Source organism: Salvelinus fontinalis, chromosome 31 (genome assembly GCF_029448725.1).
Source record: "Salvelinus fontinalis isolate EN_2023a chromosome 31, ASM2944872v1, whole genome shotgun sequence".
Lineage (NCBI taxonomy): Eukaryota > Metazoa > Chordata > Actinopteri > Salmoniformes > Salmonidae > Salvelinus > Salvelinus fontinalis.
In genome coordinates this window covers 8,875,723-8,939,749 of record NC_074695.1, presented here as the reverse complement: position 1 = coordinate 8,939,749, position 64,027 = coordinate 8,875,723, and the positions used below count along the sequence as shown (strand labels likewise).

The 64,027-nt window shown below is 43.4% G+C and overlaps 1 protein-coding gene and 2 non-coding genes across 4 annotated transcripts; 1 reads left to right on the top strand and 2 right to left on the bottom strand.

Annotated features, from left to right (window-relative positions):
* Positions 1–7,521: 7,521 nt before the first annotated feature.
* dclre1b (DNA cross-link repair 1B) lies at positions 7,522–30,506 on the top strand. 2 transcript variants are annotated; one of them, XM_055891205.1, is made up of 6 exons: positions 7,522–7,630; positions 9,558–9,772; positions 10,196–10,361; positions 13,767–13,949; positions 16,120–16,421; positions 27,735–30,506. In XM_055891205.1, the coding sequence occupies exons 2-6, from the start codon at positions 9,581–9,583 to the stop codon at positions 28,902–28,904; spliced, it is 2,013 nt and encodes a 670-aa protein (XP_055747180.1). In that variant the 5' UTR covers positions 7,522–7,630; positions 9,558–9,580; the 3' UTR covers positions 28,905–30,506. The 2 variants fall into 2 exon arrangements, with proteins under 2 accessions (XP_055747180.1, XP_055747181.1); XM_055891206.1 differs by lacking the exon at positions 7,522–7,630 and adding an exon at positions 7,976–9,315.
* On the bottom strand, positions 8,033–8,104 carry trnah-gug (transfer RNA histidin (anticodon GUG)). Its single transcript has one exon. It is a non-coding gene; the product is annotated as a tRNA-His (tRNA).
* trnah-gug (transfer RNA histidin (anticodon GUG)) lies at positions 8,659–8,730 on the bottom strand. The gene has a single exon. It is a non-coding gene; the product is annotated as a tRNA-His (tRNA).
* Positions 30,507–64,027: the final 33,521 nt, after the last annotated feature.

The window sequence follows — 64,027 nt, the reverse complement described above, 5'->3', positions numbered from 1 at the left end:
TTGCGTCTGTTCTGTTTGTTGTGTCTGTTCTATTTGTTGTGTCTGTTCTGTTTGTTGTGTCTGTTCTATTTGTTGTGTCTGTTCTGTTTGTTGTGTCTGTTCTGTTTGTTGTGTTGGTTCTGTTTGTTGTGTTGGTTCTGTTTGTTGGTGTTCTATTGTTGTGTTGGTTCTGTTTGTTGTGTTGGTTCTGTTTGTTGTGTTGGTTCTGTTTGTTTGTGTTCTATTGTTGTGTTGTGTGAGTAAAAAAATCTAAACAAAAAAAATAAAAACGTGCTGATGAATGCTCCTTGTAACTAAGCAACAGACAACATGTCAAGCCTCTTGTCTTGTTATTTGACCCATAGAGATACAACAATATGGTGCGGCATAGCCTACTATAATTCGTGTTCTACTTAGTTCAGTGGCTGAACCCCTGTAAAAGAATGTATCAGTCAAAGCAGGATGTGAACCTGTTCTCCAATAACGGGAACAGTTGGCTGTTGAAAATACTGATTTTCCACGTACCTCAAATCAATCAATTATTCACTGCAGCACCATACAAAATCAGGGCAACATCAATATTTCAAGGCCTGGTTAATCTTGAACAAATCTCGGTTTCAAGGCCCGGTTTCCCGATAGCAATGGAACTAAGGCTTAGCAGTGTTTAAACGATGCATATTTCCTACAAAAGCCGAAGATGTAACATGGGATTCCCAAAATAACACGCAGAATGAACAGTCGCTAAGTGCGTCGTTGGAGCATTTGTCGATACTGATAGGATCGAAAGAAAGGAAGCGCTGCTCTCGGGCCCGCTTTCTCAATTCAAATGTTACTTTAACATTATAATTATTTCACAACACTGGCGACGGATCAGCCCTTAGAGAGCTATTATCACCTACGGCTGCAAATATTGAGGCGGCGTATTCTAACGCCTTCCCAATAAAAATGCACTAAATCACCGTTGTTGTACATGATTGCGCGCATGTTAGGCTACACATCAAGAGATATGTTGTGACAAATTACAGACAGTAGCCCACAAGTAGCAAAAATATAATTCCATTTATTGAACATTAAATGTATTTGAATGTTATTGAAATGGGCCTATAGCCTACTGTATTCATATTTTAATGCAGTCATTTCGATTTTCATATGAAGCATGATTTTAGTCGCTTGTTTGTATCAATTGCAAAGACATTAGCAACTTTGTATTTGCAGTCAACTTTGTTCTGAAGTTATCAGCGGTCACCGAGAGACGATAACTCATGTGATTCTATGTTAGCGGAGATCTTCTGTGTATAAAGGTGACGCGGGAGGGCAAAAAAAAAGCATCTAACGACGGACGCACTTAGATGTTTTACGAGTGGTCTGAGACATGTACATGACGAGCATTATCAAGTGCGATGTTAATAACGATAGTTATGGGAAAGAGCTCAGAGATTTATCGATGCTCCTAACAAGGTTCTAGCTAGGAACGCCCTTCACACTGTGTCCTGTATTAAAGTAAATTAGAAGTCATTTTGCAAGCCAATAACTGGAAGTCTATGGATATCTGCTAGCATGCAATTCAACATCGCAATTAGGATATGTCTAAAAATACTTGAATCAGTTATAGAACCCATTGCCCTATATGGTTGTGAGGTGTGGGGTCTGCTCACCAACCAAGAATTCACAAAATGGAACAAATACTAAATTGAGACTGCATGCAGAATTCTGCAAAACTATCCCCAGTGTACAACGCAAAACACCAAATAATTAATGGAGAGCAGAATTAGGATGATACTCACTAACTATCCGAATACAGAAAGGAGCCGTTAAATTCTACAACCACCTAAAAAGAAGCGATTCCCCTTTAATTGAATTGAGAGAGAGAGAGAGAGAGAGAGAGAGAGAGAGAGAGAGAGAGAGAGAGAGAGCAAGAGAGAGAGAGAGGAGAGAGAGAGAGAGAGAGAGAGAGGAGAGATGAGAGAGAGAGAGAGAGAGGAGAGAGAGAGAGAGAGGGAGAGAGGAGAGAGAGAGAGAGAGAGAGAGAGAGAGAGAGAGAGAGAGAGAGAGAGAGAGAGAGAGAGAGAGAGAGAGAGAGAGAGAGAGAGAGAGAGAGAGAGAGAGAGAGTGAAAGATGGGAGAGGCTATTGTTGTGTTCTCTGTTGCCACGGAACATACATGGACCATTTTAAAAAGCATTATGAAACATTTTCCTTTCTTATATTACCATCTAGTGGACGATTGGAGTTAGTGGACATATGTATCATAACACTACGGAAAGGGAAAGGGGATACCTAGTCAATTGCACAACTGAATGCATTCAACCCGAAAAGTGTTTAATGCATTTAACCCAACCCGATGGAGTCATAGTTTCATTACATTTTCCCTCCTGAGAGGTTCCTCCTTTGGTTCTCGTATTATTTCTATAGATTTATTCTAAACTCAGAAAAAAAAGAAACTTCTAGTCTTTCAAAGATAATTTGTAAAAATCCAAATAACTTCACAGATCCTCATTGTAAATAGTTTAAACACAGTTTCAAATGCTTGTTCAATGAACCATAAACAATTAATGAATATGACCTGTGGAACGGTCGTTAAGACACTAACAGCTTACAGACGGTAGGCAATTAAGGTCACAGTTATGAAAACTTAGGACACTAACTGACTCTACTGACTCTGAAAAACACCAAAAGAAAGATGCCCAGGGTCCCTGCTCATCTGCGTGAACGTGCCTTAGGCATGCTGCAAGGAGGCATGAGCACTGCAGATGTGGCCAGGGCAATAATTTGCAATATGCGTACTGTGAGACGCCTAAGGCAGCGGTACAGGGAGACAGGATGGACAGCTGATCGTCCTCGCAGTGGCAGACCATGTGTAACCACACCTGCACAGCATCGGTACATCCGAACAACACCCCCCCTGGACAGGTGCAGAATGGCAACAACAACTGCCCGAGTTACACCAGGAATGCACAATCCCTCCATCAGTGCTCAGACTGTCCGCAATAGGCTGAGAGAGGCTGGACTGATGGCTTGTAGGCCTGTTATAAGGCAGGTCCTGACCAGACACCACCGGCAACAACGTTGCCTGTGGGCACAAACCCACCATCGCTCGACCAGACAGGACTGGCAAAAAGTGCTCTTCACTGATGAGTCGCGGTTTTGTCTCACCAGGTGTGATGGTCGGAATTGCGTTTATCAATGAAGGAATGAGCGTTACACCGAGGCCTGTACTCTGGAGCGGGATCGATTTGGAGGTGGAAGGTCCATCATGGTCTGGGGCGGTGTGTCACAGCATCATCGGACTGAGCTTGTTGTCATTGCAGGCAATCTCAACGCTGTGCATTACAGGGAAGACATCCTCCTCCCTCATGTGGCTCACCCTTCCTGCAGGCTCATCCTGACATGACCCTCCAGCATGACAATGCCACAAGCCATACTGCTCAATCTATGCGTGATTTCCTGCAAGACAGGAATGTCAATGTTCTGCCATGGCCAGCGAAGAGCCCGGATCTCAATCCCATTGAGCACGTCTGGTACCTGTTGGATCGGAGGGTGAGGGCAAGGAGGGTGAGGGCAAGGGCCATTCCCCCCAGAAATGTCCAGGAACTTGCAGGTGCCTTGGTGGAAGAGTGGGGTAACATCTCACAGCAATAACTGGCAAATTTGGTGCAGTCTATGGGGAGGAGATGCACTGCAGTACTTAATGCAGCTGGTGGCCACACCAGATACTGACTGTTACTTTTTATTTTGCCCCCCCCCCCCCCCCCCCCTTTGTTCAGGGACACATTATTCCATTTCTGTTAGTCACATGTCTGTGGAACTTGTTCAGTTTATGTCTCAGTTGTTGAATCTTGTTATGTTCATACAAATATTTACACATGTTAAGTTTGCTGAAAATAAACGCAGTTGGCAGTGAGAGGACGTTTCTTTTTTTGCTGAGTTTAGATGTTAGTTTGTGGTATATAGATGGTGGTCTGTACTAGTGGTATATAGATGGTGGTGTGTAATAGTGGTATATAGATGGTGGTGTGTAATAGTGGTATATAGATGGTGGTGTGTAATAGTGGTATATAGATGGTGGTGTGTAATAGTGGTATATAGATGGTGGTATGTAATAGTGGTATATAGATGTTAGTTGGTGGTGTGTAATAGTGGTATATAGATGTTAGTTGGTGGTATGTAATAGTGGTATATAGGTGTTAGTTGGTGGTGTGTACTAGTGGTATATAGATGGTGGTATGTAATAGTGGTATATAGATGGTGGTGTGTACTAGTGGTATATAGATGGTGGTGTGTAATAGTGGTATATAGATGGTGGTGTGTAATAGTGGTATATAGATGGTGGTGTGTAATAGTGGTATATAGATGGTGGTATGTAATAGTGGTATATAGATGGTGGTATGTAATAGTGGTATATAGGTGTTAGTTGGTGGTGTGTACTAGTGGTATATAGATGGTGGTGTGTAATAGTGGTATATAGATGGTGGTGTGTAATAGTGGTATATAGATGGTGGTGTGTAATAGTGGTATATAGATGGTGGTATGTAATAGTGGTATATAGATGTTAGTTGGTGGTGTGTAATAGTGGTATATAGATGTTAGTTGGTGGTATGTAATAGTGGTATATACTGTAGATGGGGGTGTGTAATAGTGGTATATACTGTAGATGGTGGTATGTAGTAGTGGTATATAGATGTTAGTTGGTGGTGTGTAATAGTGGTATATAGATGGTGGTATGTAATAGTGGTATATAGATGGTTGTGTGTAATAGTGGTATATAGATGGTGGTATGTAATAGTGGTATATAGATGGTGGTGTGTAATAGTGGTATATAGATGGTGGTGTGTAATAGTGGTATATAGATGGTGGTGTGTAATAGTGGTATATAGATGGTGGTGTGTAATAGTGGTATATAGATGGTGGTATGTAATAGTGTTATATAGATGGTAGTATGTAATAGTGGTATATACTGTAGATGGGGGTGTGTAATAGTGGTATATAGATGGTGGTATGTAATAGTGGTATATAGATGGTGGTGTGTAATAGTGGTATATAGATGGTGGTATGTAATAGTGTTATATAGATGGTGGTATGTAATAGTGGTATATAGATGGTGGTATGTAATAGTGTTATATAGATGGTAGTATGTAATAGTGGTATATACTGTAGATGGGGGTGTGTAATAGTGGTATATAGATGGTGGTATGTAATAGTGGTATATAGATGGTGGTGTGTAATAGTGGTATATAGATGGTGGTATGTAATAGTGGTATATAGATGGTGGTGTGTAATAGTGGTATATAGATGGTGGTGTGTAATAGTGGTATATAGATGGTGGTATGTAATAGTGGTATATAGTTGGTGGTATGTAATAGTGGTATATAGATGGTGGTATGTAATAGTGGTATATAGATGGTGGTATGTAATAGTGGTATATAGATGGTGGTGTGTAATAGTGGTATATAGATGGTGGTATGTAATAGTGGTATATAGATGGTGGTGTATAATAGTGGTATATAGATGGTGGTGTGTAATAGTGGTATATAGATGGTGGTATGTAATAGTGGTATATAGATGGTGGTGTGTACTAGTGGTATATAGATGGTGGTGTGTAATAGTGGTATATAGATGGTGGTATGTAATAGTGGTATATAGTTGGTGGTATGTAATAGTGGTATATAGATGTTAGTTGGTGGTATGTAATAGTGGTATATACTGTAGATGGTGGTATGTAGTAGTGGTATATAGATGTTAGTTGGTGGTATGTAGTAGTGGTATATAGATGTTAGTTGGTGGTATGTAATAGTGGTATATACTGTAGATGGGGGTGTGTAATAGTGGTATATAGATGGTGGTGTGTAGTAGTGGTATATAGATGGTGGTGTGTAATAGTGGTATATAGATGGTGGTGTGTAATAGTGGTATATAGATGGTGGTGTGTAATAGTGGTATATAGATGGTGGTATGTAATAGTGGTATATAGATGGTGGTGTGTAATAGTGGTATATAGATGGTGGTGTGTAGTAGTGGTATATAGATGGTGGTGTGTAATAGTGGTATATAGATGGTGGTGTGTAATAGTGGTAGATGGATGTTAGTTGGTGGTGTGTAATAGTGGTATATAGATGTTAGTTGGTGGTATGTAGTAGTGGTATATAGATGTTAGTTGGTGGTGTGTAATAGTGGTATATAGATGGTGGTGTGTAATAGTGGTATATACTGTAGATGGGGGTGTGTAATAGTGGTAAATACTGTAGATGGTGGTATGTAGTAGTGGTATATAGATGTTAGTTGGTGGTATGTAATAGTGGTATATAGATGGTGGTATGTAATAGTGGTATATAGATGGTGGTATGTAATAGTGGTATATAGATGGTGGTGTGTAATAGTGGTATATAGATGGTGGTGTGTAATAGTGGTATATAGATGGGGGTGTGTAATAGTGGTATATAGATGGTGGTCTGTAATAGTGGTATATAGATGGTGGTGTGTAATAGTGGTATATAGATGGTGGTATGTAATAGTGGTATATAGATGGTGGTGTGTACTAGTGGTATATAGATGGTGGTGTGTAATAGTGGTATATAGATGGTGGTGTGTAATAGTGGTATATAGATGGTGGTGTGTAATAGTGGTATATAGATGGTGGTATGTAATAATGGTATATAGATGGTGGTATGTAATAGTGGTATATAGATGGTGGTATGTAATAGTGGTATATAGATGGTGGTGTGTAATAGTGGTATATAGATGTTAGTTGGTGGTATGTAATAGTGGTATATACTGTAGATGGGGGTGTGTAATAGTGGTATATAGATGGTGGTGTGTAATAGTGGTATATAGATGGTGGTGTGTAGTAGTGGTATATAGATGGTGGTGTGTAATAGTGGTATATACTGTACATGGGGGTGTGTAATAGTGGTATATAAGTGGTAGTTGGTGGTATGTAGTAGTGGTATATAGATGTTAGTTGGTGGTGTGTAATAGTGGTATATAGATGGTGGTGTGTAATAGTGGTAGATGGATGTTAGTTGGTGGTGTGTAATAGTGGTATATACTGTAGATGGGGGTGTGTAATAGTGGTATATACTGTAGATGGGGGTGTGTAATAGTGGTATATACTGTAGATGGTGATATGTAGTAGTGGTATATAGATGTTAGTTGGTGGTGCAATTCTTTCCTTTCTCCACTTCGTGGTTAGAGCATTGGGCCAGTAACCGAAAGGTTGCTGGATCGAATCCCAGAGCTGACAAGGTAAAGATCTGCCGTTCTGCCCCAGAGCAAGGCAGTTAACCCACTGTTCCCCTGGCACCAAAGACGTGGATGTCGATTAAGGCAGCCCCCCCCGCACCTTTCTGATTCAGAGGGGTTGGGTTAAATGCGGAAGACACATTTCAGTTGAAGGCACAGTTGTACGACTAGGTATCCCCCTTTCCCTTTTAATTTTTGTATCACAAAATGTAACGTGAAACAAGCAAACGCACAGTAGGTGGCGACATGCACAAACCAAATGTACAAACGCCTTGATACCAAAAAAGAAGAAGAAGAAGAAGCTTACCGCTCTTTTTTTTCTAAAGGGGGCACGGCGTGTGTCACGTTGCGTGGGACAGTCAGGAACACATTCACAACAATGTGGCAGAATCTTTGGAATTGGAACGAACAGTCCTGTGAGTCCAAGTGTTTACACTCCGTGTTGCTAAATATAATGGAAATACAACACACATGGCAGAATGCAGCGTTCAGTAGCTTGCTATAGCTAACGTTAGTTGTCTTGATTTAGCTATTGTAGCTACCGGTAGCCCATTCTACACTTTGGTAGTAAATGTAATGCACAGGTAGCTGTTGACTAACTAACGTATTCGTTTCATTTGGCAGTTTCTCTTGACTTGTCCATGTCTTGTTAACTAACTAGCTAACGTACGTAGCTGAAGTGATACAGTGTTTGTGTCGTTCTTTGTGCAACGTTCGCTGGTTAGTCAAACTCAAAAGGTCTGAATGTCAAAATGAGTTAGCTCTCAGTTTTTCTAATCAAAAATGAGCCCTTATGCCGTGACATTGTGAATTCGCAATGCCGTGACCCGGATTCGAACCGGGGTTGCTGCGGCCACAACGCAGAGTACTAACCACTATACGATCACGGCGAGCTACCAGGGCCGTGTTTAAAGGAGGGGACTTTGGGCTACTCAAACGTGCACATACTGCTACGTAGTGACGTGTACACGCTAGCTAAGCGGTTTCTCTTTTGTTCTTCAAAAAGTCGTTCACGGATGTTTAGGAACCGGTGTAATGTGCTTGTGTTTGCTAATTAGACAGTTTAATTCAATCAATGGAATTTTGAAAGATTAGGATGAACCGTTTCGGAGTCCGCAGTATGTATGTATGAGATGGGATGGGATGTATAGTCATTATGGACACTAACGTTTTGTGGTTACATTATATAGTATATCTGAAGAATACGTGGATATAATAGTATATGTAACGTTACAGCAATATTTGAATAGGATGGCATTGACTAGAATACAGTGTATATTCATATGAAACGGGTACAAGGCCTGCAGCCACTACGGTGCCAGGGATAAGTAACCGGCTAGTGACAGTGACTAAGTTTAGCTAAACAAGCATTTTTGTTTTAGCCAGACTATAGTCATCTAGGGGGGAAAAAAGAGCCCATTTGCCGTGACATTGTGTATCGCAATGCCGTGACCCGGATTCGAACCGGGGTTGCTGCGGCCACAACGCAGAGTACTAACCACTATACGATCACGGCGAGCTACCAGGGCTATGCGCTCGGAAGGAAGAATTCGATTTTTAACTGAAGCCTGCAGTGACGTGGACAAGCACAGTCATTTCATTTGCTTTGGCTGTGCATGCAAGTATTCACATTGTTAGTTAGTTGTCCAAGCCGTTGTAATATTTCACTCAACGTAATTGATTTAGGTTTGAAATATATATATAATCTGCTACTATGCAAACAGTATAGTTTATTTTCATAGATAACGTTAGCTAGTACTAGCAAAATATTTATTTACATTTTATTTGTTTATTTAATCTCTATTTTATCATGAAGTCATACTGAGACCAATATCTATTTTACAGATGAGCCCTAAATTACCGAAATACACACGTTCAAAATACAAATGAAATGCAAGCAGAAAGAAAAACTGATGAATAAAGATATTCATCAGTAATAAGGTCCTCAATCAGCTTTCTGAATTGACCTACCAAAACATCCAATTGAAGAACCATTAACAACTCAATAGAGACCGAAGGAATTTCCAATTAGCCATCCCTGAGACCAGGCTGTAGTCTTACATGCAGCCTGGGCCAATTGAAGAAAGCCTCTGAATTACCAGTGAGTGATCAACACTATCGAAGTCTTTTGACAGGTCAATTAGAGGGCGGAACAATGTTGCCTTTATCCATACAATTAACACACAATTTACACATTTCATAGCAACACTAGCGAATATATATATATATATATATATATATATATATATATATATATATATATATATATATATACCAATGTTTGTTGTATGCCAAATAGCTATTTTATAGTAGTTTGAATGGCTAACCGTGGCTTTTTCTCAGGAGGATACTCCAGAGCTGTGATAATGAATGGAAAACTCATCCCTCATACTCCACTGGCTGTGGACTTCTGGCAGGTTAGGAAGTGTCCGCATGTCCGCCTGTTCTTCCTGTCCCATATGCACAGTGACCATACCGTGAGCCTGACCTCGACCTGGGCCAACAGACCAATCTACTGTTCACCGGTTACTGCCACGCTGCTCAAACTCAAACTACAGGTGTGACAGACAAAGTATCAATTATATTCTACATTAAACACAAGGCAACAATGAGGAATGTGAATATGGGATAATTGTTTCAACTATTCTTGCTTGCCATGACCAATTCTTGAGCTAGCTATTGAAATATGAATGACTGTATACACCATAGCATCAGTGGAGGCTAGTGAAGGGAGGACGGCTCATAGTAATAGCTGGAATGGAGCGACGGAATGGAGCGACGGAGACCATGTATTTTGTGTATTTGAACCCATTCCACCGATTCCGCTCCAGCCATTACCATGAGCCCGTCCTCCCCAATTAAGGTACCGCCAACCTCCTTTGCGTAGCATCTCCTTTTTATTTGCAAAAGCGTTGATTATCTTTTAGGTGCTCTATACTTCAGTTTGTGATAAGGTCTCCTCTCTTCTTCTCTGTGTTCAGGTCGGAGAGAGATGGATCCATCCTCTGGAGATAGGGGAACCCAACACGTTGCCTCTGGATGATATAGGCAAGGAGAGGTTGACCGTCACTCTCATGGACGCTAACCACTGTCCAGGGGCCGTCATGTTCCTGTTCCAAGGATACTTTGGCACCATACTCTACACTGGTGACTATTCTACACGCCATACTCTACACTGGTGACTATTCTACACGCCATACTCTACACTGGTGACTATTCTACACGCCATACTCTACACTGGTGACTATTCTACACGCCATACTCTAGACTGGTGACTATTCTACACGCCATACTCTAGACTGGTGACTATTCTACACGCCATACTCTACACTGGTGACTATTCTACACGCCATACTCTACACTGGTGACTATTCTACACGCCATACTCTACACTGGTGACTATTCTACACGCCATACTCTACACTGGTGACTATTCTACACGCCATACTCTAGACTGGTGACTATTCTACACGCCATACTCTACACTGGTGACTATTCTACACGCCATACTCTAGACTGGTGACTATTCTACACGCCATACTCTAGACTGGTGACTATTCTACACGCCATACTCTACACTGGTGACTATTCTACATGCCATACTCTAGACTGGTGACTATTCTACACGCCATACTCTACACTGGTGACTATTCTACACGCCATACTCTACACTGGTGACTATTCTACACGCCTTACTCTACACTGGTGACTATTCTACACGCCATACTCTAGACTGGTGACTATTCTACACGCCATACTCTACACTGGTGACTATTCTACACGCCATACTCTACACTGGTGACTATTCTACACGCCATACTCTACCCTGGTGACTATTTTACACGCCATACTCTACACTGGTGACTATTCTACACGCCATACTCTAGACTGGTGACTATTCTACACGCCATACTCTACACTGGTGACTATTCTACACGCCATACTCTACCCTGGTGACTATTTTACACGCCATACTCTACACTGGTGACTATTCTACACGCCATACTCTACACTGGTGACTATTCTACACGCCATACTCTAGACTGGTGACTATTCTACACGCCATACTCTACACTGGTGACTATTCTACACACCATACTCTACACTGGTGACTATTCTACACGCCATACTCTACACTGGTGACTATTCTACACGCCATACTCTACACTGGTGACTATTCTACACGCCATACTCTACACTGTACTTCACAGTCTCTCTCTAACTAGTCAACTTTGGCATTTAGCCAGCCAATGAAGCAACACACAGATTGTACAATATTAGGAGGCAATATACACTATATGTATGTATATATATATATATACAGTGGGGAGAACAAGTATTTGATACACTGCCGATTTTGCAGTGTATCAAATGACAGCATGACAACGACCCAAAACACACAGCCAGGGCAACTAAGGAGTGGCTCCGTAAGAAGCATCTCAAGGTCCTGGTGTGGCCTAGCCAGTCTCCAGACCTGAACCCAATAGAAAATCTTTGGCGGGAGCTGAAAGTCCGTATTGCCCAGCGACAGCCCCGAAACCTGAAGGATCTGGAGAAGCTCTGTATGGAGGAGTGGGCCAAAATCCCTGCTGCAGTGTGTGCAAACCTGGTCAAGAACTACAGGAAACATATGATCTCTGTAATTGCAAACAAAGGTTTCTGTACCAAATATTAAGTTCTGCTTGTCTTGGTCATTGTGGAGAGGTTGGCGTCTGTTTGATTGAGTGTGTGGACAGATGTCTTTTATACAGGTAACGAGTTCAAACAGGTGCAGTTAATACAGGTAATGAGTGGAGAACAGGAGGGCTTCTTAAAGAGAAACAGGTCTGTAAGAGCCGGAATTCTTACTGGTTGGTAGGTGATCAAATACTTATGTCATGCAATAAATTGCAAATTAATTACTTAAAAATCATACAATGTGATTTTCTGGATTTTTGTTTTAGATTCCGTCTCTCACAGTTGAAGTGTACCTATGATAAAAATGACAGACCTCTACATGCTTTGTAAGTAGGAAAACCTGCAAAATCAGCAGTGTTTCAAATACTTGTTCAAATACTTGTTCTCCCCCACTGTATATATATTTATCATAGGCTGCAATAGCTACTAAATAATATTTCCAGTGGCACACTGACTCACCTATTGATGAAGAGGAAGCCATAGGCTACTCACATGGATGGCTGAGAAGCTCCTCTCAAGATGAGCTACATTGAAAAACAGTGCTGCTGTTAGCTCCAAATCAGGACTTGTTGAGAAAAGACGTTTCTATTGGTTCTACAGACAGATTATCGGCAGTAGGCATTTGCTTTCCAAACTGTACGTTTTCCCCGTGATTGTATTTATGAAATCTGCAAAAGGCAAACCGACAGCTGCAACCAAACATAGACATATAATCCAATAGATGGCAGTTCCCTTTTAAGTCAGGACTGGCATTCATTACTAGTGTACCCATGATGTTAACATTCAAATTGTATGAGTAAGAGGTTATAAACCCCTTCTAAGGATTATATGTCTATGGCCACAACTCAACAAGCTGTAGCCCATATTTGACGCACATGCTGCCCAAACTGCAGTCCTCCTGTAGTTGGCGGTTGCAGTGAAAAACTCTTAAATATATTGTGTACAACATATACACTACACTGCTGCTATAACAGCCTCCACTCTTCTGGGAAGGCTTTCCACTAGATTTTGGAATGTTACTGCAGGGAATTGCTTCCATTCAGCCACAAGAGCATTAGTGAGCTCAGGCATTGATGATGGGCGATTAGGCTCGCAGTCGGCGTTCCAATTCATCGCAAAGGTGTTCGACGGGGTTGAGGTCAGGGCTCTGTGCAGGCCAGTCAAGTTCTTCCACACCGATATCGACAAACCATTTCTGTATGTACCTTGCTTTGTGCCACAGGGGCATTGTCATCCTGTACAGGAAAGGCCCTTCCCCAAACTGTTGCCACAAAGTTGGAAGCACAGAATCATCTAGAAGGTCATTGTATGCTGTAGTGTTAAGGCTTCCCTTCACTGTAACTAAGGGGAACAGTTGTTATGCTGACGTTGCTTCCAGGGACAGTCTGGATCTCGGTAGTGAGTGTTGCAACCGAGGACAGACCATTTTTACGCTCTACGCCCTTCAGCACTCGGCGGTCCTGTTCAGTGAGCGCGCGTGGTCTACCATTTCATGGCTGAGCCGTTGTTGCTCCAAGACGTTTCCACTTTACAATAACAGCACACACAGTTGACCGGGGGCAGCTCTAGCAGGGCAGAAATTTGACGAACTGACTTGTTGGAAAGTTGGCATCCTACGATGGTGGCACGTTAAAAGTCACTGAGCTCTTCAGTAAGGCCATTCTACTGCCAATGTTTGTCTATGGAGATCGCATGGCTGTGTGCTTGATTTTTATAGACCTGACAGCAACGGGTATGGCTGAAATAGCTAATTCCACTCATTTTTGAAGTGATGTCCACATACTTTTGTGTGTGTATGTAGTGCCTGAAATGTAATAAAATATGTTGTTTTCTCACCTTAATTCTAAAGAGTATGTACCTTCTCTGTCTTTCCAGGAGATTTTCGCTACACTCCGTCCATGCTGCGTGAGCCGTGTCTAAGGACCAACACCACTATAGATGTCCTGTACCTGGACAACACTAACTGTGACCCCACACGCACCCTGCCCTCCAGACAACGAGCCACTCAGCAGATCAAAGAGATCATCCGTAGCCAGCCCAAGCACAATGTTGTCATTGGTGAGACAGAGGCTTTTAACTGTTCATGTGTAGGTTGTCTGTGAACTGTAGCTGTGTGTGTGTAGGTATGATACTGCTCGTCTTGCCTTGCTACAAGTCCCGGTAGCTCTCCGTTTCTCGTATAGTGGTTAGTGCGCTGGCGTTGCGGTCGCTGAAACTCTGAAATCGTTAGCTGGCTGTAATCAAACTGTATCCAAAAAAGACTAACTATTCATCTGTGTTTTAACTTGAAACGGGCATTTAGCCAGCTCCCTCTGACAGTGACCGCACGCTTGAGTATCTCCTTATATTTCCCCATCAGTCCTGGTAGCTCGCCGTGATCGTGTAGTGGTTAGTAGTCTGCGTTGTGGCCGCAGCAACCCCCGTTCGAATCGAATTAGTCTAGAAATGCTATGATAGATTCATTCCCTAAACTTGAATCTCGCGCTCCACCTGCGCATGTCGGCCTTTGAAGTCGTCCATGTTGGGACTTGATAACGTGCCTATTTCACGTTGCACTGTGTGTGCCGTTCCACAAGTAAATTGAGACCATTTATAATGAGTTTGAGTAGTGGTTGACGTTGTATATGCCGTTCCACAGACCTTTAAACCTAATATTGCAGTGATAATTAATGGTTGGGGTAATTTTTGTTGGTTTTTGCTGTTCTCCAAATAGTATTTTAGAGTTTTTTTTTAAATTGTCTAGAAATGCAGTAAATGAGCTTCAATTTACAAAAAAGGCCCCACTTTGCCATATCCTGTTAATCTGAACTGACCCCCCATATCCTGTTAATCTGAACTGACCCCCCATATCCTGTTAATCTGAACTGACCCCCCCATATCCTGTTAATCTGAACTGACCCCCCATACTCTAGGTTAATCTGAACTGACCCCCCCATATCCTGTTAATCTGAACTGACCCCCCATACTCTAGGTTTATCTGAACTGACCCCCCCCCCCCCCCCCCCATATCCTGTTAATCTGAACTGACCCCCCATACTCTAGGTTTATCTGAACTGACCCCCCCCCCCCCATATCCTGTTAATCTGAACTGACCCCGCCATATCCTGTTAATCTGAACTGACCCCCCATACTCTAGGTTTATCTGAACTGACCCCCCCCCCCCCCCCCATATCCTGTTAATCTGAACTGACCCCCCATATCCTGTTAATCTGAACTGACCCCCCCATACTCTAGGTTTATCTGAACTGACCCCCCCATACTCTAGGTTTATCTGAACTGACCCCCCATATCCTGTTTATCTGAACTGACCCCCCCATATCCTGTTAATCTGAACTGACCCCCCATACTCTAGGTTTATCTGAACTGACCCCCCCCCCCCCCCCCATATCCTGTTAATCTGAACTGACCCCCCATATCCTGTTAATCTGAACTGACCCCCCCATACTCTAGGTTAATCTGAACTGACCCCCCTTACTCTAGGTTTATCTGAACTGACCCCCCATACTCTAGATTAATCTGAACTGACCCCCCCATATCCTAGGTTTATCTGAACTGACCCCCCATACTCTAGGTTTATCTGAACTGACCCCCCATATCCTGTTAATCTGAACTGACCCCCCATATCCTGTTAATCTGAACTGACCCCCCCATACTCTAGGTTTATCTGAACTGACCCCCCCCATATCCTGTTTATCTGAACTGACCCCCCCATATCCTGTTTATCTGAACTGACCCCCCCATATCCTGTTTATCTGAACTGACCCCCCCATATCCTGTTAATCTGAACTGACCCCCCCCATACTCTAGGTTTATCTGAACTGACCCCCCCATATCCTGTTTATCTGAACTGACCCCCCATATCCTGTTTATCTGAACTGACCCCCCCATATCCTGTTAATCTGAACTGACCCCCCCATATCCTGTTTATCTGAACTGACCCCCCATACTCTAGGTTAATCTGAACTGACCCCCCATACTCTAGGTTTATCTGAACTGACCCCCCATACTCTAGGTTTTTATCTAAACTGACCCCCCCATACTCTAGGTTTATCTAAACTGACCCCCACTATACTCTAGGTTTATCTGAACTGACCCCACTATACTCCAGGTTTATCTGAACTGACCCCACTATACTCTAGGTTTATCTGAACTGAACCCACTCCTGGTGGTATAGAGATGCAGTAGATCATGTTGTAATTGTATGTCTATGTCTGTGTGTTGTCTGCAGGCCTCTACACTCTGGGTAAGGAGTCTCTATTGGTACAGTTGGCCATGGAGTTTAAGACCTGGATTGAAGTGTCCATCGAGAGGCTAAAGACTCTCAGAGCCCTGGAGCTACCAGATGTCTTCACCACTGAGCCAGGGGCGGGTCGGATCAGGGCCGTGGACCAGTCAGAGATCCGCTCCACCAACCTCCTCCGTTGGAACAGGGAACACCCCACCCTGGCCATCCTGCCCACCAGCAGACCCCTGGTCTCCTTCCATCCTAACATCCACGTGGTGCCTTACTCTGACCACTCCTCTTACCAGGTAGGTGTTAAGTTCATGTTTTAAGTATCCCTATACTTCTGTTATTACGGGGCTATCACACAGTCAAGAGTGCGCCTGCGCAGGGAGTCTTGTTGTTGATGGACCTAGTCTGGAGTGGAATGGCTACCTTGTAGTGTGTTCGTATAGTTAACTCTGTTAAACTGGAAGCTTGTCGTTGTGTCATTTCGAGTTAACATTGGTAGCAGAGGATGGCTAATAACTACAATGTGTCACCTCGCTTCGAAGAGAAGAGGTCGTACGAAAGTTTTGGAAATTAACTTGCAATCTGGACACAGGTTACTGATCTGGACGTGAAAATGCAAGCACTTCGGTGGTATTATCGCTCGAGGGAAGAGCGAGAGATACAGCACTGGAAATATCCCTGGAGGATTTGAACAAGATTGACGGTATGGTGAATTTGATCAGAGCACTGGATTCTGTGTTTCTTAAAGAAGAGAAAGACCGTGTCTACGAGGCATATTCAAACTTTGACAGTGTTACGAGAGATATTTCGGTTGCAATGGCGGACTACATCATTGATTTCGAACAGAGGTACAATAGAATGCGCAAATACGACATGGTTCTCCCGGATGCAGTGTTAGATTTCAAGTTGCTAGATACTGTCTGTCTAGATGGTAGAGACATGGTTCTCCTGGATGCAGTGTTAGATTTCAAGTTGTTAGATACTGTCTGTCTAGATGGTAGAGACATGGTTCTCCTGGATGCAGTTAGATTTCAAGTTGCTAGATACTGTCTGTCTAGATGGTAGAGACATGGTTCTCCTGGATGCAGTGTTAGATTTCAAGTTGCTAGATACTGTCTGTCTAGATGGTAGAGACATGGTTCTCCTGCAGTGTTAGATTTCAAGTTGTTAGATACTGCTTGTCTAGATGGTAGAGACATGGTTCTCCTGGATGCAGTGTTAGATTTCAAGTTGTTAGATACTGTCTGTCTAGATGGTAGAGACATGGTTCTCCTGGATGCAGTGTTAGATTTCAAGTTGTTAGATACTGTCTGTCTAGATGGTAGAGACATGGTTCTCCTGGATGCAGTGTTAGATTTCAAGTTGCTAGACACTGTCTGTCTAGATGGTAGAGACATGGTTCTCCTGCAGTATTAGATTTCAAGTTGCTAGATACTGTCTGTCTGGATGGTAGGGACATGGTTCTCCTGGATGCAGTGTTAGATTTCAAGTTGTTAGATACTGTCTGTCTGGATGGTAGGGACATGGTTCTCCTGCAGTGTTAGATTTCAAGTTGCTAGATACTGTCTGTCTGGATGGTAGGGACATGGTTCTCCTGGATGCAGTGTTAGATTTCAAGTTGTTAGATACTGTCTGTCTGGATGGTAGGGACATGGTTCTCCTGGATGCAGTGTTAGATTTCAAGTTGTTAGATACTGTCTGTCTGGATGGTAGGGACATGGTTCTCCTGCAGTGTTAGATTTCAAGTTGCTAGATACTGTCTGTCTGGATGGTAGGGACATGGTTCTCCTGGATGCAGTGTTAGATTTCAAGTTGTTAGATACTGTCTGTCTGGATGGTAGGGACATGGTTCTCCTGGAGTGTTAGATTTCAAGTTGCTAGATACTGTCTGTCTAGATGGTAGAGACATGGTTCTCCTGCAGTGTTGGCTTTCAAGTTGCTAGATACTGCCTGTCTAGATGGTAGGGAGCAACAGTTGGCTTTGACTGCTTGTACTGTGCTGACTTTTGCATCAATGAAGTCGGCACTAAAAATAATTTTGAGTGAAAAGACATCTGTCGTGCCAATAACAGATGGAATGCAAGTGAGTGACGCAGCATATTACACCGAGCAGCACAGAAAAGGCGCCAACAAGTCACGTTCTCAAGACAACCAGAAGAGGGCGCCATTTCCCGGCACAAATCCACTGGACAAATATGGAAGGAGATCAACATGTGCTATTTGTCAAAGCACCACTGGGTTAAAGACTGTCCTCATAAAGATGAACAAGTTAAACTAACGGAGGAAAATGTAAACACAGAGATAGGGCAGAGTAACATTACACTGTTTTCAAATGAATCTGCTTCTGATACTGAGATTTTAATAGTTGAATCCTTAGGATCTGCTGTGATTGATACTGCATGTACACGGACAGTGTGTGGTGCAAAATGGCTTGATAGCTATGTCAGTGAACTAAATATGAAAGAAGTACAAAATATGATTGACACACCAAGCAACAGAGCTTTCAAATTTGGAGATGGGAGAATTGTTCATTCTACCAAGAGAGTTAAGATACCAGCAACAATTGGTCAGACAAAGTGTCACATTGAAACAGAGGTGGTCCCTACAGATATCCCCTTACTATTAAGCAAAGCTTCCCTCAAGAAGGCAGAGGCTGTACTAGACATAAAAAATGACACGGCAGTGATGTTTAAACAACCAGTGACTCTTGAACTTACTACCTCAGGCCACTATTGTGTAAACATTTTAGACAAAGACATCACACAGAGTCCGTGCAAAAATGAAATTCTGACTGACACAGAGCAGATGGAGATCCTGACAGTCACAGAGAACATGGAGATTCTGACAGTCACAGAGAACATGGAGATTCTGACAGTCACAGAGAACATGGAGATTCTGACAGTCACAGAGAACATGGAGATTCTGACAGTCACAGAGAACATGAAGATTCTGACAGTCACAGAGAACATGGAGATTCTGACAGTCACAGAGAACATGGAGATTCTGACAGTCACAGAGAACATGGAGATTCTGACAGTCACAGAGAACATGGAGATTCTGACAGTCACAGAGAACATGGAGATTCTGACAGTCACAGAGAACATGGAGATTCTGACAGTCACAGAGAACATGGAGATTCTGACAGTCACAGAGAACATGGAGATTCTGACAGTCACAGAGAACATGGAGATTCTGACAGTCACAGAGAACATGGAGATTCTGACAGTCACAGAGAACATGGAGATTCTGACAGTCACAGAGAACATGGAGATTCTGACAGTCACAGAGAACATGGAGATTCTGACAGTCACAGAGAACATGGAGATTCTGACAGTCACAGAGAACATGGAGATTCTGACAGTCACAGAGAACATGGAGATTCTGACAGTCACAGAGAACATGAACACAAAAGACAAACACAAAGTATTGTTAAAGCTTTACAAACAGTTTGGACATGATACAGTTGACAGACTTCAGAAGTTACTCAGCAGTTCAGGGAATAATGATGATGAGAAGTACGAGTCTGGAGACAAAGTGTACTACAAACGAGTTGACTGTCAAGAGTGGAAAGGACCGGGAGTAGTCATTGGTCAAGATGGTGTGGTGATATTTGTGAGGCACGGAGGCATCCTTGTCAGGGTGCATCACTCAAGATTGCGGAAAGTAAATGATCAACAAGATAGAGGGGCTGTTGCTGAGAATCAGTCTCCTAATGAAAATGACAAAAAGGACACAGTAACAGACACAAACCTACCAGATGTCACATCCAATGATATGGATACTGAAACAGGAAATGGAGCAGAGACCTTCAACCATGCCACAGGTAATACTGTTGAGCGTTCAAATGAGGAAAACATTCAACAACAGCCATATGTGTGAAGAGAACATGGTTGTTCCAATCTGAAAACTGGACAAACTGTTAAATACATGGACAGAGAAAGTAGTATTCCACATACAGCAACCGTCATTGGACGAGCAGGAAAAGCCAAAGTAAAACACAAAAACTGGTACAACTTGCAGTACTCTGAACCAGCTACACTTTCTGGTACAACACGGTCAGCTGACCTGTCACTTGTAGATCATATCAGAATTGAACCAATGGAAAATCGAGAAAAACAGAATGACATTCAAAATGATGATGTACTTGAAACCAAAGGACGTGTCATTTGACTCAGCTAAGCTAGATGAGCTCAGTAATTGGAGGAAAAATGGAGTGTTTGAGGAAGTCAAAGACATTGTCCAAAAATGTGTCTCAACAAGGTGGGTGTGTACCCTTAAAGAATCCTTAACTGGAATAGTGCCCAAAGCACGTCTAGTGGCTAGAGGTTTTGAGGAGCTGGCTGCTAAAGAACTCCCAAAAGACTCACCGACATGCGCCTCAGAGTCACTCAGATTGCTGATGTCAGTGATCTGCCAGTTAATTCCATAGACATCAAATCTGCATTTTTGCAGGGAACAGAGCTGTCAAGGGACATTCACATCCGACCTCCGCCTGAAGCTAAAAGCGAAGGAACACTGTGGAAACTAAAAAAGTGTGTGTATGGACTGGCAGATGGATCACTCTACTGGTACAACAAAGTCAAGGCAACAATGCTGAATACAGGTGGGAAAATGTCACAAGTGGATCCTGCAGTCTTCTATTGGCTTGATCAAGACTGCAATGTGACTGGAGTACTTGCCTGTCATGTTGATGACTTTATCTGGGCTGGCTCACAGACCTTTGCTTCAACTGTGATTCCACACGTCAAAGCTGTTTTCCCGGTCGGCCGTGAGGAGCATGATCATTTTTGTTATGTTGGCATAGAGTTTATTACAGTTGATGGAACAATACTGATGCAACAGGAGAGCTATAGAATCTTCAACCCATCCACATGGATTCTTCAAGAGCCGTACAAAGGAATTCCCCTCTATGTGGAATTGAAGCTGGTCAATTGAGGTCAAATATAGGACACATTTTATGGGTTGCTAGACAGAGTAGACCTGATGTAATGTTTGATGTTTGCAACTTGGCATCTAACACAAAACACGCCACTGTACAAACCATTCATGAGGCAAACAAAGTTGTTTGTAAACTGAAATCACAACAAGTGACTTTAAAGTTTCAGCATGTTGGAAAAGATGACTCTTTGAAACTAGTTGTCTTCAGTGATGCTTCGCTGGGGAACCTTACAGATGGAGGCACACAAGGTGGACATCTAATCGTGTTAATGGGTGAAGGAGGAAGATTCTCACCTATCTGTTGGCAGTCAAAAAGGATCAGAAGGGTTGTCCGGAGCAAACTTGCTGGAGAAACACTTGCTCTTGCGGATGGAATTGACAATGCTATCTTTCTTGCAACTCTGTTCTCAGAGCTTACCACTGGTGAGACAAAACGGCACTTTCTACCTGTAGTTTGTGTCACTGACAACTACTCATTAGTTGATGCTGTGAAGTCAACCAAGTCTGTCACAGAGAAAAGACTTCGAGATTAGCAGCATCAAGGATTCCAGCGGATTCTGTGGTCGACAACAAAGGAACAGCTTGCTGACTGTCTGACTAAAAAAGGAGCATCCGGTCTTGTGCTCCTACAGGCTCTCGCTCCTACAGGCTCTCAGTAATGGAAAGTGGCAGCTTGAGTAATACAAATAAAAACTGTCACACAACCCATTTGTAATGGGGGATCTTGAATAATACTTGGACATTTAATTATGTTGTTGATGTTATATTTGTCTTTAAAGAAAAGGGGGAGATTGTTAAGTTCATGTTTTAAGTATCCCTATACTTCTGTTATTACGGGGCTATCACACAGGCAAGAGTGCGCCTGCGCAGGGAGTCTTGTTGTTGATGGACCTAGCCTGGAGTGGAATGGCTACCTTGTAGTGTGTTCATATAGTATAGTAAACTTTGTTAAACTGGAACCTTGTCGCTGTGTCATTTTGAGTTAACAGTAGGGATGAGTTCAACATGGACCACTCCTCTTATCAGGTAGGGATGAGTTCAACATGGACCACTCCTCTTACCAGGTAGGGATGAGTTCAACACGGACCACTCCTCTTACCAGGTAGGGATGAGTTCAACATGGACCACTCCTCTTACCAGGTAGGGATGAGTTCAACATGGACCACTCCTCTTACCAGGTAGGGATGAGTTCAACACGGACCACTCCTCTTACCAGGTAGGGATGAGTTCAACATGGACCACTCCTCTTACCAGGTAGGGATGAGTTCAACATGGACCACTCCTCTTACCAGGTAGGGATGAGTTCAACACGGACCACTCCTCTTACCAGGTAGGGATGAGTTCAACATGGACCACTCCTCTTACCAGGTAGGGATGAGTTCAACACGGACCACTCCTCTTACCAGGTAGGGATGAGTTCAACACGGACCACTCCTCTTACCAGGTAGGGATGAGTTCAACACGGACCACTCCTCCTACCAGGTAGGGATGAGTTCAACACGGACCACTCCTCCTACCAGGTAGGGATGAGTTCAACACGGACCACTCCTCTTACCAGGTAGGGATGAGTTCAACACGGACCACTCCTCTTACCAGGTAGGGATGAGTTCAACACGGACCACTCCTCTTACCAGGTAGGGATGAGTTCAACACGGACCACTCCTCTTACCAGGTAGGGATGAGTTCAACACGGACCACTCCTCTTACCAGGTAGGGATGAGTTCAACACGGACCACTCCTCTTACCAGGTAGGGATGAGTTCAACATTGTAGTAAAATAATAAGTAACTGCTGAACACACGATTTCACCTCTGCACATTATAACATTATCATTACTGTACATTTTTCGGTATGACAGCTTTTGAAAAAGGTGCTGTAATTTTTGTACAACCTAAGTGAAGGAGTCCCGACTAGTCCAGCTGGCCATGGAGTGTAAGAACCCGTCCCAAAATTACAGCACCAAAAGTTGTCATACCGAAACTATGACAACAGATGAGGTCAAATCGTGTATTCACTAGTTATCGTCATTTTTCATACAGTGTTGAACTCTACACCAGGTAGCCTAGTGGTTAGAGTGTAGGGGCGGCAGGTAGCCTAGTGGTTAGAGTGTAGGGGCGGCAGGTAGCCTAGTGGTTAGAGTGTAGGGGCGGCAGGTAGCCTAGTGGTTAGAGTGTAGGGGCGACAGGTAGCCTAGTGGTTAGAGTGTAGGGGCGGCAGGTAGCCTAGTGGTTAGAGTGTAGGGGCGGCAGGTAGCCTAGTGGTTAGAGTGTAGGGGCGACAGGTAGCCTAGTGGTTAGAGTGTAGGGGCGGCAGGTAGCCTAGTGGTTAGAGTGTAGGGGCGACAGGTAGCCTAGTGGTTAGAGTGTAGTGGCGACAGGTAGCCTAGTGGTTAGAGCGTTGAACTTGTAACCGAAAGGTTGCAAGATCGAATCCCTGAGTTGACAAGGTAAAAATCTGTCGTTCTCCCCCTGAACAAGGCAGTTAACCCACTGTTCCTAGGCCGTCATTGAAAATAAGAATTTGTTCTTAACTGATTTGCCTAGTTAAATAAAGGTAAGATTAAATAATTCACCAAGTATATTTACATTTACTCTGAACTCTACTTGGTGACATGTTTCAACACCAAATCGGTTGATTTGTCATGTGCACAGGTGGTGTTCACAGTACAATGAAAACATTCTTTAAAAAGGGTACTGCTGAGATTTTAACTCTGTATCTCCTGTTTACTAGACAGGCGCGTTAACTAACTAAGCCACAAAGCCAGGTAGTCTAATCTGAGTTGGAACGACCCATAGAGTACGAGCCTTACTCCTGCTTCTGTAGCGTGAGGCACCTGGACGTTGACGTGCGCCCCCTGGACGTTGACGTGCGCCCCCTGGACGTTGACGTGCGCCCCCTGGACGTTGACGTGCGCCCCCTGGACGTTGACGTGCGCCCCCTGGACGTTGACGTGCGCCCCCTGGACGTTGACGTGCGCCCCCTGGACGTTGACGTGCGCCCCCTGGACGTTGAAGGATGTACTTTAAGGAGGAGTTCAACACAAATTATTTTTTTTAAATAATCAATCAGTTGATGGTTACTATGGTTACTCATTGATATAAAGATGCCCTCCAGCTATTTTGGAACTTTACCTGTTGAAAACGATATTTAAAGTAGAAGTAATGTAATTTACAAGGGTAAAATAAGAGAAAAATAGTATAATTTTTTTATTTTTTATTTTATAACTGCAAATTTAAAGCTGAGATCCACTGGCTGCTCCAGGTTTATTTGTTATTGTTTTGAGGAGATCAGCGGTGTGGTAAATAACTATCGCTGCACACTCTGCTGTTCTTTCACACCAGCACAATCAAATCACATGTTATTGGTCACATACACACGTTTAGCAGATGTTAATGCGGGTGTAGTGAAATGCTTGTGTTTCTAGCTCCAACAGTGTAGTAGTATCTAACAATTCGCAACAATACACACACATCTACAATGTAAAATAATGGAATTAAGAAATATTAGGATGATTGTTATGTGATTGGATGTATAATCATTATGGACCGTAACGTTTTGTGGATACAATATATAGTATATCTGAAGAATACGTGGATATAATAGTATATGTAACGTTACAGCAATAGTTGAATAGGATTTATATGAAACGGGTACAACAATATGTAAATATTATTACATTGACCAGTGGTCCATGTACATAGGGCAGCAGCCTCTAAGGTGCAGGGATGAGTGGGTGGTAGCCGGCTAGTGACAGTGACTAAGTTCAGGGCAGGGTACTGCTGCGCCTTCTTCACCACACTGTCTGTGTGGGTGGAAGGTTTCAGATTGTCAGTGATGTGTACTCCGAGGAAGTTGAAGCTTTTTACCTTCTCCACTGTGGATCCGTCAATGTGGATAGGGGCGTGCTTCTTCTGCTGTTTCCTTTATGTCCACGATTAGCTCCTTTTGTTTTGTTGATGTTGAGGGAGAGGTTATTTTCCTGGCACCTCTCTGCCTGGGCCCTCACCTCCTCCCTGTTGGCTGTCTCATCGTCGTTGGTAATCAGGCCTACCACTGTGGTGTTGTCTACAAACTTGATGATTGAGTTGGAGGCGTGCATGGCCACGCAGTCGTGGGTGAACAGGGAAGTAAAGGAGGGGGCTGAGCACGCACCCTTGTGGGACCCCTGTGTTCAGGATCAGTGTAGTGGAAGTGTTGTTGCCTACCTTCACCATCTGGGGGGGGTGGTCTGTCAGAAAGTCCAGGACCCAGTTGCACAGGGAGGGGTTCAGACCCTGGGCCCCGGGCTTAATGATGAGCTTGGAGGGTACTATGGTGTTGAAGGCTGAGCTGTAGTCAATGAACAGATGGGATAGGGCAGTGTACAGTGCGATGGCGTACACTTTGTGCCATGCAATGAGGATACCTGGACGACCTACTGAAATGTGCTATGTAACGTGAGGATACCTGGACGACCTACTGAAATGTGCTATGTAACGCGAGGATACCTAGACGACCTACTGAAATGTGCTATGTAACGTGAGGATACCTGGACGACCTACTGAAATGTGCTATGTAACGTGAGGATACCTGGACGACCTACTGAAATGTGCTATGTAACGTGAGGATACCTGGACGACCTACTGAAATGTGCTATGCAACGTGAGGATACCTGAACGACCTACTGAAATGTGCTATGTAACGTGAGGATACCTAGACGACCTACTGAAATGTGCTATGTAACGCGAGGATACCTAGACGACCTACTGAAATGTGCTATGTAACGTGAGGATACCTGAACGACCTACTGAAATGTGCTATGTAACGTGAGGATACCTTGACGACCTACTGAAATGTGCTATGTAACGTGAGGATACCTGGACGACCTACTGAAATGTGCTATGTAACGTGAGGATACCTGGAAGACCTACTGAAATGTGCTATGTAACGCGAGGATACCTAGACGACCTACTGAAATGTGCTATGTAACGTGAGGATACCTGGACGACCTACTGAAATGTGCTATGTAACGTGAGGATACCTGAACGACCTACTGAAATGTGCTATGTAACGTGAGGATACCTGAACGACCTACTGAAATGTGCTATGTAACGTGAATGAGGTGAAAAGGAGCCTGGAGTACCACTTTCATGTTTTTAGTTTTTTTTAGTTTCTTAACTAATAAATGAGTTTCCCATTTTAAAAATAATATAGTAAGACTTTTGTCAAATATAGCATACTTGACAAACGCTTACTTCCATCAAACCAAAATCAAAGTTTTTGTCATATGCACAGAATACTGCATAGTGTACACGGAACAATGAAATGCTTCAAGGCACGGCTGAGATTTGAACTCAGGAGTTCCTGTTTACGGCACGTTAACCAGCTAAGCCACAGTACCAGTACTCACCAGTTAACATAATAGAATTCACAAGGTGCAATTTCAAGATGTGGTTGTGCATCAGCAGTCACTTAATTATCCCATGTCAGCTCCATTTTGTTTTAGATTGGTAGGTCCGTCTAGCGGCCAGCTATATAAACTTGTAGTGAGCATGGTCGAATTACCGACCTGGGTGGGGCCCATTTGATAATCTGTTATCATGTTTAAAACTGCAAACATTTGCCTCCACGCTATGGCAAAATGTGGAGAATTGCAGTAAATTAGCTGTAAAACATGTTTCTCTCAGCTGCATGGCAAAATGTGTAGAATTGCATAAAATTTGTTATAAAATTGCTAATTCTTCTCTACGCCACATTGCAAAATGTGTAGAATTGCAGTAAATAAACTTTAAAGCAGATTTTCTCGGTCTTCGCTGTCACGAGGAGGCCCCTCATGATGAGTTCTGTGTTGTTGTGGCCCCCCCACCCCCATCAGAGGCCCCTCGTGATGAGTTCTGTTGTTGTGGCCCCCCCACCCCCATCAGAGGCCCCTCGTGATGAGTTCTGTGTTGTTGTGGCCCCCCCACCCCCATCAGAGGCCCCTCATGATGAGTTCTGTGTTGTTGTGGCCCCCCCACCCCCATCAGAGGCCCCTCGTGATGAGTTCTGTGTTGTTGTGGCCCCCCCACCCCCATCAGAGGCCCCTCGTGATGAGTTCTGTGTTGTTGTGGCCCCCCCACCCCCATCAGAGGCCCCTCGTGATGAGTTCTGTGTTGTTGTGGCCCCCCCACCCCCATCAGAGGCCCCTCGTGATGAGTTCTGTGTTGTTGTGGCCCCCCCACCCCCATCAGAGGCCCCTCATGATGAGTTCTGTGTTGTTGTGGCCCCCCCACCCCCATCAGAGACCCCTCATGATGAGTTCTGTGTTGTTGTGGCCCCCCCACCCCCATCAAAGCTGCCCATCCATGGATTACACAGTCAAGTTTTAATTCATTCAAAAATAACCCTTATGCTATGACATTGCAATGCCTTGACCCAGATTCAAACTAGGGTTTCTGCGGCCACAATGCAGAGTATCGACCACTATACGATCACAACAAGCTACCAGGATTGTACACTTGTGGAATATATTAGGTTTAATAGCTCAAGCCTGCAGTGGTTTAACCTTTGTATGGCTCTGCATGCAAGGAGCGTTCCAAGACCATTTAAGATATTAAACTGGTTCTGTCTTGATATCCCATAGAGAAACTAGTGTACAGACACCCTTGATTTAATTTAAATGTATTTATGTAACTCATCCCTCTTTCCTACCAGGAACTGGAGGACTTTGTCTCGGCCCTGCAGCCCACCACCCTGGTCCCCATCGTGGGCAGACTTACCTCTGGCATCCCCTCCTTCTCTGCCCTGCTGCCTAGGAGAAAACGCCACGAAGTCCTGGTTCCCGAGTCAGTCCGGCGCTACATGAAGGGCCGGCCCGAGTTGCCGGTTCAAGACCCTGGGCAGTCCAGCTTCCTGGGTTACAGTAACCTGCTGCGGAGGCCTATCCGACCCCCTCCACCCAGAGGGGTGGTGTTTGAGTCCCCCCCTAAGGCCCCCTCCAGAGACTCCAGACCTGGGTCGGTGGTGGACGAAGCCTGGGAGACAGGGTCCATGGAGCATCCTCATCAGGAGGAAGAGATGGACACTGAGTTGGATGCAGATAAAGATGGAGAAGATTCAGACTGTATACTGATGGATCTGAGTAAAGACCACAGCCCTAACAAAGACACATGGCCCAACCCCAGCCTGACCAGAGACCCCAGCCCCAGCCTGACCAGAGACCCCAGCCTGACCAGAGACCCCAGCCCCAGCCTGACCAGAGACCCCAGCCTGACCAGAGACCCCAGCCTGACCAGAGACCCCAGCCCCAGCCTGACCAGAGACCCCAGCCCCAGCCTGACCAGAGACCCCAGCCTGACCAGAGACAGAGCCCCATGGAGCCTGAATCTGGTCCACAGGGTCTCCGAGAACCTGGATTTGGAGGAGAGTGTCCCTTTCAGTCAATTCACCCAGAGTAACTTCACACTCATGGAGGTCCTGAGAAACACTGCCATTTCACTGAGGCCCAGAGCTGTGAGAGAGGAGACCCATCCTCAGTATTTGCCTCGTGACAATGACAATATGGCCGCCTCAAACTGTAACTTAAACGCAGTACCAGTTAACATAAGCAGTTCCCACAATGGACATCCAGACCAGGAGATAGAACATCTTCCATTACCTCTTCTAAGCCTGAGCCCCTGTTCCAGTGACAGTACATGTGGGAACACTAGTGACCCCACTGAAACGCATACACAACCTGAACCTACAGAAGACTGTGAGACGTCTCTTCTGCTGTCCCTCCCTTTCTCTGAGGAGGACGTGTCTGTCTCTGGTTGCTATAGGAACATGCTTGTTGACCGGAGCTTTTTGGGAAAGTTCAGCCTCTCTCCTTCAGATTTGGAGTAGGGTGAAGTTGCCCGAGCCTAGACACTGATCTCGGGTCAGTTTTTCAATTTCCCCCCACTAATGGCTAAGGGTATGATTGGGAGAGGTGAAGCTGATCCTAGATCTGTACCTAGGGGGAGCCTTCCAGTGAGGGAATAGAAGTCTTCAGTTCCACTCTGCTGTGGAGAGGGACCTTAGCTGCTGACGCCAGACAGAGGACAATGTGAATACTAACATGTCAACCTTCTTTCCTCCACATTCCTTAAGAAAACTTGTACTGTTGTTTTTTTTTTTTTTTTTGCTATGTCAGATGGAGATTTTCCATGTAAATTTGTTTTTGGGTTCAGGACTGCGCTTAATCTGTGTCTGGGGAAACTGGCCCGTTATATTTGACTTTTAAGTGAAGTGCATATTTCACTGTGTCATTTAATTTCTGACATGATTGGTGTTTATACAGGTGCAGTATTTACTCAGCTCTCACCTACTCTGTTATGGCTAGGTTGTATGTTGCATGGATTCATGTCATTTCCCGTAATGTGCCACAGTGTCTGAACCATGTTTTAAATGTGACTCATTGGTGAAAGGCTACATCCTGTAGTCCATGTGTTCTATGCCTTTTAACGCTTTTCACAGTTCACTATTGATTATATATATATATATATCATATATACACTGAGTATACCCAAACATTAGGAACACTTTCCCCCCGACTGGTGTCAAGCTCCCTGCCATCCAGGACCTATATGTCAGACAGAGGAAGGCCTGAAAAACTGCCAAAGATTCCAGCCACCAAAGGCCATAGACTGTTCATTCTGGTACCGTCCGGCAAACGGTCCTGGTGCATCGGCTCCCATACCAACAGGCGCTGAGACAGCTTCTACCCCCAAGCCATTAGACTGTTAAATAGTTAATTAAATGGTTACCTGGACTATCTGCACTGACCTTATCTTGTACTGACTCAATGCACACTCACAAGACTATATATACTGAGTGTACAAAACATTAGGAACACCTTCCTAATATTGAGTTGCACCCCCTTTATGCCCTCAGAACAGCCTCAATTCATCGGGGCATGGACTCTACAAGGTGTCGAAAGCGTTCCACAGGGATGCTGGCCCATGTTGACTCCAATGCTTCCCACAGTTGTGTCAAGTTGGCTGGATGTCCTTTGGGTGGTGGACCATTCTTGATACACACGGAAACTGTTGAGCATGAAAATCCCAGAAGCATTGTAGTTCTCGACACAAACAGATGTGCCTGGTACCTACTACCATACCCAGTTCAAAGACACTTAAATGTTTTGTCTTGCCCATTCACCCTCTGACAGGCATGCATACACAATCCATGTCTCAATTGTCTCGAGGCTTAAAAATCCTTCTTTAACACGTCTTCTCCCCTTCATCTACACTGAAGTGGATTTAACAAGTGACATCAATAAGGGATCATAGCTTTCACCTGGTCAGTCTGTCATGGAAAGAGCAGGTGTTCCTAATGTTTTGTACACTCAGTTTACTGTTGATTAAAATGTTACCTATCTCACAGTCACTGTTCATTTAAAAAAGTATTGCTACCATGGAATTGAAATATATGGAGAAATATATGTAAAATAAAGTTTAAAATGTTGATGTTGGCATTTAATTGCTGTTTGTGGCTGCTGTACAAAGTTACTCAGTCAAATACTGTAGTTTCCGTGGCTGATTGGAAGCTTCTCGCAATAGCTTGTAATTACAACATTTGGCCAGAAGGAGGCAGTAGATTGCCGATAGATTTAATATGTTCTGGTGTTTCCCATAGAGAATGATAGAGGACTCCAACATTGACTCTAGCTAATTGAAGATGAATAGGGTTCAGATGGAGTTTCCATGGGTAATTATATAAAGTGAATATGTTTTTGATATCTAATCTAAATTCTAGTTCATACCTACTACCTACAGTATGTTTTTTTTTTTTTTTTTTTTTCACCTTTATTTAACCAGGTAGGCGTTGAGAACAAGTTCTCATTTGCAACTGCGGCCTGGCCAAGATAAAGCAAAGCAGTGCAACACAAACAACAACACAGAGTTACAGAAATAAACAAACCTTCTACCTCAGTTACACATAAACAAACCTTCTACCTCAGTTATATATATATAAACAAACCTTCTACCTCAGTTATATATATATATATATAAACAAACCTTCTACCTCAGTTACACAAGTATAACCTTCTACCTGAGTTACACATAAACAAACCAACCTCAGTTACACATAAACAAACCTTCTACCTCAGTTACACGTAAACAAACCTACCTCAGTTACACATAAACAAACCTTCTACCTCAGTTACACATAAACAAACCAACCTCAGTTACACAAACAAACCTTCTACCTCAGTTACACATAAACAAACCTTCTACCTCAGTTACACAAGTATAACCTTCTACCTCAGTTACACAAGTATAACCTTCTACCTCAGTTACACGTAAACAAACCTTCTACCTCAGTTACACATAAACAAACCTTCTACCTCAGTTACACATAAACAAACCTTCTACCTCAGTTACACATAAACAAACATTCTACCTCAGTTACACAAACAAACCTTCTACCTCAGTTACACATAAACAAACCTTCTACCTCAGTTACACAAGTATAACCTTCTACCTCAGTTACACAAGTATAACCTTCTACCTCAGTTACACGTAAACAAACCTTCTACCTCAGTTACACGTAAACAAACCTTCTACCTCAGTTACACATAAACAAACCTTCTACCTCAGTTACACATAAACAAACCTTCTACCTCGGTTACACATAAACAAACCAACCTCAGTTACACATAAACAAACCTTCTACCTCAGTTACACATAAACAAACCTTCTACCTCAGTTACACATAAACAAACCTTCTACCTCGGTTACACATAAACAAACCTTCTACCTCAGTTACACGTAAACAAACCTACCTCAGTTACACATAAACAAACCTTCTACCTCAGTTACACATAAACAAACCTTCTACCTCAGTTACACAAGTATAACCTTCTACCTCAGTTACACATAAACAAACCTTCTACCTCAGTTACACATAAACAAACCTACCTCAGTTACACATAAACAAACCTTCTACCTCAGTTACACATAAACAAACCTTCTACCTCAGTTACACAAGTATAACCTTCTACCTCAGTTACACATAAACAAACCTACCTCAGTTACACATAAACAAACCTACCTCAGTTACACATAAACAAACCTTCTACCTCAGTTACACATAAACAAACCTTCTACCTCAGTTACACATAAACAAACATTCTACCTCAGTTACACGTAAGTATAACCTTTTACCTCGGTTACAAGAGCTGATGATAATCTCATCTGAGATGTGACACTAGTGGTGATGGATGTACAGGGTTATGAGACGGGGGTTGGGTTCCACCTCCATCCATATACTGATGCAAACCTGGGATCAAAATCGTTTGTCTTTTTCTTTCAACTAATCTCTGTATCTGTATGTAATGTACCTGAAAGGAAACAAAAACTATTTGAGCCCCGGTCTGTTACACTACAGAGCTGTGGCTCTTATCTCATCCACAGCAGGTTTACCATAGAGTGCTATTTGGGATGCAGGCTATGCTTCTCTGTGCCCATTCCATTGCCCCAGGGCGCCACACAGAGAGAAGCTCATCCTCCAACCGCTAATGGAACATGTGACCTTTGACTTTTACACTGTCAGCTGCACTGAGCAAGAGGGGTTGGGCTGGTAGAGGAGCCAGGAAGAGGTGGACTGGAGAATTAGAACCAGATTCAGAGAGACCGGGAAATAATAGGTATTCTGTGTGTCTCTATGGATTTTAAATGTATGATCATTATTTATTACACAATGTGTTTATTATGCTATATAAATGGTTGAGATGCTGACAAATGTGCTCCAATTGGCAGGATGAGGCGTACTGGAGAGCAGGAACCAGAGAGGTGCCAGGGAGAAACAGGTATCTGCTGTATATCTCTCTCTGGACGTATAGGGGGAAATTATGATTCATTTATTATGGAATATTTACATGTTGGTCCTTTTAGGCACTGAGCAAGAGGACCTGGTTAGGAGGAGGGGGTGAACTGAGGAAGTGAGACCAGAGAGACCAGGAAGGAACTGTTATACTGTATGTCTCCAAGGATGTATAAGGAAAACTATCATCATTTATTGTCTGATATGAATACGATATTCTTACCAAGCCGCTCTATACCTACTATATACTTTAGTTGACTTTCTGTTGGTGTCTGTATGAATCATATCATTGAGAACAACATATGGTCCTAGGCTCTCGGGAAGACTGTACCAAGTACTGTATACAGTATCTTCCATTCATTCTGTCATCTGTGGGATTCAACTGTCAGAGAACTGACAAGCTGAGGCTGGCTAGAGCTGTCTTCCTTCTGCCTTCCCAATCCCAGTTCCACTAATCTAGACAGCTTCACATCTCTACTGTATTGATTATATACAGTCTACAGTCTTTTCAATTTTCCTTTCATTCTCTGGGATTCAAATGCCATCAGGGAAATGACCAACTGAAGCTAGATTGTCTTCCTCCTGCCTTCCTTCTCTCTTCCTCCTGCCAACTTCTCTCGTCCTCCTGCCTTCCTCCTGCTTTTCTTCTCTCTTCCTCCTGCCTTCCTCTGCTTTCCTTCTCTCTTCCTCCTGCCTTCCTCCTGCTTTTCTTCTCTCTTCCTCCTGCCTTCCTCTGCCTTCCTTCTCTCATCCTCCTGCCTTCTTTCTCTCTTCCTCCTGCCTTCCTTCTCTCTTCCTCCTGCCTTCCTCTGCTTTCCTTCTCTCTTCCTCCTGCCAACTTCTCTCTTCCTCCTGCCTTCCTCCTGCTTTCCTTCTCTCTTCCTCCTGCCTTCCTCTGCTTTCCTTCTCTCTTCCTCCTGCCTTCCTCTGCTTTCCTTCTCTCTTCCTCCTGCCTTCCTCTGCTTTCCTTCTCTCTTCCTCCTGCCAACTTCTCTCTTCCTCCTGCCTTCCTCCTGCTTTCCTTCTCTCTTCCTCCTGCCTTCCTCTGCTTTCCTTCTCTCTTCCTCCTGCCAACTTCTCTCTTCCTCCTGCCTTCCTCCTGCTTTCCTTCTCTCATCCTCCTGCCTTCTTTCTCTCTTCCTCCTGCCTTCTTTCTCTCTTCCTCCTGCCTTCCTTCTCTCGTCCTCCTGCCTTCCTTCTACCTTCCTCCTGCCTTCCTCTGCTTTCCTTCTCTCATCCTCCTGCCTTCCTTCTACCTTCCTCCTGCCTTCCTCCTGCCTTCCTTCTCTCTTACTCCTGCCTTCCTTCTACCTTCCTCCTGCCTTCCTCCTGCTTTCCTTCTCTCTTCCTCCTGCCTTCCTTCTCTCTTCCTCCTGCCTTCTTTCTCTCTTCCTCCTGCCTTCCTTCTCTCTTCCTCCTGCCTTCCTTCTACCTTCCTCCTGCCTTCCTCCTGCTTTCCTTCTCTCATCCTCCTGCCTTCCTTCTACCTTCCTCCTGCCTTCCTCTGCTTTCCTTCTCTCATCCTCCTGCCTTCCTTCTCTCTTCCTCCTGCCTTCCTTCTCTCATCCTCCTGCCTTCCTTCTACCTTCCAAGCTCCATCTAGACAGCGTCATGCAGTGACATCACAGTATTGTCAGAACGTTGTCAGAGAGATGTTTAATTTCAGTAGAACCCTCTTTAGGAGCCTCTGATAGGTCTCTCTCTGTTGTCTCCATACTAGATGAATGACTGGACTGGCTCCACCACGCTGGGGGACAGGGACAGGGCTGTCTCTCTGTTGTCCCTATATTGGGTGAATGACAGGACTGGCTCCACCACGCTGGGGGACGGGGACAGGGCTGTCTCTGTTGTCCCTATATTGGGTGAATGACAGGACTGGCTCCACCACGCTGGGGGACAGGGACAGGGCTGTCTCTCTGTTGTCCCTATATTGGGTGAATGACAGGACTGGCTCCACCACGCTGGGGGACGGGGACAGGGTACACAGACTCTGCATGTATAACTGAGGGATGATGCTGAAACAGGGACAGTATTAACAATCAGCCAGGGACTCAAATGGCCCTATAGGCCCTAGTCAAAAATAGTGCACTATATAGGGATTATGTTTTAGGAAGCAGACATTGACTCTACCACAGGGACCGGGACGTGGTCCCTGAGGGATGAGACTGAGCGATGAGACTGAGAAATGCCTGAGGGATGAGACTGAGGGTTGACACTGAGGGATGAGACTGAGAGATGAGACTGGGGGATGAGACTGAGCGATGAGACTGAGCGATGAGACAGAGATGAGACTGAGGGATGAGTCTGAGGGATGAGACTGAGGGATGAGACTCACAGATTAGACAGAGATGAGACTGAGGGATGACACTGAGGGATGAGCCTGAGGGATTACACTGAGAAATGACACTGAGGGATGAGACTGAGAAATGACACTGAGGGATGAGACTGAGAAATGCCTGAGGGATGAGCCTGAGGGATGAGCCTGAGGGATGAGACTGAGGGATGAGACTGAGAAATGCCTGAGGGATGAGCCTGAGGGATGAGCCTGATAGATGAGACTGAGGGATGAGACTGAGGGATGAGACTGAGGGATGACACTGAGGGATGACCCTGAGGGATGAGACTGAGGGATGGGCCTGAGAGATGAGACTGAGGGATGACACTGAGGGATGACACTGAGGGATGACACTGAGGGATGACACTGAGGGATGACACTGAGGGATGCCACTGAGGGATGAGACTGAGAGATGAGACTGAGGGATGAGACTGAGGGATGAGACTGAGAGATGAGACTGAGGGATGAGACTGAGAGATGAGACTGAGGCATGACACCGAGGGATGAGACTGAGAGATGACACTGAGGGATGACACTGAGGGATGAGCCTGCGGGATGAGACGGTGAAATGCCTGAGGGATGAGACTGAGGGATGAGACAGAGATGACACTGAGGAATGAGACTGAGGGATGAGACAGAGAGATGAGACTGCGGGATGAGAATGAGGCAGGACTAACAACCAGCCAGGGGTTCGGTGACTCCATTCCTCCAGAACCCACTCAGAGAATGCTGATCACGTCTCCTCAGTCCTCACGACCAGATGGTTGACTGGAATCCAAACTTCACATGATTCCACAAATGTTATTTCTCACATAATACAATATTGTGATAAAGCTGACTAATCTGTGTAAGGTAAAAGTCCACGTAGGAAAGTTAAAACAAAGTAAATCATGTGTTTTCCTGTAAATATAGCAGCATCTGTGTTTTCCTGTAAATGTAGCAGCATCATGTGTTTTCCTGTAAATATAGCACATTTGTGTTTTATTGTAAATATAGCAGCATCATGTGTTTTCCTCTAAATATAGCATCATCATGTGTTTTCCTGTAGATATAGCACATTTGTGTTTTATTGTAAATATAGCAGCATCATGTGTTTTCCTGTAAATATAGCACATTTGTGTTTTATTGTAAATATAGCAGCATCATGTGTTTTCCTGTAAATATAGCACATTTGTGTTTTATTGTAAATATAGCAGCATCATGTGTTTTCCTGTAAATATAGCACATTTGTGTTTTATTGTAAATATAGCAGCATCATGTGTTTTCCTGTAAATATAGCACATTTGTGTTTTATTGTAAATATAGCAGCATCTGTGTTTTATTGTAAATATAGCAGCATCTGTGTTTTATTGTAAATATAGCAGCATCTGGGTTTTCCTGTAAATATAGCATCATCATGTGTTTTCCTGTAGATATAGCATCATCATGTGTTTTCCTGTAGATATAGCAGCATCATGTGTTTTCCTGTAAATATAGCAGCATCATGTGTTTTCCTGTAGATATAGCATCATCTGGGTTTTCCTGTAAATATAGCAGCATCTGTGTTGTCACCTCTGGATGTGTCAGTCATTGTTGTCCATCCAAACAACAGGTCCACACACTACCTTCATCCTATGCCAGGTTTAAACAGAAAACAGAAAACCGCAGACCAAACCTTACTCAGTCCTGCTTAGTGTAGCCACTGGTGTATTAGGCTTTAGATCATGTGCCAAAGCCATAGGCTAAGTGGCTGTTAGTTCTCTAATTGACAGAATAGAATAGGCCCAAACCAATGACTGTTTAAATAGAGGTCCAGACACTGGGCTGTCTCCCAAATGACACCCTATCCCCTATATAGTGCACTGCTTCCCTATGGGCTCTGGTAAAAAGTAGTGCATTAAATAGGGAATAGTATTCCAGACTGTTATTCCTTTTGTGTTGGGCCCAGTGGAGGTCTCCCATCAGTCACATTGATCCTTGCTTCTTGTTAGGGAACAGAATGATACTCCACTTGACATTCAGTTCAGTCAGCCATCCCCTATCAGTATGATGAGGTGTTTTAACATGGGGCTAGCTGCCTAGCTCTGTAAGTGTGATGAGGTGTTTTATCATGGGGCTAGTGCCTAGCTCTGTCAGTATGACGAGGTGTTTTAACATTGGGCTAGCTGCCTAGCTCTGTAAGTGTGATGAGGTGGTTTAACATGGGGCTAGTGCCTAGCTCTGTCAGTATGATGAGGTGTTTTAACATGGGGCTAGCTGTCTAGCTCTGTCAGTATGATGAGGTGTTTTATCATGAGGCTAGCTGTCTAGCTCTGTCAGTATGATGAGGTGTTTTATCATGGGGCTAGTGCCTAGCTCTGTCAGTATGATGAGGTGTTTTATCATGGGGCTAGCTGCCTAGCTCTGTCAGTATGATGAGGTGTTTTATCATGGGGCTAGCTGTCTAGCTCTGTCAGTATGATGAGGTGTTTTAACATGGGGCTAGTGCCTAGCTCTGCCAGTATGATGAGGTGTTTTAACATGGGGCTAGTGCCTAGCTCTGTCAGTATGATGAGGTGTTTTATCATGGGGCTAGTGCCTAGTTCTGTCAGTATGATGAGGTGATTTATCATGGGGCTAGTGCCTAGCTCTGTCAGTATGATGAGGTGTTTTATCATGGGGCTAGCTGTCTAGCTCTGTCAGTATGATGAGGTGTTTTAACATGGAGCTAGTGCCTAGCTCTGTCAGTATGATGAGGTGTTTTATCATGGGGCTAGTGCCTAGCTCTGTCAGTATGATGAGGTGTTTTAACATGGGGCTAGCTGCCTAGCTCTGTCAGTATGATGAGGTGTTTTAACATGGGTCTAGTGCCTAGCTCTGTCAGTATGATGAGGTGTTTTATCATGGGGCTAGTGCCTAGCTCTGTCAGTATGATGAGGTGTTTTATCATGGGGCTAGTGCCTAGCTCTGTCAGTATGATGAGGTGTTTTATCATGGGGCTAGCTGTCTAGCTCTGTCAGTATGATGAGGTGTTTTATCATGGGGCTAGTGCCTAGCTCTGTCAGTATGATGAGGTGTTTTAACATGGGGCTAGTGCCTAGCTCTGTCAGTATGATGAGGTGTTTTAACATGGGGCTAGCTGTCTAGCTCTGTCAGTATGATGAGGTGTTTTATCATGGGGCTAGCTGTCTAGCTCTGTCAGTATGATGAGGTGTTTTAACATGGGACTAGTGCCTAGCTCTGTCAGTATGATGAGGTGTTTTATCATGGGGCTAGTGCCTAGCTCTGTCAGTATGATGAGGTGTTTTAACATGGGGCTAGTGCCTAGCTCTGTCAGTATGATGAGGTGTTTTATCATGGGGCTAGTGCCTAGCTCTGTCAGTATGATGAGGTGTTTTAACATGGGGCTAGTGCCTAGCTCTGTCAGTATGATGAGGTGTTTTAACATGGGACTAGTGCCTAGCTCTGTCAGTATGATGAGGTGTTTTATCATGGGGCTAGCTGTCTAGTGCTTAGCTCTGTCAGTATGATGAGGTGTTTTATCATGGGGCTAGCTGTCTAGCTCTGTCAGTATGATGAGGTGTTTTATCATGGGGCTAGTGCCTAGTTCTGTCAGTATGATGAGGTGTTATAATATGGGGCTAGTACCTAGCTCTGACAGTATGATGAGGTGTTTTAACATGGGGCTAGTATCGAGCTCTGTCAGTATGATGAGGTGTTTTAACATGGGGCTAGCTGTCTAGCTCTGTCAGTATGATGAGGTGTTTTATCATGGGGCTAGCTGCCTAGCTCTGTCAGTATGATGAGGTGTTTTATCATGGGGCTAGCTGTCTAGCTCTGTCAGTATGATGAGGTGTTTTATCATGGGGCTAGCTGTCTAGCTCTGTCAGTATGATGAGGTGTTTTATCATGGGGCTAGCTGTCTAGCTCTGTCAGTATGATGAGGTGTTTTATCATGGGGCTAGCTGTCTAGCTCTGTCAGTATGACGAGGTGTTATAACATTGGGCTAGCTGTCTAGCTCTGTCAGTATGATGAAGTGTTTTATCATGGGGCTAGCTGCCTAGCTCTGTCAGTATGATGAGGTGTTTTATCATGGGGCTAGCTGTCTAACTCTGTCAGTATGATGAGGTGTTTTATCATGGGGCTAGTGCCTAGCTCTGTCAGTATGATGAGGTGTTTTATCATGGGGCTAGCTGTCTAGCTCTGTCAGTATGATAAGGTGTTTTATCATGGGGCTAGTACCGAGCTCTGTCAGTATGATGAGGTGTTTTAACATGGGGCTAGCTGCCTAGCTCTGTCAGTATGATGAGGTGTTTTATCATGGGGCTAGCTGTCTAGCTCTGTCAGTATGATGAGGTGTTTTATCATGGGGCTAGCTGTCTAGTGCTTAGCTCTCTGACATTATATCCCACACACTCTAACCCTTATATATCCCAGGCCATTATTTCTCCTGTAATAGTCAGTCAGACTTCCTGAGCCAAAGATCAATACAGACACTGTAATGAGCTAAACGCCTCTGCTTTAAACCAATAACCTTCAAGTTATTACTATCTTTATTTATTATCTGTGTTTACTCCAGTTGCATTAACTTTAACGATTAATATAATAAGGACTGTGTGTTTGATTACCATAGGCCTGGATGAGTCCCAAAGGGCACCCTAGTTTTTAAACCGTGGACTTCTGGTCAACAGCAAGGTACTAAAAGTAGTGCACTCCATAGGGAATACAATGGCATTTGGGACGCAGGCTCAGTAGTGGGTAATTCAGACCATGGGTTTGGCTGACCAATCAGAAAAAGGTAGGCGGACACTGGTGTCTCATTAAAACCCTTGTGGTGTAGAGAGATAGTCTCTTCTTAGCTCAATGGCCTCCCCTCTCTCTCGCTCTCTCGCTCTCTTGTCTGTCTGTCTGTCTGTCTGTCTGTCTGTCTGTCTGTCTGTCTGTCTGTCTGCTTGTCTGTCTGTCTGTCTGTGTGTCTCTCTCTCTCTCTCTTTCTCTCTCTTCCTCCTATCCACCCCAGTCTTCATCTTCTCTAAGCCCTGACCCCCAGAACAGGGATTTATCTCCATCATTACGGCATTACAGCTTCAAAGTCAGTCAGCATACGGTGTGTGTGTACGGTGTGTGTGTGCGTGTGCGTGTGCGTGTGTGTGTGTGTGTGTGTTTGCCCTGAGATCAATTTACTTTCATCCCATTTCTGTCTCTGTCAGGCTGTTCCTGTCTTCCAGTGAGGGAAGAGGTTGCCATTTGGGAAGCAGACCTGGACAGCAGGCACTTTCAGACTTCCCTTGTTCTGGATCCCCCCCAAAAAAGATCAGTTTTCCCTCATGGGCTATGCAGAAACACCTAGTTGGGCCAGAAGCATCAAGCACTGCAGGAGAGGGGATGGGTGGTTGAATAGTTTGTTTGTCTGGGTTTGTTGGGTTTGTGTGGCAATGTAGGGTTCGTAACCTACAGTATTTGATATTTGGCAGTGAGATAGAATAAGAAGACGATTCCACAGTTTAGTCAGGGTCTAGTTCATAAGAAACACCCATTTTTAGTTTATTAACACAAAATATTTTCTAACTTTTTTCTGTTGCATGCCCTAATGAAAATTACTGTGTTTGCTCATTCCATGTGGAGAGGTGTCCTGTGTAGCGAACATGTCATTAACCATGCTTCTCCAAAAGAGGGCAGTGTGCCATTGAAATGTAATGGGAGCTAGGTTATTAGAGGGCACGAAGAAGATGGATTTAGAATGTATTGCAGTCATCTTAGCTCACTGAAAGAAACACTTAGCAAAGAGGTAGAATATCTATATTCATCCATAGTTGTAGTAAAAACAATTACTTCATTGGTTATTACAGTGTAACTATTAATTGACTATGTCATTTCTTAGTAAACGCCTGGTCATTTCTGTACCATAAAATGAAGAGCTACCACTCTCTCTCTCCTATTGATGGTGTAGTGAAGGTGTCTGTTGTCTGGCTGACTGGTGAGTCTTCTCTCTGTTGTCTGGCTGACTGGTGAGTCTTCTCTCTGTTGTCTGACTGGCTGGCTGAGTCTTCTCTCTGTTGTTTGACTGGCTGGCTAAGTCTTCTCTCTGTTGTCTGACTGGCTGGCTGGCTGAGTCTTCTCTCTGTTGTCTGACTGACTGGCTGGCTGAGTCTTCTCTCTGTTGTCTGACTGGCTGGCTGAGTCTTCTCTCTGTTGTCTGACTGGCTAGCTGAGTCTTCTTTCTGTTGTCTGACTGGCTGGCTGAGTCTTATCTCTGTTGTCTGACTGGCTGGCTGAGTCTTCTCTCTGTTGTCTGACTGGCTGGGTGGCAGAGTCTTCTCTCTGTTGTCTGACTGACTGAATCTTCTCTCTGTTGTCTGACTGGCTGGCTGAGTCTTCTCTCTGTTGTCTGACTGGATGGCTGAGTCTTCTCTCTGTTGTCTGACTGGCTGGCTGAGTCTTCTCTCTGTTGTTTGACTGGCTGGCTAAGTCTTCTCTCTGTTGTCTGACTGGCTGGCTGGCTGAGTCTTCTCTCTGTTGTCTGACTGACTGACTGGCTGAGGCTTCTCTCTGTTGTCTGACTGGCTGGCTGGCTGAGTCTTCTCTCTGTTGTCTGACTGGCTGTCTGAGGCTTCTTTCTGTTGTCTGACTGGCTGGCTCAGTCTTCTCTCTGTTGTCTGACTGGCTGGCTGGTCTCTCTGTTGTTTGACTGGCTGGCTAAGTCTTCTCCCTGTTGTCTGACTGACTGGCTGGCTGAGTCTTCTCTCTGTTGTCTGACTGGCTGGCTGAGTCTTCTCTCTGTTGTCTGACTGGCTGGCTGGCAGAGTCTTCTCTCTGTTGTCTGACTGGCTGGCTGAGTCTTCTCTCTGGTGCCTGACTGGCTGGCTGAGTCTTCTCTCTGTTGTCTGACTGGATGGCTGAGTCTTCTCTCTGTTGTTTGGCTGGCTGAGTCTTGTCTCTGTTGTCTGTCTGTCTGACTGGCTGGCTGAGTCTTCTCTCTGTTGTCTGACTGACTGGTTGGCTGAGTCTTCTCTCTGTTGTCTGACTGACTGGCTGGCTGAGTCTTCTCTCTGTTGTCTGACTGGCTGGCTGAGTCTTCTCTCTGTTGTCTGACTGGCTGGCTGAGTCTTCTTTCTGTTGTCTGACTGGCTGGCCGAGTCTTATCTCTGTTGTCTGACTGGCTGGCTGAGTCTTCTCTCTGTTGTCTGACTGGCTGGGTGGCTGAGTCTTCTCTCTGTTGTCTGACTGACTGGTGAGTCTTCTCTCTGTTGTCTGACTGACTGGCTGGCTGAGTCTTCTCTCTGTTGTCTGACTGGCTGGCAGAGTCTTCTCTCTGTTGTCTGACTGGCTGGCAGAGTCTTCTCTCTGTTGTCTGACTGGCTGAGTCTTCTCTCTGTTGTCTGAGTGGCTGGCAGTCTTCTCTCTGTTTTCTGACTGGCTGAATCTTCTCTCTGTTGTCTGACTGGCTGGCTGAGTCTTCTCTCTGTTGTCTGACTGGCTGGGTGGCTGAGTCTTCTCTCTGTTGTCTGACTGACTGGTGAGTCTTCTCTCTGTTGTCTGACTGACTGGCTGGCTGAGTCTTCTCTCTGTTGTCTGACTGGCTGGCAGAGTCTTCTCTCTGTTGTCTGACTGGCTGGCAGAGTCTTCTCTCTGTTGTCTGACTGGCTGAGTCTTCTCTCTGTTGTCTGAGTGGCTGGCAGTCTTCTCTCTGTTTTCTGACTGGCTGAATCTTCTCTCTTGTTGTCTGACTGGCTGGCTGAGTCTTCTCTCTGTTGTCTGACTGGATGGCTGAGTCTTCTCTCTGTTGTCTGACTGGCTGGCTGAGTCTTCTTTCTGTTGTTTGAATGGCTGGCTAAGTCTTCTCTCTGTTGTCTGACTGGCTGGCTGGCTGAGTCTTCTCTCTGTTGTCTGACTGACTGACTGGCTGAGTCTTCTCTCTGTTGTCTGACTGGCTGGCTGGCTGAGTCTTCTCTCTGTTGTCTGACTGGCTGGCTGAGTCTTCTTTCTGTTGTCTGACTGGCTAGCTCAGTCTTCTCTCTGTTGTCTGACTGGCTGGCTGGTCTCTCTGTTGTTTGACTGGCTGGCTAAGTCTTCTCCCTGTTGTCTGCCTGACTGGCTGGCTGAGTCTTCTCTCTGTTGTCTGACTGGCTGGCTGAGTCTTCTCTCTGTTGTCTGACTGGCTGGCTGGCAGAGTCTTCTCTCTGTTGTCTGACTGGCTGGCTGAGTCTTCTCTCTGGTGCCTGACTGGCTGGCTGAGTCTTCTCTCTGTTGTCTGACTGGATGGCTGAGTCTTCTCTCTGTTGTTTGACTGACTGGCTGGCTGAGTCTTCTCTCTGTTGTCTGTCTGTCTGACTGTCTGTCTGAGTCTTCTCTCTGTTGTCTGACTGACTGGTTGGCTGAGTCTTCTCTATTTTGTCTGACTGACTGGTTGGCTGCCTGAGTCTTCTCTCTGTTGTCTGACTGACTGGTTGGCTGAGTCTTCTCTATTTTGTCTGACTGACTGGTTGGCTGGCTGAGTCTTCTCTCTGTTGTCTGACTGACTGGCTGCCTGAGTCTTCACTCTATTGTCTGAGTGGCTGGCTGGCTGAGTCTTCTCTATTTTGTCTGACTGACTGGTTGGCTGGGTCTTCTCTATTTTGTCTGACTGACTGGTTGGCTGGCTGAGTCTTCTCTCTGTTGTCTGAGTGACTTTCTGGGCAGAGAGCCCAGTCGGTGATGTGCTCTCTCTCTCTCTCTCTCTCTCTCTCTCTAGTTGCTCTTAGTAACCCTAGTTAACCCAAAGTGCACTGGCGCAGCGGTCTAAGGCACTGTATCTCATTGCAAGAGGCGTCGCTACAGTCCCTGGTTCGATTCCAGGCTGTATCACATCCGGACGTGATTGGGAGTCCCATAGGTTGGCGCACAATTGTCCCAGCGTCGTCCGGGTTTGGCCAGAGATAGGGCTGTCATGGTAAAATAAGAATTTGTTCTTAACTGACTTGCCTAGTTAAAATAAAAGGTTAAATAAAAAAGAGAGTCTACTAAAATGTAAATGTCTCTGCCTCTAGACACTGAAGTCTTCTAAAATAGGAGCCTCATGTCAGAGCTGCTAGGGAGCTAGCTGTCCCGAGTCCCGGGGCTCAGAGGTTGTGATCGTATCCTTGGGATCTAAGGTTTGATGACTGGAGATTTACATCTCATTAAAGGCATAGAGGTAAACCACAACCAATCAATTACCTCAGAGGCACAATTCCCTCTAATTATGAGCGTTCTGCCCTTTTGAAATGCCATTACTGTACTTTGTACATCATCGCTTCTGCATGTACAGTAAAAAAGTGTATCATGACGATACTGTAGATACACTTATGGTTCTTTTATTAATCCCGTTTGGACACTTTTTTACAGTAAACTGTCTCCCGTGAACAATATTAGTGTGAGATATGTCTGCTCTGCTGCTGCCTGTGCGTCTGTAAGGTAGATTGTTATTGCAAAGGTTTGTGGGGGTTTTCTGTGTATCCTCGTCATGCAGAGGTAGGATGGTCCCCTGGCAGCCAGGTTATATTGAGGGGGTTACTACAGTAGGAATCTGTTAATTGGATGGTGAAAAGGAATATTCCTAGTCAGCCTATTCTCCACCCCCCCCCCCCCCCCCCCCCCCACCTCACTGTTGTTCACACCTATTGTAAATCCATTGGTTCACTCCTTTGTTTAAGCCATCATACACACGCATGCACACATAGGAACACAGACACACACACCCACACACACGTATGCACACTTACACAAACACAGGCATGCATGCAGTGCACACACACATACAGATGTAGAATCTTAATTTGAGCCAGATTGCTACAGGAGAAAATAATGCTGCAGCAACTGGAAATGAAACGAATATTATGCAGATTATAATTAACTGACATTTTTGTAGGGGACATTTCTAAGTGGAAATTACAAACTTCAGAAGCCTTTTTAAACATTATCCTGTAACAGGGTGATCAAATTTAGATCCTACATCTATACACACACACACATGTGCATGCTCATAGAAGACCATAGCTTACACACACACACACACACACACACACACACACACACACACACACACACACACACACACACACACACACACACACACACACACACACACACACACACACACACACACACACACACACACACACACACACACACACACACACATCAAGCATGTGATTGATGATAATGCCATGTCATACAAGCCCACAGTGAATATAGAAAGGACGCAGTGTGATGAAAAGGCAACATCAAAGCGCGAGGGGGGAAAGAGATAGCGTGAGAGAAAGAAGGACAGAGACAGAGTGAGAGATTGTGATGGAGAGAAAGAGGAAGGGGAGAGAGGTAATGAAAAAGACAAATAGGTAGAGAATGAGTAAGAGAAACAATAAAAGAGAGTATGTTTGTCACCTACTGGATGATAATACTGAGGAATGGAAAGGAGGAGAAATATAGCTTGTTTAAAATCACAACACTAGACATTCATTTCCTGTATTTTACCTGCAGTGGAAGTGGCAAGGCACTTCCTCACCTGGCCAGCAGCACTACAGCTGTTTACCTGGAGCTGTATAGCTGGAGCTGTATAGCTGTATAGATGGAGCTGTTTAGCTGTATAGCGGGAGCAGTATAGCTGTATAGGTGGAGCTGTATAGGTGGAACTGTATAGCTGGAGCTGTATAGCTGTATAGGTGGAGCTGTATAGTTGTATAGGTGGAGCTGTATAGCTGGAGCTGTATAGCTGTATAGCTGTATAGGTGGAGCTGTATAGTTGTATAGCTGTATAGCTGGAGCTGTGTAGCTGTATAGGTGGAGCTGTTTAGCTGTATAGGTGGAGCTGTATAGCTGTATAGGTGGAGCTGTATAGGTGGAGCTGTATAGGTGGAGCTGTATAGCTGTATAGGTGGAGCTGTATAGGTGGAGCTGTTTAGCTGTATAGCTGTATAGGTGGAGCTGTTTAGCTGTATAGCTGTATAGCTTGAGCTGTATAGCTGTATAGCTGTAGCTGTATAGCTGTATAGGTGGAGCTGTATAGTTGCATAGTGTAACGGTTGTCCTCCTTCGTCCGAAGAGGAGGAGTAGGGATTGGACCAAAGCGCAGCGTTTGTATATGACATAATGAATTTATTAAATAAAAGACGAAACACGAAGAACACTTGAATAACTTACAAAATAACAAAACGAACGTAGACAGACCTGAACTAGAGAACATACATATACACGAAGAACGCACTAACAGGTACAGACTACACAAACGAACGAACAAACGAAACAGTCCCGTGTGGTGCACATACACAGACACGGAAGACAACCACCCACAAACAAACAAACAGTGTGAACAGCCTACCTTTATATGGTTCTCAATCAGAGGAAACGTCAAACACCTGTCCCTGATTGAGAACCATATAAGGCTAATTACCAATGACCTAAACATAGAAACACAAAACATAGAATGCCCACCCCAACTCACGCCTTGACCAACTAAACACATACAAAAATAACAGAAAACAGGTCAGGAACGTGACATATAGGTGGAGCTGTACAGCTGGAGATGTATACCCTAACCATTCTGAATGCCTAAACTTAACCCTAACCATTCTGAATGCCTAAACTTAACCCTAACCATTCTGACTGCCTAAACTTAACCCTAACCATTCTGAATGCCTAAACTTAACCCTAACCATTCTGAATGAATGCATAAACTTAACCCTAACCATTCTGAATGAATGCCTAAACTTAACCCTAACCATTCTGAATGCCTAAACTTAACCCTAACCATTCTGACTGCCTAAACTTAACCCTAACCATGCTGAATGCCTAAACTTAACCCTAACCATTCTGACTGCCTAAACTTAACCCTAACCATGCTGAATGCCTAAACTTAACCCTAACCATTCTGAATGCCTAAACTTAACCCTAACCATTCTGACTGCCTAAACTTAACCCTAACCATTCTGAATGAATGCATAAACTTAACCCTAACCATTCTGACTGCCTAAACTTAACCCTAACCATTCTGACTGCCTAAACTTAACCCTAACCATTATGACTGCCTAAACTTAACCCTAACCATGCTGACTGCCTAAACTTAACCCTAACCATTCTGAATGAATGCCTAAACTTAACCCTAACCATTCTGAATGAATGCCTAAACTTAACCCTAACCATTCGGAATGCCTAAACTTAACCCTAACCATTCGGAATGCCTAAACTTAACCCTAACCATTCTGAATGAATGCTTAAACTTAACCCTAACCATTCTGAATGCCTAAACTTAACCCCAACCATTCTGACTGCCTAAACTTAACCCTAACCATTCTGAATGCCTAAACTTAACCCTAACCATTCTGAATGCCTAAACTTAACCCTAACCATTCTGAATGAATGCTTAAACTTAACCCTAACCATTCTGAATGCCTAAACTTAACCCTAACCATTCTGACTGCCTAAACTTAACCCTAACCATTCTGAATGCCTAAACTTAACCCTAACCATTCTGACTGCCTAAACTTAACCCTAACCATTCTGAATGCCTAAACTTAACCCTAACCATTCTGAATGAATGCCTAAACTTAACCCTAACCATTCTGAATGAATGCCTAAACTTAACCCTAACCATTCGGAATGCCTAAACTTAACCCTAACCATTCTGAATGAATGCTGAATGCCTAAACTTAACCCTAACCATTCTGAATGAATGTGTAAATGTAACCCTAACCATTCTGAATGAATGCTTAAACTTAACCCTAACCATTCTGAATGCCTAAACTTAACCCTAACCATTCTGAATGCCTAAACTTAACCCTAACCATTCTGAATGCCTAAACTTAACCCTAACCATTCTGAATGAATGCCTAAACTTAACCCTAACCATTCTGAATGCCTAAACTTAACACAAACCATTCTGACTGCCTAAACTTAACCCTAACCATTCTGAATGCCTAAACTTAACCCTAACCATTCTGAATGCCTAAACTTAACCCTAACCATTCTGAATGCCTGAACCTAACCCTAACCATTCTGAATGCCTAAACTTAACCCTAACCATTCTGAATGCCTAAACTTAACCCTAACTATTCTGAATGCCTAAACCTAACCCTAACCATTCTGAATGCCTAAACTTAGGTTTTAGATTCACTTTTGCAGAATTTGACTGACCACATGGCGTAATTATAACGTCAAGCCTTTGCTTAATTCTGTTGCTGCAGTTACGCCACGTTTTATTTGGAGATTGAGTTGGCCACAACACACAGTGTATATCCCCATTCCCCTCAGCAGCTGGCTGCTATTCCTGGTGTGGTAATGAGGAAAGCCATAATGACATGCTGTGTGGGAGTGGAGCTATAGCTCTCAGTGTGAGGAGAACTGGAGGGTATGACGATGGGTACTGTGCTGTGGGGAGGCTTCAGCAGCTGTGTTGAACAGGCCCCCACCTCACGGGCAAAACATTTTTGTGGCCCCCCTCTTGACGGTGGATAGAGATTATTCTTTTCTTTTTTTTAAGAGTTCCTCTTTTGTTAGTTGCCATGAGGCATAGAGAACATTTTAAACCAAGTTTGCTGCAATTATACACATTTTGACATGGGGCTGAGATTTTTTTTTACAATTTTAATTTCCTACAATTGTACACATTTTGACATGGCGCGGAGAGAAGATTTTTCAATTTTAATTTCCTGCAATTATACACATTTTGCTATTAAGTTGGAGGGACATTTTTGCAGTTTTATAGAAAATTTCTTGCAATTCTACCCATTTTGTCATGACTTATGCCATGTTAATATGATATCGTCTGAGTCGATATCCACGTAATAATAAGGAATTCCCCTCGACCACGCCCACAAATTTGGGGAAAAACAAAACATTCTTTCCAATTGACCCCCAGTGTAAAAGGGACAACTTTGTCGTCCATTTTGATTATACAGATATAACAAAACATGCCGAAAAGTGGCTGTGTTGTTCATTGTACATGCAACCAGGTGAAAAATCCAGACCTACGGTTGGCAATGCTCCCACGAAGGGAAATATTGGCTGCGAGAAGAGCTCTGTGGCTTCAGGCTATTCGATGTGGGAAATGTGGGGACCCGGTGTACAAGTAGGCCACACTATGTGTGGAAAAACATTATCACAGGTAAGACATTTAACTTGTTTAGTACTTGTAGTTGTATAGTCTGTTAGTAAGTCCACTCACTACTTGTAGCTGTATAGTCTGTTAGTAAGTCCACTCACTACTTGTAGTTGTATAGTCTGTTAGTAAGTCCACTCACTACTTGTAGCTGTATAGTCTGTTAGTAACTCCTCACTACTTGTAGCTGTATAGTCTGTTAGTAACTCCACTCACTACTTGTAGTTGTATAGTCTGTTAGTAACTCCTCACTACTTGTAGTTGTATAGTCTGTTAGTAACTCCTCACTACTTGTAGCTGTATAGTCTGTTAGTAACTCCTCACTACTTGTAGCTGTATAGTCTGTTAGTAACTCCACTCACTACTTGTAGTTGTATAGTCTGTTAGTAACTCCTCACTACTTGTAGCTGTATAGTCTGTTAGTAACTCCTCACTACTTGTAGCTGTATAGTCTGTTAGTAACTCCTCACTACTTGTAGCTGTATAGTCTGTTAGTAACTCCTCACTACTTGTAGCTGTATAGTCTGTTAGTAACTCCACTCACTACTTGTATCTGTATAGTCTGTTAGTAACTCCACTCACTACTTGTAGTTGTATAATCTGTTTGTTTATGTTGTTGGTCTTGGCTAGCTTAATGTTCCGGTAGGTAACTAGCTAGCACTCACGATAACAAGAAAATAGCGTTTGAAAAATATTAACTATTTGCTGTGATCCAATGGAGTAAGCTAGGTAACTGCGGGTTGTTTTCTCCACAGGCGGGCAGGGCTGCGACGTTCTATCTAATACCGACTGGGACTATCTGAGTGAGAGTGACTTACAAAATCAATCGGGGCCCTCCTAGAGATCAGGGCCCCTGGGCACGTGCCCTGGGTGGCCAGTCGGTAATTCGACCATGATTACTACTGTAAAGGTTTTCTTCCAGGGGTGAAGGAGAGGACCAAAGTGCAGCGCGGCTAGTGTTAAACATGTTTAATACAAGAACAAGTGAACACTACAAACAAAATAACAAATGTGCAAAACCGATACAGACCTATCTGGTGCAGAACACAAACACAGAGACAGGTAACAAACACCCACAAAATCCCAACACAAAACAAGCCTCCTATATATGAGTCTCAATCAGAGACAACGACTACCATCTGTCTCTGATTGAGAACCCACACTAGGCTGACATAGAAACAGACAAACTAGACACACAACATAGAATTCCCACCCAGCTCACGTCCTGACCAACTAAACACATACAAAACAACAGAAAACAGGTCAGGAACGTGACAACTACAACGTTTGATAACTGGCTAACTGGTCAGTGACTGACATACTATATCAAGAGAGAAACTGCTGATGCAAAACCAAAATTTGAAATTGCACCTTGTATATTCTATTGTTTTAAGTTGAGACCCTGACTGAGTTCCTAAAAAACTAGCGGCTGTGAGGCCCTAATCTGTCACTTATGTCGCCTAGTGGCTAGGGCCGGCCCTGGGGAGAGAGCAAGAGAAAGAGATGGGAGAGCGAGAGTTTTTTGTTTCTTTTCACTTTTGTTTATTGTTTATTTCACTTGCTTTGGCAATGTAAACATATGTTTCCCATGCCAATAAAGCCCCTTTTGATTTGAATTTAATTGAGACAGAGAGAGAAAGAGAGAGAGGAGTGAGAGAGGGGATTAATATCAGTGAATAGCACTTAAGTGGTTGGACTCACATTATTAATCAACCTGTCATACATATGTACAGTCCAACTGGAAGACCAGGGGTTCACAGGATTGGATAACAGTATCATGGAAGTCGTGTCTGTTTTGGTCCATCACCTAAAGTAGAAACTACCTAGCCCAGGAGCTGCTATTCTGCGTTACACAGAATGTTGACAATATCCTGGTAAGTCTATGATTATGATTACGGCTACCTATATGATTGTCTTCCTTTGCAGCTGAGCCTTGTTTTCAAACCATTCACCAACACATGAATCTTCCATGTTGAAGCTGGTGGATTTGTCCTCTGTGAGCTGTAGGTTGGCTATCCCTCCTTCCTTGTCATCTGCATCACGCATTCTGCAACAGGAGCTTCAATCTTCAATGTAATCATTTGCATGAATATAGCTTTGGGAGATACTGTAATGAAAGTCCCTTTCCTCTCTCCTCCTTCCTGTCTTTCTCCCGTGATGAAACCAATCCTAGCTTCTGATCCAGTTATCAGAACGAGAGAGAGTTTGTGCATCCCAAATAATACTCTATTACATATCCACCAACATTTTCGAACGTTTTTAAAACACGGAAACTATATATACAGCTTCCTCTGCGCTCGTACATTATCATAATTAATATGCGCGCCACTAGAAATCCCTGCATTAGCATGTTTCTGTTAGCCGATACATCCTTATAAAAAGACACCATGTTACTAAAGATGGTTCTATCTGTGATATTCCTGTCCTGATAATGTGCCTGGAACTTGTAGAACTGAACTGATCCAATCAGGCAGGCTAGATGCAGTTATTTCGAAATGAACATGCATGAAAACCGCTTAGCTTTTGAGGGGTTATTCAAACAATTTAGGCTATTCACTGCAGTTTTCAGCCTAGAGTTTCAAACTCACTTGAAAACAATGACATTCTTTATTACGTTGTGTTGTTGTAGCCAAGGTAGAATAAATGTATTGTCCCTAAAAAAACGGGAGAAAAACAAATAGGGTAGCTTTTCGAACTTCATACCCGGAGATTGGGAGGGAGCGCACATAGTATGTTGGCTACCTATGATCAACTTTTTTTTCTTTCACTGTGTACATTGACGAGATATATTCACAGCAGTATGAAGCCTAACATTGAGCTTATGAATTATGGGTTAATATGCATATGCTTCTAACATAGACCTACTTGAGATGTAGCCCATAGCCTGTCTTCATTGTTCTGTAGTGTAATTACGCACCTGGTCTCTCCGCTGCCACGGCTATTCCTTTTAAATCTTTCGGAGTCCCAGGAAAAGCCAGACTACAAAAGCTTGTTGGACACTTGTTACGACTTATTTTCTTTAGCCTACTAATAGCCTATAGGAGGATAGATGCACGCATGCTCTTACTTGCTGAATGTAAAATAAGCTACAGCATTAACGAGTGGAGAGGAAAGGAGAAGCCCATATTTTCTTATAGTAAGCCTATCTTAACACCAGGCTACATCCTTACAAAATAGGCCTACACCATATTTTGGCCTGCTAATGTACCTTTCTGGACCTTCTAAACTGTCGAGAATACACCCAAACTGATTCAAATGGTTGTTGCTTAACCAAGACTGGACTACAGTAGGCCTATGCAGTAATTTCATGGAACAAACCAGAACGTGTGAGCGGTTATACAAATTAGCCTAGGCCTATGCATCACAGCAGTTTACAGCCTATGGACAATACTTGTGTATTCACTTGTTCACAATAATAAATGTCACATTGCACAGTGTTGTTGTAGCCTCATGTAGATTAATGTTCGTGTCTATGAACGTAGGCCTAGGCCTAATCAATAGTGGAGCTTTGCGTGCCCGGGGATCACAGAGCGCAGCCTGGAGGAATGCACTATGGATCTGCCCTTTCATAATTTGTTGATACATTTTTCTTGCACTTTGACAGGTAAATATTTAGCCTATAGTCCTAATATTTAGCTAATGAATGGCCTAATATCTAGCTTAATGTTGAACTTCTTACTTCGGCTACACATCACTAGCCTCTCTCTTCCAGCTGTTTCCGTGCGCATTCAGGCTATCACTCTAAAAATAAACGGTTCCTGAAGTATCCTTTAGGGGTTCTTCAAATTGAAACTGTGGGGGAACCCATATAAGTTATTTGAAGAACCCTTTAAAATGGTTCTTCAAAGAACTCATGTTAATGGATCCTCGAAGAACCCTTTGAATACATTTTTGGGGTTAATTTTTGAATTACTTCCCCTGCCCCGTTTATTATTAATAGTAATACGCATAACAACAATAACACAATATTTCAGTTGTCAGTGTTTATTATGATTTTAGTGGCAAAGCAGAATTAAAACATCGAAAGATAAGGAAAACTCCCACCCGAGCCCCAAGTCTAATGGATATATCCTCTGTGGCGTGGATGTTAATGTGTTGTTCCCCGTATCCACAGCCAGAATGATTTAGCAGTGCATGGTGATTAAACAGGTTTCCTGTAATATTCATCGGAGGTGTAGGGAGGATGAAGACTGAATCCCCCCCAAAAATTCATTATACAGATGATTAACAAAGGAGGGTGGTAAATGTGATCTGCATAACATACCAATACCAACTGACATACCTTTGTATGCCTCCTCCTCTGTATACCTGCAGACATAGACAAAGAAAGTGAGCAGTTCAGTCATCTGCATCCAATACAGCTAGCCTTCAACATATTATTATAGCCTACATATTCTCACCTCTTTGTTGATTATATAACCATTCAATTGTAAATGTTCTGTGTAAGAAAGATTTGCACAAATATGAAAAGATAGATGCGATCATCATCAAACAATCTAAATTTAGATAATACAAGGGGAAAACATTACCTTAAATTGAGGAGATCTGCACATTGTTTTCAGTTAAGTGCATGCACCTGCTGTCCTTTCAAATTCAAATCCAAATGTTTCAGTTGGACAGTTAGGTTCCTGCAAGAACCGCCACCACCTAAGGAGGTTCCTCGATGAACCACACTTCCTATGGGGTTCTTGGGAGAACCTTTTTGGGGGCCATTTTCAGTGCCAAGAACCCTAAGGTTCTTCGAAAGACCTTTGAGGATCTTAGAAGAACCCTTGTTGAACCCCTAATTTTGGGGGGACTATATAGGCTACTCAAGCCTCTCCACAATAGGCCATTCCTCTTCTCGTGAAATCCCATGCAAGAAAAGCTATAGGCTACAGTACACAAGCTATAGAACATTTATTTACATCATTTTAATACTATGCCTAATTGTATATTCGAGGAAAGAAGCAGGCTTGCTCTTGCTAATTACTTCATGTAAAACAGGTCTACAGCGTAGGAAAGGCATGTTGGGGAATGTTGAGGAGAGAGAGAGAGAGTGCATTGGTGTGATCACTGTAGGCCGGTTATAACATTGTTGCACTGATGCATTGGAAATAGTTGCACAAGACATACAGAAATGCGCACAGTGAACAAAGAAGAAACAATGGAATTGACAACCATTAGAAAAATGGAAATCACTTGCGAACCGCTTGAGCAATGAGGCAACAATATGCTTTAAAAGATGCACAGCTTAAAATGCGTTTGTTTTTGAATTGCAACGTTTAAATATGAGTTACTGTATTATTTTTCATTCGGCCTACATGTACATAGAAGTAATATTTGCAGTTGTCACCGTGACAACGAACACGCCCTGAAACTGAACCAGTAGCTCTGGGTTAAGAGGCCTCATGAATGATCTTGTGTTACCGCTTTATCAGTATAGGTAGCGTGCAGTAGGATGTGTTGATCGACGATAAACAATTTGACATTTTAGTCATTTAGCAGACGCTTATATCCAGAACGACTTATAGGAGCAATTAGGGTTAAGTGCCTTGCTCAAGGGCACATCATCCGATTTCACCTAGTCAGCTCAGGGATTCGAACCAGCAACCAGAACTGGTCTACTAGTAGGTCTAGCTAATGTTATTATCACAACAGAACTAGCCTACTAGTAGGTCTAGCTAACGTTAATATCACAACAGAACTAGCCTACTAGTAGGTCTAGCTAACGTTAACATCACAACAGAACTAGCTTACTAGTAGGTCTAGCTAACGTTAATATCACAACAGAACTAGCCTACTAGTAGGTTCTAGCTAACGTTATTATCACAACAGAACTAGCCTACTAGTAGGTTCTAGCTAACATTAATATAACAACAGAACTAGCTTACTAGTAGATTCTAGCTAACGTTATTATCACAACAGAACTAGCCTACTAGTAGGTTCTAGCTAACGTTAGCGAACTTAAATAAAAAAAATACACTTATACTTATTTACTTGACTTGTATACTCTATAAATTGACTCTTTCAAATAATTGACTCTGGCAAGTTTGCCACCAGCACGCTGCAGTAGTGAAGTAAAGCGGAAGTCGAATCCATCCCCGCCATTGTTTGGCTGTGCCCATAGCAACGTTCGAAAATGAGGTGAACACAGTACAACAAAGGGAAGAGGGTGCCATTTGGGACAAATACAGAGATGACTGAGCTATCTGACTGTCTTCTCTTCCCGGACAGCAAGCTCTATAGGGCATACATGCAGTTACAGACAGCTCTTGCACTGAGTTGTGTGTGTGTGTGTCTTTATATATAGTGTAACAGTGTATATCCTGGAGCATTGTCAGATCAGAACCTCTGCACCTCCCAAAATCTTCAACTCAATAATTAAACCCAGGATGTATCTGTCATGAGAATTTTCAATCCCAATGATAATATCAATCAATCAATAGCTTTGACCAATCCCTGAGGTTTGTAAGACCATGGGTTTAATAATAATTAGTCAAAGACTCAGCTTATGCAAAATGTTAGTACAGTTTATTCACGAGCACTTTCTCAAGTCCACAATACAAAGACATCCACTTTATAGCAGCGCACATACTTCCACACAAACAGTAGATATCCTACGCACATACATTCACACACAAACAGTAGATATCATACGCACATACATTCACACACAAACAGTAGGCATGCTACGCACATACATTCACACACAAACAGTAGGCATCCTACGCACATACATTCACACACAAACAGTAGATATCCTACGCACATACATTCACACACAAACAGTAGCTATCATACGCACATACATTCACACACAAACAGTAGGCATCCTACGCACATACATTCACACACAAACAGTAGGCATCCTACACACATACTGTATCAATACCCAGCCGACATAGATTAGAGACTGTGAGAAGCACTCCCTGTCCTCCCTCAAGATTAGGGAGTACTCACTGCCTTCTCCCAATCTCTCTCAGAGGCCCCTAGCAAGGTCGGCACCGAATTCTGCTCAGACAGTCTGTGTTTAAGATACTATAAAGATTCATTGTACAGATGTATTGTTTTACCCTAATTCTGACTAAAACTACACACCTCATTAATTATACTTTTACTGACTAAACCTAAACAAACCCATCAGATAATAAATGGACGATTCTAATAAATTTCATACAGTTATAAGGTTTCAGAGTGGGAATTATTTCATCATTATCTTTCAACGTTTAAATTACTTTAACAGTATCTCTGTGGGATATAATAGGATTTAAAACGAGGTCAGCGTCACAAATGTCTCCCTAGTCCCGATACAGCAACATGGTCAAAAGTAGTGCACTACAAAGGGAATAGGGTGCCATTTGTGACACACACCTAGTTCTTGTTTCTGTTCCCTCATAAATCATTTTTACTTTCCTCCCAGATGAGAAACACTTTTAGCTTCAGTCTGTGTGGTTAGAGTCAACAATACGCAATACGTTGGGTTGGTTAGCATCCTGAGGTGAAATGATTAGCTAGCTGTGTTATAGCCACGAAACGCACTGCAACAGAGAATTAAAGGCTGTGTCTCAAATATCACTCTGTTCCATAACTATGAGCCCTGGTCAAAATTAGCGCACTCTATAGGGAATAGGGTGCCATTTGGGACACACTCTTACGTTAGCCAGCACCACACCGGACGTGCTACCTGTCCCAGACGTGCTACCTGTCCCAGACCTGCTACCTGTCCCAGACCTGCTGTTTTCAACTCTCTAGAGTCAGCAGGAGCGGTAGAGATACTCTTAATGATCGGCTATGAAAAGCCAACTAACATTTATTCCCTCGACAACTACTGTGATTATTATTATCTGATCCTGCTGGTCATTTATGAACATTTGAACATCTTGGCAATGTTCTGTTATAATCTCCACCCGGCACAACCAGAAGAGGACTGGCCACCCCTCATAGCCTGGTTCCTCTCTAGGTTTCTTCCTAGGTTTTGGCCTTTCTAGGGAGTTTTTCCTAGCCACCGTGCTTCTACACCTGCATTGCTTGCTGTTTGGGGTTTTAGGCTGGGTTTCTGTACAGCACTTTGAGATATCAGCTGATGTACGAAGGGCTTTATAAATACATTTGATTTGATACCGCCCTGCATCCCAATGCTGGCTTTCTTCTGAAGCCAAGCAGGGTTGGTCCTGGTCAGTCCCTGGATTGGAGACCAGATGTTGCTGGAAGTGGTGTTGAAGGACCAGTAGGAGGCACTCTTTCCTCTGATCTCAAAAAGTAATATCCCCAGGGCAGTGATTGAGGAAGTTTCCCTGTGTCGTCTTTTGGATTGGATGTTAAACGTGTGTCCTGACTCTCTGTGGTCACTAAAGATTCCATGGTACTTACATTTACATTTACATTTAAGTCATTTAGCAGACGCTCTTATCCAGAGCGACTTACAAATTGGAAAGTTCATACATATTCATCCTGGTCCCCCCATGGGAACTTATTGTGAGAGTAGGTGTGTTAACCCTGGTGTCCTGGCTAAATTCCTAATCTGGACCTCATACTATCATGGTCAACTAATCATCTTACAATTGTCTCATTCATCCCCCCTCCTCTCCCCTGTAACTATTCCCCAGGTCGTTGCTGTAAATGAGAATGTGTTCTCAGTCAACTTACCTGGTAGAATAAGGGATACATTTAAATACACTCTTAGAAAAAAAGGGTTCTTCGGCTGCCCCCATACGAAAACGCTTTTGGGTTGCAGGTAGAACCCTCTGTAGAAAGGGTAGAACCAAAAGGCAACCAAAAATGGTTCTTCAAAGGGTTCTCCAATGGGAACAGCCGAAGAACCCTTTAAGGTTGTAGATAGCATTTTTTTTAAAGGGTGCATTGTTGTGTGGAGGAGAAAATTATATATATTTGAGGGAGATTTTACTTTCCTGCCCCCATGTAATTCAACTATTTTCATGGTTTTGTAAACTGCAAATTATTATTGACTACAGTGGTGAACAGAGGGGGTGTAATTTCAACATGATTCAGTTATATAAGTATTATCATGAACATTTTAGCTTCTTTCGACGGCAATTATGTTTTTTGAAATGATTAAAAAAAATGACTTCCCCGTGATGAGAGAGAAACGAAGGCGTTGTATTATCCTCTTTGTGTCTGAGGTGTTTTGATTTTCTGTTGTCTAGGAGACACCAGAAGGCTTTTGAAGATAGTGGCAATTTTGGAAAACAGAGCTACTTTTCATGCATCCCCTTTTTCTCTGAAAATGACACGTGTCAAAGTAAGCATTTCACGGTAAGGTCGTATTGTATTCATTGTATTCGACGCATGTTGTATTCGACGCATGTGACAAAACCTTTTTTGATTTGATGTGTCAAAGTTAGACGGTCAGAGAGAGAAAATAGTGCTCACTGTCTGAGTGACTTATGTGAATTTCCCTGTTGTGACTTTACTTTAGGAGCTGGTCTGGGGGTCACAGACGTCAGTTCAACGTCTAGTTTTGATTTACATTTGGTTGAGTTGTCAACTAACGTGAATTCAAATGTGAAATCAACAAACTATGTCACCGTTTAGGTTAAAAGTTTGGTGAAAAAATACTAAATGACCTTCCGTTGAAGACTTTTTTAAAAATCCAATCAGATTTCCACATTGATTTAACGTCACCATTTAGATCTTTGGGGGGTTGAAATGACGTGGATATTTATTTGATTCAACCAGTTTTTCCCCAGTGGGAACTTACACTTGGTCTAATGGACCAATCCCTAGTGGTAAAGATGTTATCTTTAGGCTCTGCTCAGATCCGTCTCCCGGACACACATTAAGCCTGGTCCTAGACTAAAAAGCATGTCTAATGGAGATTAAAAAATTTGAGTGATCTTTAGTCCAGGACTAGACTTAATCTGTGTCCAGGAAACCAATCCAATAACTTTTAATGTGCATTGGAAGGTGATTTGCAGATTATTGATTCCCCATAGAGATACAATATTCTGTAGTTGTCCCCATAGAGATACAATATTCTGTAGTTGTCCCCATAGAGATACAATATTCTGTAGTTGTCCCCATAGAGATACAATATTCTGTAGTTGTCCCCATAGACATACAATATTCTGTAGTTGTCCCCATAGAGATACAATATTCTGTAGTTGTCCTCATAGAGATACAATATTCTGTAGTTGTCCCCATAGAGATACAATATTCTGTAGTTGTCCCCATAGACATACAATATTCTGTAGTTGTCCCCATAGACATACAATATTCTGTAGTTATCCCCATAGAAGTGCAATATTCTGTGGATGTCCCAATGTCTCCCCAGAGGCTGGCTTGGTCCAAATTATAGCCATTAAACCTGTTGAATAATGAATTAGATGTAGTGACCTTGGTACTACCTTAGTGCTTTAGCCCAAGGGGTAAGGAGATATTTTGTGGATGATATTGATGATTGTAGTAGTTACTCATTGATTATAGGTGTAGAAATTGATGGGGTGGCAATATGACCTTGCCATTGGCTCCTTGGCTGGGACAAAGCTGTTTTAAAACAAAATCCTCTCTCCTTGGCTCCTCAAAACGTCAGAAAGAAGGCAGGAGGATTAAAGGGGATTGTGCTGCTGAGACAGAAATAATAGGTGCGTCCCAAATTACAGTATAACGCACTACTTTGGCAAGTTCTTGTTTTAAGTATATTCCCTATATAGGGAATAGGGTGCCATTTTGGAGAATATTGGTGGAGGAGATCAGAGGACAAGACTACATTGGGAGTCTCCAATTGTTAGTTTACCATTTTGTGTCTTGGACATGAGAAACATTTCTTATCAGACAGATGGATTCATTCAGAGGGGAACCAATCAAAGGGGCGTGGGACCGATCTTCACTGTAATTAACAGTGATTGCAATTTGAGATGTCAAAATGTTTCAACAGACATCAGACTCTGCAATCAGTGGTCGCAGCAATTATATTTTATATACTGCTGTATTTTTACCCAAATACAGTGTAAACATATGTTTCCCATGTCAATAAAGCCCTTTGAATTGAATAGAGAGAGAGAGCACGAAAGCGAGGGAGAGCACGAGAAGGAGAGAGCATGAGGGAGAGAGCACGAGAGGGAGAGAGCGCGCGCGCGAGAGAGAGAGGGCGAGAGAGAGAGGGCGAGAGAATGAGAGAAAGTGAGAGAGAGCACGAGAAGGAGAGAGCATGAGGGAGAGAGCACGAGAGGGAGAGAGCGCGCGCGAGAGAGAGGGCGAGAGAGAGAGGGCGAGAGAGAGAGGGCGAGAGAATGAGAGAAAGTGAGAGAGAGCACGAGAGGGAGAGAGAACGAGCTAAACTTCAAGAACGAGAAGAGGTCATGGCCCTCTGTGTCCTTTATCTTTGTAATTTAATGAGAAACACAATTGGTTTCAGCTGACAAAGGAGTAGAATTAGTCTGACCATTCAATGACTTGAATAGAATTCATAAATTAAATGTTATAGACAATTTTAAAAATAACAAATAGACACTTGATCCTGGAATTAAAGCGGTTGCGTGACCTCTTCAGCTAGAATGGATGATCTGTAAATAATAAGGACCTGTGAACCAGTGGATGCTGGTGGGAGGAGTTATAGGAAGACCGGCTCATTGTAATAGCTGGAATGGAATCAATGGAGCGGTATCATATACATCAAAGATGTGGAAAACACATTTGACTCCATTCCACGGATTCCATTCCAGCCATTACAATGATCCTATATAGATCCTCCCACCAGCCTCCACTGCTGTGAACCTATGGTGCTACACCAGTCTAAAAAGAAAGTTTGTGAGCCCAGCAAACCGGGAACATTCCCAGAACATTAGCTATGATTCCCATTAAGTTCTAGTTAGGGATTCATCTAACATTTATAGTTTATATTCTAAATTCTATAGTTTATATTCTGCTGTATTTTTACCCGGATACAGTGTAAACACATGTTTATCTAACATTGGGAAGACATCCTCTTTTTTAGTAGAGTATATATGAATCTTCAGAACTTCAGCCAGATATTTAATCCTCTGTGCCAATAGGGGACAGCTGTGGCCTTGTGCTTTTTTTCCAGTCAAATATGGTCAATGAGGACACAGAACACAATTTCTGATTTATTCAAATGTTCCCAACCTCTTCATATATGCTGTATGCTTGTAACACTGCATTTTAGGATTGTCTTTCTTCGTCACGTGTGTTGAAAGGCTTATGAAATGGGATTTTAGTTGGATGGAGATTCCTTTAAATATATTGTATTCCTGTGTATTCGTATGCTTCTTAAATACATAAGCCTCTCGATAGCACGTAGGGTCCACCGATTGGTGTCACCTCGTTAGTCAGTATGTGTTACACCTGTGCCGGTTGCTATCTTGTTAGTGGGATTGCGGTTCACCTGTGCCGGTTGCCATCTTGTTAGTGGGAAGGTGTTTCACCTGTGCTGGACCGGGTGCTATTTCAGAGTGGCTGGTCCAGCACTCCAGTTACCTTGAGAGATGTGGAGGGTCAACACCTTTAGTTAGCTCGCCCGATTTTAATTCTAGAAAAACATTCCTTTATCTGATTTTGTTTTTGATCCACTGTTTTGGTTTGCTTCCTGTCTTCAAGTTTGGTGTGTTTTTTTAAAAATTTGTTTGCCTCTTCTTGGGCATATTTAGTGTGTGCTCATGTTGGGTGTCTTTTAGGTCCCAGTTGTTGTTGCTCGTGAACTTTCAGTGGACACCCCCATGAGTGTTTTTCAGAACTCCTCCTAAAACCATCCCTGTTTTGTTTTGGTTGTTGTCAGTGACTCTTTGTTAGTTCCCGCTTCTGTTTTGAGCGACATTTTTTTTATTGTTCTTGCTGGGGAACATAACAAAATGGAGGCTTGTCTGGGATCTTGTTTCCCATGAGTATGCTAGTCACTCTAGTCACCTACTCTGAAGCTCTGCTGTGCCCTGATATTTGAGTGTTCCAAAATACATTTTTGTGGTATAGTTTCTGTCACTGTCATCCACCCAAAGGGGTTATAAGATTGGGGGAATCATTTTGAAAGTTGCATAAACACACAGGCTAATCAAATAAAGCCTTGGACTTCAAATTGGATGAATTTGTGGAAAACACCGCATGGCAAATGTTAGATAAACGTACAAAGGTGAATCTGCTCATCGTTGCAAAGCATTACGACATCAAGGTGGTATCTGGTGATCTAAAAGCAGTAGTCAAAAGAGTTTATCGGTACTGCTTTGGTGGAGGAACAAATTCTTTTGCAGTAGGGTGGTTGATGAAAACAATGCTACGGGTAGTGGTGTGAGTCCTGTAGATGTGCAACTGAGGGAGATAGAACTAAAGGCACAACATAAATTAGAGAGTTGGAGCACAGGGAAAGACCAGAGGAGCGTGCAGCCAAACATCAAGAATGTTGGATTAAGAGAGATCGATCTGGAAGTACTCCGAATTCAGTCACGCCATCTTGAACCCTCAACAGAGTTTGAGCTTGGTCGCAACAGCCGACCTGTACCGCCTTTATACAAAAAAGAAATGAGGTGGGTGATTATTTTACTCTGTTTGAGCGGATTGCAACATCACGAAAATGGCCACGGGATATTTTGTCACTGCTCCTCCAAAGTGTTCTGGTGGGAAAAGCTCAAAGTCTACGCTGCTTTATCTCTTGATCAGGGTTCAGATTATGACACACTGTTAAAGCTGCTGTCCTTTGGGCTTTATGAGTTGGTCCCAGAGGCATACAGACAACAGGTCCGTAAATGACATTGTCACGTTGAGTTTGCAAGGGAACAAGCATTTCTTTTTGACCGGTGGTGTGGTTCTCAAGAGGTCAAGAAACCGGAGGATTTGAAGACACGCATTCTTCTCGAGCAGTTAAAAAAAAATGCCTTCATTTCTAGGGAGTTTTTCCTAGCCATCGTGCTTCTACACCTGCATTGCTTGCTGTTTGGGGTTTTAGGCTGGGTTTCTGTACAGCACTTTGAGATATCAGCTGATGTACGAAGGGCTTTATAAATACATTTGATTTGATTTGATGAAAGGGTTGCTACCTACATTTATGAGCACAAGGATCTCACTCTTGAGGAAGCTGCAGTTCTTGCAGATGAGTTTGTGTTGACACATAAAAGTACCTTCACAAACAAAGCACCCAGTAGTTATTCCTATGCAGGAAGCAATCCAGAGAGTTCCCCCTCCTACTGCGAGATTTCAGTCCTTTTCTACAGTGCCCAAAGATAAAGATCATCAGAAAACGTGTTTTTCGCATCTGCTAGTTTGTCATGACAATACACATTGTCTCTCAGTGTCCTGAGCTGAAACAGAAAGAGAGAGAGAGAGAGAAAAAGCTGTTTCTTCTTGTGGGAGCCCTCCAGCCCATTAAGTCTCTGGTCGGGACTGGTATATCTCCTAAACACGATTTTGGATCAGATGTGTATAAACCCTTTGTTTCAGACGTGTTCGTGTCTCTGCACAGTGGCGATGGTGTTAAGCAGTCGGTAAAGATACTGAAAGACACTGGGGCAGCCCAGTCCTTCATTTTGGAGGGTGTTTTGCCTTTGTCTGACACTCAAGTTGGTTGTTGACCATTGCTAGACCGCCATTTTCAAGTCTTGCCATTGATTTTCAAGCAGATTTCAGTCAAAACTGTAACTAGGCCAAAATTCAATGTCATCTTGGTAAGTAACTCCCGTGTATATTTGGCCTTGGTGTTTTAGGTTATTGTGCTACTGAAAGAGGAATTTGTCTCCCAGTGTCTGTTGGAAAGCAGACTGAACCAGGTTTTCCTCTAGGATTTTGCCTGTGCTTAGCTCTATTCCATTTATTTT

Excerpts from the sequence above, each read along its gene's own strand:
- dclre1b (XM_055891205.1), top strand. The coding sequence starts at position 9,581 with ATGAATGGAAAACTCATCCCTCATACTCCACTGGCTGTGGACTTCTGG. Across the intron at positions 9,773-10,195 it reads TGCTCAAACTCAAACTACAG|GTCGGAGAGAGATGGATCCA; the intron begins GTGTGACAGACA and ends CTCTGTGTTCAG. Across the intron at positions 16,422-27,734 it reads CTGACCACTCCTCTTACCAG|GAACTGGAGGACTTTGTCTC; the intron begins GTAGGTGTTAAG and ends CTTTCCTACCAG.